The sequence below is a fragment of the Silene latifolia genome, chromosome 4 (assembly GCF_048544455.1).
Source record: "Silene latifolia isolate original U9 population chromosome 4, ASM4854445v1, whole genome shotgun sequence".
NCBI lineage: Eukaryota > Viridiplantae > Streptophyta > Magnoliopsida > Caryophyllales > Caryophyllaceae > Silene > Silene latifolia.
Window position 1 is genome coordinate 33175218 of NC_133529.1, and position 72089 is coordinate 33247306.

A 72089-nucleotide genomic window follows, 5' to 3' on the forward strand; every position below is an offset into this window, starting at 1 on the left:
AACGGTTACGTCCCCGTAACCAAACATACCTGGTCAAAAAGGTTAGGAAAACGTTCTCGCATAGCTTCCTCAGGTTCCCATGTGGCTTCCTCCACATTATGATTAGACCAAAGGACCTTGAGTAAGACCGTCTCACCATTCCGGGTCTTACGAACCTTGCGATCAAGAATCTCCTTAGGAATCTCGGCATAGGACAAGGATTCATCAAGCTCGATGTTCTCCATCTCAAGGATATGCGACGGATCGCTCACATACTTCCGGAGTTGAGATACGTGAAACACATTGTGCACTCTATCCAAAGCTGGTGGTAGTGCTAACCTGTAGGCTACCTCGCCAACACGGTCCAAAATATCATAAGGACCTATAAACTTTTGGCTTAGCTTACCCTTCTTCCCAAACCTCATAACACCTCGCATAGGTGACACTTTCAAAAGAACCTTGTCACCTACCGAAAACTCAATGTCCGTGCGGTGTAAGTCGGCGTAGCTCTTTTGACGATCTTGGGCTGCCCTCATCTTTTGTCGAATCAACTGGATTTGCTCAACCATATCTTGAACCAGTTGTGGTCCTAAAACCACTGCTTCGGAACTATCATCCCAACAAACTGGACTTCGACATTTCCGGCCATACAAAGCTTCAAAAGGTGCCATCCCAATGCTTGTATGATAACTATTATTATATGAAAACTCGATCAAATCAAGTCTGTCTTCCCAACTGCCTCCAAAGTCCATAACACATGCCCTTAACATGTCTTCTAAGGTCTTGATGGTCCGTTCTGTCTGACCATCGGTTGCCGGATGAAAAGCTGTACTCATCTTCAGCGTTGTACCCATCAACTCTTGCAGTTCTTGCCAAAACTTTGATATGAACCTCGCATCACGATCAGAAACAATATCTTTCGGAATACCATGTAACCGAACCACATGTCTCCTGTAACCCAAAGCCAGCTGCATCTTAGACCAAGTATCTTTCATTGGAACAAAATGGGCTGACTTGGTTAACCGATCAACAATCACCCAAATCATGTTGTTACCTTGTTGTGACCTAGGTAACCCGACAATAAAGTCCATGGAGATCGACTCCCACTTCCACTCTGGCACTGTTAAAGACTGAATCTTACCTTGTGGTCTCCTTTGTTCACCCTTGACTCTTTGGCAGGTCAAACATCTAGCCACAAACTCAGCTACATCTCTCTTTAAGTTTGGCCACCAAAAGGTCTTCTTAAGATCTCTATAAAGCTTGTCACCACCCGGGTGAACTGAATAAGGAGTGCAATGAGCCTCAGACAAGATCATTCTCCTTAACTCTGCATCGTCAGGAACACACCATCTCCCATCAAATCTAACACTCCCATCTGGATGTATAGAAAACCTGGAAGCTGCTCCACTCTCTACCTTTGACTTCCACTCCTGGATCTTCGGATCAAGCTCTTGCTTACCTTTGATGTTCTCATACAACTCTGGCTCAATCGTCAAATCCCCGATGGTATTTCCTTCTCGAATCATAAAGATCCCCAAACTAGCCATCTCGTCTCTCAACTTTAGCAAGGACATAGCTGTACATAGCGAATGAACGCTCTTCCTACTCAAAGCATCTGCAACAACATTAGCTTTACCCTCATGATAGATGATTTCCATATCATAATCTCCAATCAGCTCCATCCGCCGTCTCTGTCGCATGTTAAGCTCCTTCTGAGTGTAAATATACTTTAGACTCTTATGATCAGAGAACACCTTAAAAGTTGCGCCATAAAGGTAGTGCCTCCAAATCTTAAGAGCAAACACAACCGCTTTTGACTCCGGATCATGAGTAGGGTAATTCTCTTCATATTGCTTCAGCTGCCTAGAAGCATAAGCTATCACTTTCCCTCCCTGCATCAAGACACAACCAAGACCATTCTTTGAAGCGTCGGTATAAACCTCAAAGTTCTCACAACCCTCTGGCAAGGCTAGGATAGGAGCTGTAGTCAAGCGTTCCTTTAAGGTCTGAAACGCCGTTTCACAACTCCCATCCCAAACAAATCTGACTTCTTTCCTCATCAAGGATGTCATAGGCCGCGCTATGGTAGAGAAATCTTTCACAAATCTCCTGTAGTAGCCGGCAAGGCCTAAGAAACTCCGAATCTCAGCAACATTCTTCGGCGATTCCCACTTGGTAACGGCCTCAATCTTACTAGGATCCACGGATACCCCCTTCTTGGATATTACATGGCCCAGAAAAGCCACTTCCTCTAACCAGAACTCACACTTGGATAACTTGGCATAGAGCTGATTTTCCCTCAAAGTCTGCAGAACTATCCTCAAGTGCTCTTCGTGCTCTTCCTTAGTCTTAGAATAAACTAAGATATCGTCGATGAAAACAACCACAAACCTATCCAAAAACGGTGTAAAGATCCGGTTCATCAAATCCATAAAAGCTGCTGGCGCATTGGTCAACCCAAAAGGCATAACCACGTACTCGTAGTGGCCATAACGAGATCAGAAGGCTGTTTTAGGAATATCCTCATCTGCTATCCTCAGCTGGTGATACCCCGACCGCAGGTCAATCTTGGAAAATACACCTGCTCCACTTAGCTGATCAAACAAGTCATCAATTCTCGGCAATGGATACTTATTCTTCACTGTGACCCGATTGAGCTCTCTGTAGTCAATGCACAGTCTCATACTCCCATCTTTCTTCTTTACAAAAAGAACTGGAGCTCCCCACGGTGACACACTAGGCCTGATATAACCCTTGCCTAACAACTCATGAATCTGCTTCTTCAACTCAGCCAACTCTTTAGGTGCCATACGATAAGGTGCTTTAGATATAGGACCCGTTCCCGGCTTAAGCTCCACGCTGAAATCAATATCCCTCTTGGGAGGCAAACTCGGTATTTCCTCAGGAAAGACATCCTCGAACTCTCTCACCACGGATATCTCAGAAGCTGTCGGCGGCTCCACACGGTGATCTCTCACATGACAAAGAATCAAAGGACACTTCTTCCTTAAACATGACTTTAAGGTCATAACTGCTATAAACCTACACTTAGGCTTGACCACAAACCCTCTATAGGACACCCTAACTCCCTTGGGACCCTTTAAAGACACTTTCTTTTGACGGCAATCTATCCTGGCATCATACTTACCTAGCCAATCCATCCCGACAATCACCTCAAACCCATCCATAGGAAATTCTAACAGGTCCACTGGTAAATCTACCCCTCCAATCACCATGGATATACCCTTATATAACTTGAGACACGACACAGACTCCCCTGAAGGTATGAACACATCATCTTTCACAACCTCGAACTTTCCCAAACCCATAGACACAGCATGACTCTTAGACACAAAAGAATGTGTAGCCCCGGAATCAAACAAAACAAAGGACGGTACATTATGAACAAGAAAGGTACCGGTAACTACATGAGCATCATTTTGTGCTTCCTGCTTGTCCATCATGAAGAGCTTTCCACTGTTTTTCTGTCCTCCACCCTGAACTGGAGCATTGGAGGTACTTGGCTTAGCTGCCGAATCCTGGGTGACGCTGTTATTCTGGCGCTGATAAGATCCTCCACCACCACGGTTGTAACCGCCCTGGTTACCCTGTCCACCTTTGTTCCCTCATGAGCCTCCCGGTCGGCTACTAGCAAAACTCTGAGTCGGCCCCTGAGAAAAATTCCCTGATCGAGCCCCTGAACCATTGTCGGGCTTGTAGCTCGTGCATTCCCGCCTTTTGTGGCCTACCCCACCACAGTTGAAGCACGTAAGGTTGGTGTTGTCACTTACAGCCCGACCCCCATTCTTTCCCCAGCCACGAGAACCTCCAGAGAAACCAGCTCCACCAGAAAAAGTCTTAGCATTGTTGAAATTCCCTTTCTTGTTTGTTGGCTGACTGTTGTTTCCGCCATCAGCCTTCCTCTTTTCTGTAGCAGTCCTCTCCTCGATCTCCCTTGAGAGATCCACCATTCTCTCAGCTTGACCCGCTCTCAGATACACTTCCTTAAGGTCAGTAGCAACCCCAGCTGGCATACGACTCACGATCTTAGCAGACAAACCCCTCTCAAATCGGAGAGCCAAACCTCTCTGTCCGAGCTGCAAATCTTCCACATAACGAGATAGCTCCATAAACCGATGATAGTAATCAGTGACTGTCATCTCCTCAGACATAGTGAAAGATTCAAAGTCGGATCTCATATTGTGTCGGATATGCTCCGGCACAAACTGCTCTCTCATAGCACTCTTCAACCCAGACCACGGAATAGCCCCTTCCTCCTGGTAGTAAGCTCTAGCATCATCCTTGACGTTCTGCCACCAAACTGCAGCTTCTCCCCTTAGGTAGTACACTACCTGCTCAACAATCATGTCCTCGGGGCACTTAACCATTTCCATGAGAGCCTCAATCTCACGGTGCCACTTCTCGAGCAGCTTTGGTTCACCTACCCCGTCATATGTAGGAGGGTGGAAACGAGCAATGTTGATGCTAAGCTGGGTTGCATCCATTGTCTTCTCGTTCCCTTTTCCTACATTCTTGAGAGCTTCAAGGAGGGCCTCTTGTTGCTCAATCATGCGAGCAATCTCATCAAGAGTCATCTCCGAAGCTTGGATCTCGGCAGAGTTCTTTTGGGCGGCATTTTGAGCTGATAAGAATTAAAGAAACGTAAACACAGGCTCAAAATTTAACACTCTTCCGCCATAAGAACACTCGGCCGAGTATTCATCATACTCGGTCGAGTAAAGCCCACTCGGTCGAGTATCCCCCCAGATACTCGGTCGAGTATCGACTCCGTGTTTAACGTCAAAACACAAAAACAACACTCGGTCGAGTGAAACAACACTCGGCCGAGTGGACACTACTCGGTCGAGTATACTACTATACTCGGTCGAGTTATCATAACGATGATAGCGATTGCTACCTCCCATCAAACGACACTCGGTCGAGTGCTCGGTTACTCGGCCGAGTACTCCATACTCTGGCCGAGTACCGCCTGCTCGGCCGAGTTACTCTATATATACAGGTTTACAGATTACGATTCCCTTATCATGTTCACTATTCCCGCAGTACACATGATCTCAAAAACTTAAAAGCCATGTTATAAACATATCAACATGCAATGCATATATCAAAATTTTAATGCCACATTGTAAACATATCAGCATACTATTCATGCTTATTCGATTTCTAACATAACAATCATTCACAATTCGTCTCTTCTATCATTTCTCCCATCATCACCTTCACAACTTTAACACATATATATTCAACTATCAACTTTTACTAGCCTTCATCATCACATACATGTACATACAAAATCTACTCTCACCACTTTTCCCCATGTTACCGGTTTGAGTTAGTGAGGGCCAATTTGCGACTCCGGGACGTCTCCCGAGTCTTTGCGGTAGCTCCAAACAACTCTCCCCGGGTTCATTTTATTTAGACTCCCTAGGTTCATTAATTCATTTTGTTTAGGTGCCGGAATCTTCGGCTCTGATACCACTTTGTAACACCCCCTCATACCAAGGTGCCTTACCAGGACCACCCTACCATGAAAGTGTGTTACCATCTCGGTTTCCCGAGGTTAGTACATATCAAAAGCGTCTGAACTGAGCACTATTATTAAAGTACTGTGAAAAGCAAAGTTTACAAGATCCAAAACAAAATACTGTTTAACAAAATACAACTCAAGTCTTAACATTAAATGAAAATCCACTAAGACTCAGTCGGTGATGCTATGACTCATGGTGGCAAATCTCCCAAGATAATCCCCAAGCTCTCACTAGCAATACCTGTCAAGCCTGCTCACCATCCCCGAATGGATCACCGCAGATTCCACAAACAACAACGGGGTCAGTATTACTCAATTAATAAGACAAACAAAATACAAATATCGTCTGATCATCACCCATTTCCCAATCATCCAATCTCACACAGTAACTGACTACACACTAAAGTGTGTAGCCCTGCCAGATTACCCATCGCAACAGGTAATCCTCGCCGCCAGTGGGTGACCGCAGCCGATCCCACCTAGTCCAGCTCCTCAACGAGCGACAACGATCCCTGTCCCTTAATGTGCACATCCCCTCCCGTGGCGGGTTCCACGGAGGGCGAACTAGGGTGTGAAGCCACTCCCGCAAGTGACTCCACCACAATCACAATCACATGACATCCCTGTCATCTCAATCCCCTCACACCAACACTGTCACAACAATCTCCATACTACGATGATCAACGGACAACGATAATTATAACAACATGTCATGTAAAGCACAGTAAACTGAGTAGGGAAACCCTACCTTAGCAATCACAGCAGTATGCAACACGGGAAATCAAAAAGGCTCCTCTACGAAGTCTTCTCCTATACAATGATCATACAACACAATTACACTTTGCACAATTCCCAACATCCCCTTCCCATATAAATGTACCGTAACCCAAAAAGATGCAATAATTACAAAGATAGAACTTACCAATAGTGCAACAAGAACTTATACGCAAGAATCACGACGATTATCCACACAATGACGCTACGAAAAGCTTAAGAGGAGGATTAGGGAATGATTTGGGTGTGATTAGGTTAACGTAGAAATGATAACGCTTATGAAATGCTATTAGAAACTGACGCGGTTGTATAAAATACTCTAAACATTCCCTAATCAAACCGTCGAAATAACACTCCGCTAAACCGGACACTCGGTCGAGTAAGTGCACACTCGGCCGAGTGTCCAATACTCGGTCGAGTATTCACTATACTCGGCCGAGTATTCCTCGCCAGAACCAAAATAACACGCACCCAGAGCACTACTCGGCCGAGTAAGCTCTACTCGGTCGAGTAGGCTCCAAAGAGAATCCGTAGTATTACAGTTAAGACCTTTTTATTTCGTTTTAACCGTATATTTTCAATTTTAATGTGCAATTTTTATTTTTCTTGTTTTAGAAGTTGTGTATTTTATTTATAATGGTTAAATTTATATTTATTTTTTATTAGAAGTTGTTAGTTTTGTGTTATTTTGACTTTATTTGTATTTAAAGTTATTTTTATATATAAGTTTTGTATGAAAACTTGTTTATTTTTATTTATCTAACTTTTTAATCTCGTAAATGCAGATGTTTGAGTGATGTCGAGATAGTTTTGAGAGAGCGGTTTCACCGGGCTTTGATGCCTTTTCAGAGTGATCCGCGATACATGGTTTGGTATATGGAGATTTCTCACCCACACTTCTACCCCCCTGCACGCCGTACTTAGTTTCGCTCACTCTCTTTCAGCGAGGAGCCCAAGGTATCCCGAGCTCTTAGTCGTCATTTCTCACAGATCTATAGACAGCCTACCGCGGACAGGAAGTGGCAATATGCGCGGAGATTGGTGGAGGAGATGTAGCCGTTCTTCAGAGCCGAGGACCATGTCGAGGATGATGCTGGGGATGATGATGATGATGAGAGTACCCCGTAGTGTAGATTTTTATTGTTATGTACGGATATTTTTATTTGTGTTGTGTATGGATATTTTTATTCTCTTTCGTTATGTATGAATATTTTGATTGTGTGAACCTTTTTAGCGTTTTCAATGTTATGCATTGAAATGAACGAGTCGGCACTACATTTAGTTAAATTAAAGATTAAGTAAAATAGACGTAATTAAAACGTAGTCCAACACTTAATTAAAACGTAGTCCAACACTTAATTAAAACACGATACAATTTAACAGTAGGACATAATACAGAGACAACACTTAATAAGGTAAAACATAAATTGAAAATACAACGGGAATTAATACGTAGTTAAACGGAAATTAAACGACGGCATAAATTGAAAATACAACTTAATTAAAGCATAATTAAATAACTATCGAACTTAATTAAAACATTCCTTAATTTGAAATACGACGACATTACATAAATCACTTAAAACATAATTAAAACATAACTAAACCTGAAACCCTAAACCCCATACCTCAAACCCCAACCCTAAACCCTAAACCTCAAACCCTAAACCCGAAATCCCAAACCTCAAACCCTAAACCCTAAACCCCAAACCCCAAACCCCAAACCCCAAACCCAAAACCTCAAACCCTGAAACCCTAAACCCAAACCTCGTCACAACGATATTAATTAAAACATAACATAATTAAATAACTATCGAACTTAATTATCTTCCGATGATGAAGATGACGATTCCTGATCTTGTTCATAATCTTGAGCCTCAATTTCTTCAGGTTGGGTAACCACATATTGATACAACAAATCAGTGACGTAGAGATAAACATTTCCTAGGTTGAGCACTCAACCGGCACATAAGTCTGATAGTCTTGCGTAATATCGGAAACAAACACTCACACTTAGATGTCCCTTTCTTCTTAGACTTCTCGGGAATATCGGAATCGATCTTCTTTCTGGTTCGGCCGTACCTTGAACAACGAAAGTATGAGCCTTGCAACTCGGGTTTTTTACGATTTTTTGACCCATTTGATGCTTTTACTAAGGCAAACCCGTTATCAAAAGCTATTTTCTGAGTCCACTGAAACGCCTCATCCCGACTCGCAAAACATGTAACCGTCTCAAATAGGTGGTTGTAATTAACATCATTTACACCAAACTCCTTAAATGAATCCTGTTAACACGCAAAATTAATAACGATTAGATGCTAAAATATGTAAAAAGACCTAAATTTACGAAAAAAAACTAAATAAAATGAAGAAAAACCAATTTAATAGTCTGAACCATGAGCGGACATTGAATGTTCACGTCCATCACCATGACAGACGTGAATATTACACGTCCAACACCATACTGGACGTGAATAGTGCACGTCCATACCCACATTGGACGTTGATATTCAAAGTCTGTCCATGAAGGACGTTGAAATTCAAAGTCCCCTTCCATGACGGACTTTGAGTGTTCACGTCTTTGTCCATGAGGGACTTTAAATATAGACGTCCCTGTCCATGAGGGACTTTGAATGTAGAAGTCCCTGTCCATGAGGGACTTTGAATTTCAACGTCCCAATTGACGACAAAACAAATATTTTCGACGGATTTGGGCGTGTTGTGTTCCATTCATCCTAATTCTATTCACAAGGTAATGTAAATATACTATTGCTATGAAGAGTTAACATGTAATTCAATATATCAACTTAACATGTAATTCAATAATCATACTAATTCGATTGAAATGAAAATAGATTGTGTAATTACTTACCTCAGAATCGTTGTTAGCATTTGATGTGGATTGCTCGTTGTTTGACATTGAATCGTTGTTTCGTTGATGTGGTTTGCTCGTGTAATTCTTCAACCGAGTTACAACATCGTTTTTTTTAGTGTTGTTTGCTTGGGAGAGAATTGGGTAGAGAGAGGGAGAGGAAAGGTAGAGGGCGTCTTTTTTTTTAAAAGCGTCGACGATTTTTTATAAAACGTCGACGACGTTTTACAGCCCTCCCTAACTAATACCCAAAGCTCGCATTGTTGTACACATTGTACCTATTATACTTTTCCATAAATTTCTAAGAGAGACAGTTTTTCATTAATTTTTTGTGAAAAACCCTTCTCATTATAGATAGTTATTATTTTTATTTTTAATTTTTATTTTTATCTTTTAATTTTTATCTTTTAATTTTTAGTTTATTTATTGGTTGTCTCTTATTGTTATTTTTATTTAATTTTTATCTTTTATCTTTTTAGTTAGTTTTTAGTTTATTTATTGGTTGTCTCTTATTAATGTAGTCAGAGACGGTTTATCGGGAGATTTACTGTTTTGGGTAGCAGTAATTATCGTATTTGTATTGTCTCGTGTCATTGTCTTATCCTTCTCTCACGCACATTTAATTTGCTTATTATTATTTTTGTTTCTTTCCGTTGTTCATAATTTCCTATCCTTCTACTGGACATTAATTTATTTATTAAGTTATTCGGATATTTGTTCTATAATCAAATCCCTAGTGATTAAACCTCAACTTGATTAGTATGATTAAATATCAAATAACATTATTCCACGGATCTAATAATTCAATTTATTAATTCTCTCAACTTTTTTGTCATAAAAGTAATCAAAACGATTTATATTTTTGTTTATACATAGTATGAGTCAAGTCATTCTCAAATAATAACATTAATTAATAAATGATTTAGCAGTTTATAGTTTTATATTATTTATATTTTAAGAGTTTAGTGAAATTTATATAATTTAATGAATAAATTAATTTTAATGAAAATATAGGTTGTAAGTTTGTGACATCTCTCTCTAATTGTTAGTATGTGGCCCTCTCTGTCTTTCCAAAATTAATATCAGGATGGGCAAGTAGTAGTTTATTTTAAACTTCAGAGGATAAGAACTATTATCTTTCTTTCTTTAATAGCTCGATGAAGTAGTCTATGCCTCGTATTATTAGGGTACAATAGCAACGTATTTTCTTGGATATCATGCCTTCGGTGGGGAATTGTTATCCACCTTAGAAAATGCCAACCTATCTTTCTTGGTGTCATAACATCTGCAGCACATAACTTGAAGTGTATAGTGTGAGAAATAGGATTGTATTGAATTAATTAGAAGAGATTACAAAGCATCTATATATACTAGACGATACAATCTAGGGTTACCTAAATACAAAAGATATAAGACTTGGTAAAGAAGCTAACAATATAGGTAAGAATATACAATGAAATAATATTTACGAGATCTTAGTATATTCCTTAATACGCCCCCGCAAGATGGACGATCCTAGGGAGAGACCAATCTTGAGAATTAGAGAATCGAACCGGGAACGCGGGAGAGGTTTAGTAAGTAAGTCAGCTAGTTGACCCGAACCCGAAATATGTGCTACACGCAACAGTCCTCGTTCAACCTGTTGTTTGACAAAATGAAAAGCAATGGCGACGTGCTTCATACGCGAATGAAATATCGGATTGACGGAGTAGTGCGTAGCGCCAAGATTATCACAATAAATAGTTGGTGGAGCAGGACTAGACACACCCAATTCGCCTAGCAAAGATTTTACCCATAATAACTCAGCAGATGTATCAGAAATGGCGCGAAACTCGGCTTCGGTAGTGGAGCGAGCAAGAGTACGTTGTTTTCGAGATACCCAAGACACAGGATTCTTACCAACATAGACAATATAAGCCGAAGTGGAAACATAATCATCCTTGTCGCCCGCATGATCAGCATCACAATAGGCATGTAATTGCAGGGGAGAGTCACGAAATAAACGGAGACCAACATATAATGTGCCCTTGAGGTAACGAAGAAGACGCTTAAGGGCAAGCCAATGAGCCATGTGTGGAGCCTGCATAAATTGGGCAAGTTTGTTTACGGTGAAGGCAATGTCAGGGCGGGTGAGCGATAGGTACTGGAGTGAGCCAACAATGGCGCGATATTCGGTGGTATTTGGAATAGTCGAGCCAGTTGTGGAGGTAAGAGGAGGGTAAGTGGATAGAGGAGTGGGTGATGGTTTACAATCTGCCATCTTGTAACGAGAAAGAAGATCGTGAAGGTATTTGGTTTGAGTGAGTGTAAGACCAAATGGCGTGGGTGTAACCTCGATGCCCAGAAAATACGATGGAAAACCAAGATCTTTGAGGGAGAACCGAGTGGAGAAGGAGTCAAAAAAGGCTGAAAGGGAAGGAGAAAGAGGACCTGTGACGATTATATCGTCGACGTAAACAAGAAGGTAGATAACGGTGGCAGAATTGTTGAAGAGAAAGAGGGAAGGATCAGAGCAGGACTGACGGAAGCCATATGAGACCAGGTAATTGGTGAGCTCTTTGTACCAGGCACGCGGTACCTGTTTCAAGCCGTATATCACTTTAGACAGTCGGCAAACATGAGAAGGGAACGAGGGATGGATAAACCCTGGTGGTTGTGACATGTACACGGTCTCAGAAAGAGACCCTTGAAGAAAAGCATTGTTAATATCGAGGTGTTTGAGAGACCAACCTCGAGTGATGGCAAGAGTAAGAAGTAAGCGGACAGTAGCGGGTTTTACAACGGGACTAAAGGTTTCAGAGTAGTCGATACCAGGTCGTTGGTTAAAACCCTTTGCGACGAGGCGAGCTTTATATTTATCAATGGAATTATCCGGTTTGTATTTAATCCGGAAAATCGATTTGCAACCTATGATATTGTAAGAAGGTTATGGGGGTACAAGAGACCAAGTTTGATTGGTGAGGAGAGCATTGTACTCATGTAACATGGCTTCTCGCCATTTAGGGTCATTGATAGCCTGTTTGACAGTGGTAGGGGCGTGTGAGGGGGAAAGGATGTGAGCAAGTTTGGCGTACTTTGGATTGGGTTTTCTGATATTGTTTGAGAGACGTGTGCCACGGGAATGCGTTGGAGGAGGAGGAGGTGGAGGAGGGGGAGGGGGAGGAGGGGAAGGGGATGGACTGACAGGCGTGTCATTTACGGGACTGACAGGAGAAGCCGGAGTAGTGGCAGGAGTGCGAGGGGTAGACGGCTGTGATGGCGAGGTGGGAGGTGATTGCGGTGGAGTGGGCTGACTGGGATTGGGAAGAATGACGGGAAGAGAGAAGGTGCACCAGGTTTGAGGGTCTGGTATAGGCTCAGGTGTGGTACAGAGTTGTGTATATGGAAAGACATGTTCGACAAATTTAACGTGGCGAGAGGTGTAGACCCGATTTGTAAGAGGATCCAAGCAATGGTAGGCACTCTGGGATGAAGAGTAACCCACGAAGATGCAGGGCTTGGAACGTGGCTCAAGTTTGTTGGAGGTGTAGGGACGGAGCCAGGGGTAACAAAGACACCCGAAGCTCCTGAGTTTGTGGTAGTTTGGATTTTGGAGAAATAATTTTTGGTAGGGAGAAGTGTTTCCAAGTGAAGGTGTAGGGAGCCGATTAATGAGGTAGGAGGCAGTAACAAAGGCAAAGGACCAGTATGTGGGTGGAAGACCAGTGTGAGATAAGAGTGAAAGCCCGGTTTCGACAATGTGACGGTGACGGCGTTCGGCATAGCCGTTATGTTCAGGTGTGTGAAGAGGAGAAGTGAGATGAGTGATGCCAAGGGAGGAGATAATTGGTGCGAGTTTGATGTACTCGCCACCATTGTCAGAGTATAGACTAAGCAAAGGTTTGTTGAAGAATTTTTCAACAAGAGCGCGTAATCGAGTAAAAATAGCAAGAGTGTCAGATTTTCGACGTAAAGGATACAACCATATGTATTTGGTGAAATGATCTACAAAAATAATGTAATATTTGAAATTGTCAAGAGAGTAATGAGGGGATGTCCACACATCAGAAAACACAAGTTCTAAGGGAGATGAGGAAGTAAGCGATGAGATAGAAAACGGTAATTTGTGACATTTATTGATGTTGCAGGGATTACAGTGCGAGAAATTAAAATTACTAATGGATAACTTGAAATTATTATTGATAAGTTTGATAATAGGAGAAGCCGGATGACCAAGTCGATGATGCCAGGTTGCTAAGGAAGAGACGGCACCAACGAAAGCAGCAGGAGGAAGGGAAGGAAGTCATTCATAGAGGCCGGATTTATTCTGGCCGTGTAGAAGAGTTGTCCCCGAGGTCCGATCCTTAAGAAAAAAAGAGTCATGTGAGAAATAGGGTTACCTAAATACAAAAGATATAAGACTTGGTAAAGAAGCTAACAATATAGGTAAGAATATACAATGAAATAATATTTACGAGATATTAGTATATTCCTTAATATATAGTATGATGGATAAAATACTTTCAATTCCCATAAGCAAGGTAAATCTTGTGTAACTGGGAAGATCACAGAGCAAACATAAGAAAGAATACGAATAACTAAGAATCACACATGGTCTCTAGACGTGTAGGCTTAACATCCCAGGTAGAGATACGGAAAATGTATTAACATCCCAGGCGGTGATTCAGAAAATGTATGACGCTGACACATACAATTACTAACATTAAGAAGATAGATATCTACAGAATCGGGTTGATTTAATAAGAAAATAGAGTATAAAATAACCGAAAGAGAAATTTTTGTAGAATAAGCTGGATGTAGCATCAGCAAATAGACAAATACTGATTTAGAAATTCAATCGAAAGAATACCCTATGCTAAAGAGACCTCAATTTTTTTCTAAAATAGAAAGAGAGACAATAAAAATGAGATAGAGAAAGTAAAAAATTTCGATAGCTCTAAGAATAATGTATAAAAATTATATACCTGTTACTTAATATAGTAGATCATATATTTTTCATTTTTCATTAAAAAACGTCTTCTTTCACCTAATCCCATGAAGTTGTATGGGGTAACATAGTAGGTAATACATATTTTCTTCAAAACTTTCTACTCAATTCACCTAATTTTACGAAGGTAATAATTTTCATTACCTTAGTTATGATAATATACATGCTTTGATATCTTCTCGTGTGATCAATCTATTCATTATCATCCATAAATACATGCAGGCTGCAGCAAAACCATTTACATGTCAATAATGTTTATTAAAATATACAGTACTCCGTATGATTGAAGCAATATACGATGGGAAAAATTATGACAAAAATAACCAAGAGGGAAACAAATACATGAAAAGGGGCAAGTACAATGGTAATAAGTACCAAACTATCAAAAACAATAGACAAAAAAAAACGAAGCAATAAGAATTGTGGTGGTTTTCATAGCCAAATCAACTATATATACCAATAATACCATATTGTACTCCCTACTATTTTGCATGGTTCCCAATTCTAATACAACTAAATCTCTCTTCAACATTTTAAAAAAAAATGCAGTGGATAAATGTGGGAAAAAAAAAAGAGAATTAGTAGAATTTGAACGGGATTGTAATTTCTATTATACCATAAAGATTTTAGATAACGATTCATTGTATAGATAGATAGATAGATATTGATTATAATTATTATATCTTCTGCATTATCTGTTTGGCCAAATTTATATCTTTTCGTACATATTAATATTTAAACTATATAGGCGTTTTACAAAAGTTGGAGACTCTAGAATTGCCTGAAAAAAGCCTCTTTTATATATATACTAGATTTAATGCCCGTGCGATGCACGGGCCTATTTGTATAATATTCTATATTGACTCTGTAGTAATTGTAGAACGGTCAAGTTTATTACCCGTGCGATGCACGGGCCTATCTCTAATATTCTTTCGTATATATTTCAAATGTAATTAAATGATAAGATGTCGCCTGTGTAAGTTGGGGTTTTCACAGTGCTCAAGACAACTCTTGACTCTATTTTTCTCTATTTATACATTATTTTAGATGTTTTGTAATCTTTTTGTCTCTGAAATATATTCCCTTCTTCATTACCTGATCGTTTCATAAATACCTTTCATTTTATTTTGCCATCCCGGAGAGTTCAATTTAACTTTTTCCTGGATTGTACACACTCACTTATCCACAATCGTGTTTATCTTTATCTTTAATTATTTAATATAAGTCGAGTCTCTGAGAGACACTAAAATAAAATATGCTTGATAGAAGTACGGATGACTCTATATATAGTTATATACCGATATATTTTGTGTATTATTTCAGTTTGTATACCTCTCAAATTCTATTGTAATTCTTTATTTTTTAACATTATTAAGATTTAGATATACTTTTCTGCAAGAAATTAATAGCAAAAGTTGTTGAAGCTCTATAAAACTCCATCGGTTCGTAAAATTGCAAACTTATAGTTCAATTCTAATACAAACACCAAGTGTACGTAAATCTTATATTAGCATGGTCATATATGTATTTTTTATTTTTTTTATAACTCTTAGAATTTATAGTTCCATTCTAATACAAACACCAAATGTACGTAATCTTACGTTAGCATGGTCATATATGTATTTTTTATTTTATTTTATATCTCTAAGAATTTTATAAAAGTGGGACTCTCTGTAATCACTCGAAAAAAGCTGTAATAGATTAAGTTCTTCTTATGCCATGTCATATTTTATTAGTTCCAATGTTTAAGAACTTTTGCACACAATAAATGATATTTGTATAAAGTTCTTAAATAAAAAAATAAAAAATAAGTAATTGGTCATTTTTCAAAGTATGCTTATTAGTACTCAATTCCCATGTATAAACAACCAAGTTCTTATTTTGGAACTCAATTCTTAAAATTAAGAACAACCTTTTACTTACAATAGAAGAACTTATTTTGGGTTCATAGTAATCACCCCAAGACTAAGAACCACTATTGCTATTGTTCTTGAAGATTACATTTTATCTTTTAATTAGCATTAATTTTCATATGATAAAACTTTTATTATTTCTAAATAGGAAAATGAAAGAGCGTCACCGGGTGACACCCAATTTGAACGCCACCGTCTCACATGGGGTGAGTGGGGACCCCATCAATTAAGAATGGTTGTGAGAGAGTAGCACCTAATTTAGCGCCACCCGGTAACACCCTATCACTATCCTTCTAAATATATGCCCTATCACTATCCAAATAGGAAAATGCAGAGTATACGTGTTTGGCTTGAGGAACCTTTGAATCAACCTGAACCTACCATCCCACTTACTGATTTACCAATATTTTTGCATTCCAATTCCACAATATTCTTCGTCGACTCGTTCCGTAGACAAAGTTCAAAGAAATTAACACCCAAAGTATAGAACAATTGTATATGACAATATAAAAAGTTGGATAAAAACAAAAATAAGAATATGAGGGAAAGCAATAATAATAAGTATATCTAAAGTCAGCCAACACGGCCGCGTCTTATCAACTCAATATGTTTTTATATACTCCAAATACACCTTTGTGAGATCACACATACTTGTGTAAGGCGGTTTTACAAAAAATTATGGTAAAACGGTATCTTATAATAAACACTTTTACCCATTAATAAGGTTCCATCTCTGAATTCAACAACCAGATCTACGCACAAATTGCAATCCCGATTGTACCTGAAAATTTATCGCAAACAATAATATTAGAGATCGATACTTTATATCTTTGTAATATACTTCCTAAAAAAAGCATCTAATATATACACAATCAATGTTTGAGCTAAAAAATTAGCTTAACATGCAATCGTAATAAATTAGAGAAGGGAGAGATATAGATGAATTTGATTCAATCGTCCATTCATGCATGTATATATAGTCACAAAGTTATTCAAGTTTAATAGAAGTCCTTTTTTGTTTAATGATTACGGAGCGTGTTTGTTTGAGAAAATAATTATCTTATCTATTTCTTATAGTAGTATTTGGCTTGTATAAGGTGTCAGTGTGTTACCACCGATATTTTACGAGATATGTTTAGTTGTTCATAGTTGATATAGTTTAATTCATTATTTAATTCACGTAGTTTATTTTTTTTCTTTTAATATTTACTTCAAGAGTTTCGCGGAGATTGGAGTCTCTATAATCGCTCGAAAAAAGCGATATTTTACGAGATATGTTTAGTTGTTCATAGTTGATATAGTTTAATTCATTATTTAATTCACGTAGTTTATTTTTTTTCTTTTAATATTTACTTCAAGAGTTTCGCGGAGATTGAAGTCTCTATAATCGCTCGAAAAAAGCGATATTTTACGAGATATGTTTAGTTGTTCATAGTTGATATAGTTTAATTCATTATTTAATTCACGTAGTTTATTTTTTTTCTTTTAATATTTACTTCAAGAGTTTCGCGGAGATTGGAGTCTCTATAATCGCTCGAAAAAAGCTTCCTTTATTAATATAGATAGATTTATTGCTTCATATCTTATTTTAATATTTATTAATTTAGATATTATCTCTTATTTTATTGGTTGAAAGTCGTTCAGGAAACTTGGACTCTCTGTAATCGCTCGAAAAAAGCTTCATTTATTAATATAGATAGATACTAGTTGGAAAGCCCGTGCGATGCACGGGACTCCCATTAGGATTATCTGTAAAAATATATTCTTAAGTTAATAAAAAAGTCCTACTAAGTTATCATCGATGGAAAAAAAAAATCGTGATTGGTATAGATGATAACCAATGAATTATTAGTGCTTTTAGTATAAAACTTTTGCCATCAATTAGTATAACATCAAGTGACATAGTTATAGTATGTCGCTAGCTTTTCCAGTGTTACAGGCACAACCGGTTTTTAATTAGATACAAAACGCTTTCTCTATAAACATGATGGAGTTCACCAATATGAACCCTTAATAACGAAGACATATCTTTATGAGTTTTGCAAATTATTTTACAACTACGTAAAACTGAATGATGTTACAAAAAACAGCAGGTATCATAATTATATATATTTAGTGCGTTGAGAGAAAATGTTAGATCTCTTATAACATAATTTTACCTTGACTATTTACAATTAAGAGTATTTGCTCCTTATAGACATCACGCAATATTTCTGGTTCTATTACATAGAATGCACGGACACCTAGTAGTATTATATGTGACAACATCAGTTAGTAGTTTATGTCATTTTTTATAATAGTTGGGTTACCAATTTAGTTTAATAATGTCAGTTAGTAGTATACTCACTCTGTCCCGGTCATTTGTTGTCCTTTTTCATTTTGGAGTGTCTCAGTCATTTGTTGTCCTTTCTATTTTAAGAATGAATTTGATGAGTAATTTGATAATTCACACTCAATTTATTCCACTTGTCATTTAGTAATTGCCCCCTCCCATTTCCTTGGTCTTTGTGCTAAAACCAAAGGATAACAAATGACCGGGACAGAGGGAGTATATTTTATGGCACAACTGAAAACGTTATTTTACGTTACCATGGTCTGCTAATAGAAAACTATTAAATTTAACAAAAAGTCAAATTATGCTAAAAATGGAAGCAAACAAAATTTCGGGGGTTGATTTAGATGAGGACAGATTAATCACCAGTTCCTATTACAAAAACGCGACGAAAGCGTTGTGACATTTGGTATCCGTTGTATACTAACATTCAAAGATATGATTGGATGATAGAGTTACCGTTCTTATTGTCTTAGCACCATCTATTTTTTTTACCGAAATAGTCTTTGACTACTTATCCTTCAAAACTCCATGCAAAATATATAATACGACGTCTTAATTTGGTAAATTATGAAAAGTTCTTTGCGAACAATGTCCTTCTTGTGGCCTTCATACATTTGGTCTTTATCATCGATGTAGAACCTTAATCTCTCGAATGACGTTGTTCTTGAAACTACGTAAGGCTGACCATTAATAAAAACACTAAAACTTGTGAGAGACGGTCTCTCACTAAGTTATTGAGAGACCAATCTTTCGTACCATTTTATTTGTATTTCGTACCCTTTTTATTATTGTTCGTGACATAACAATTTCGTACCTATTTACATAATAAATGTACCCATTTTATCATTAATCATGATTTGTACCTATTTTATTATCTTTAGTACCATTTTTTCTTAAAATAGTACAATAGTCTCTCAATAAAGCTTATTAAGAGACCGTCTCTCAGGAGACCTACTCTAATAAAAATTAGTTTCGGCAGGTAAATTTCAACATGATTTAGTGACTGTCTCTAACTCTAGTTTATTGTTATGGCGCAGCATTAGAGCGGGCAAACAATGACACGACACGAAAACACGGCAGGAATTCGATACGAAATTAACGGGTTTGGGTTGACATTTAACGACCCATTTATGTAAGTGGGTCGACACGAACACGACACGAGATTTAATTGGGCTAGGTTTGGGTTGGGCAATCTACACACGAACCCGACACGAATAACCTATTTACTAAATTAATCACAAATTTTCTTGATACTCACATAAATATACTTACACTTTCCAAATATGACATGACACGAAAACACGACACGAAATTAACGGGTTAGGGTTGAGGTTTGAGATTTGATGACCTATTAATGTAACTGGATCGAGACGAACAAGACACGAGATTTAATTGGGTCGGGTTTGGGTTGAAGAGTTTGTGACCTGTTTAAACGTGACACCTGAACCCGACACGACCTGCTCTGTTTGTCACGTCTACGTAGCAAGGCCTCTACGTATATTATCTGTGCTTAAAAACGAAAAGAATCTTTGTATCTGAGGAAGTCATTACTATCCTCGGGTTTAGGACTTTTTGCCGACTTTGGAACCCGTAAGTATCTTCCCTTCTACTATGAGTTTTCGAGGGCGATTGATAATAAGAGAGGTCCTGTTATACCACACTTGGTTGAGCATACTATTATGAGTTATATTAAAAAAATTCATGATGTATACTCTCTCTCCCCTTCTTAAACTCTTTCATCTTGCTTCTTAGAGGTCAGACTTTTATAATTTTGACCATTAATATGTCGAAAATCATGATCAAACTTCCGCATTAACAATTGTGTAGAAGCAATATGGAAGATCATTGCAAAGAGGATGGAATACATTTAGTGTGAAATTCCTAAAAGATAATGAATCTTACTCTCAAATTAAAGTCTACACCAACCAAAATACCCGACCAAATCTCGCATAATGAAAACAAAAGCGACGCCTAAAAGTAAGGATGTCAAATGCGGGATAAGACATGATGAATGTCAGACCTTCTCATACCCGTATTTAATAGAAAAATTACATGCCCCTACTTGTCGCAAGTAAAAAATTTCAAAATCATAACCGCTTCAACTTTGGGAGATCTTAAAATAGTTTCGTTCCATTTAAATGTCATATAGTCGTCTATTCTATAACTTTCTCAAATAATTCTGATATTATTTTACCCATATATAACACCCATAATTGGCACGATTTAAAATTCAGTTTGAGTCTAAAACTTTATTTATATTCGCTACATCCAAGACAAATGTGATATAGTTGGACACTTGTGATAGATTTTCCTTTTTGATCAAATTAATTTACTTTTTTCTTATTGTAGAGCTAACAATAATTTTTATTCTTATGTAGAAAGCTAACATTTATTTTGATCCAATTACTTATTTATTATGTTCCTCGTGATTTTGGAGTATATATGTACCTTGTGTTACAATGTCTAATTGTTAATATTTATTCTGAACCAATAACTATAATGGAAATTATAAAATTAAAAATGGAACTTAAGATCAACTACTAACAATAGGGTCAAAAATACGTAAACATTAGCAAAAAAAAACATCAAGAAGTAATTAATTAGATATGAGGAAGGTCGGGAGATCATGAAAAATCTCATATTTAAGGCTTTATTTCAAAGAAATTAGCTATTGAGCAAAATTTCATTTATCTTAATTTTTTTGTAAATATTTGATAGATAAATTATTTACCAAAATAAGAGTAGCATGTGAGAAATAAGTTACCTGTTTGTTTTTTATTCATTCAATTTATAATATTAAATATAGAGAACTTATTATGTTCTTTTATATCATTTTACCAAAAAAAAAACAGCTACCTTTCGGTTAGTTTGCCAAACATTTTTGGCTTAATCAATTAAATTATCACCTCTTAATTTTCAATTATCTTTTAAGCTACATTTTTAGGTTTCAGTTAGTATGACAAACGAAATTTAAGATATATTAGAGTTAATTATATTTTACTCCCTTTTGAAATCCACATTTTAAAAATTCCTCCCTTTTGAATTTTTTTTTGCTAAAATCACTCCCTTAAGTTGCATTTTTTTAAAAAAAAATTGCTCTAAACTTCAATTTAAGTGACTTATTTTCTCTGTTTTTGAACTCTCCATCCATTTGTCTACATAGTTATACCTTCAAAGTATATAAATTAGCTAAGACGCAAACAGAATAAGTTCAAAAACAGACGAAATAGGTCACTTAAATTGGAGTTTTGAAGTAATTTTAGGAAGAAATGCAACTTGTGAGTAATTTTACCAAAAAAAAAATCAAAAGGGAGTAATTTTAAAAGTGTGAATTTCAAAAGGGAGTAAAATCTAATTAACTCGATATAGTATATGAATAATGTTTATATTATAATTAATATATACCATATAATTAATTACATTGTGTTTTTTGAGTATCACCTACTCGAATAATCTTATTAAAATAAATTTATTCTACTTATATTAGGATAACTTTATTAAAATATTAAGAAATTTACTTTTATTAGGATCATTTTATTAAATTTGTTTCGAAATCTACTCTTATTAGGAATTCTAAAAAAGTTGGACTCTCTAATATCGCTCGAAAAGTTTCTGTTTTATATATATGTATGTATTGATTGATTGATTCATTTCTTTTGTGTTTATACAGAAACACCCATAAAATTTAATTTATCATTAAATGATAGTATAAACGTCACATAAATTCTCATTTAAGACGACACTATCCCTCTTACGGGTCAAGTATCATACCACTTGAGTGTATATATATAAGAAAAATATGTTTTTTTATCCTATGCATTCTTATATACACAAGTGATATGTATTAAACCTGTCTTAAGTTTAAGACATATAGTGCCGTCTTAAAGAAGATTTATTGTAAAAGTCATATACTCTTTTCATATTACTTAAAACGTTAATTAAATTACATGTACGTTGAATATCTAATTAAAGACTTATTTAAATTGTCACGGCATTCACATGTAATAACGCACATTTATATACTCCTATATCCAATAATAGCGCATGTTATTACGCCGTGCATTTTTTGCACGGGTTTAAAACTAGTTTGAGTTTTGTTATTCGGCCTAGTTCAATTTTTTAAGAGTTGAAGGAAATCGTTTCCCATATTCAACTCATCGATAAGTAGGAAATAATGAGACGGTTTTATAAACCGCACTGCAAGGGCAAGTAGGAGGTTTTTTCTAGTCATCACAAATCATAATCTCCTCTTTCGAAGACGGCTGCAGCTCCCATTCCGCTACCTACAAATTCAATAACATTCGATAAGAGACTCATTTTAACATCATGAATTGTGAAAATGACAATTCAACCTTAAGTCAATCCGACATCAAATACATTGATGTCTCCAACGTTGAAGTCACTAAAGAAAATTTCATAAAATCAGGCATGTTTTCAGATCTCTCAGGTGCTATTAAAAATATACCCTAATGTGAGCGTAGACCCTACTTTTTTTCACAAAAAATTTCATTACTCAGATTTTTAATATAAAAGCAAATATATTGAATTTGAAATCCAAAGGTGTAAGAAGCGTGGATCGAGCCCATAGGTCATATAACTAAAACAGTGACACAGTAGAAGACCGATTAGGTCATTCAGAAGGGCACATGTTAAAAGAAGGCAGGGAGAAGAGACCTATACACATGGAAATGACCCCAAAACGGCAATCCCTTCCTCTACGTTTCATCTCATGCAACAAAGTCGCCACACAACGAGCACCTGAAAAAGGTACATCAGCAATTCTCATATATACTTGTCCTGGAATTGCAGATGCTAGATATAAGTGAAACATATTTCCAAGTTCTACTAAGCAGCTACGCTACTAAGGAGTATATTAGAGTATTTAATACCTGTAGCACCAAGAGGGTGTCCAAGGGCTAGTGCTCCTCCATTAACGTTAACTTTCTGAGCATCCAGGTTTAGTTTCTTACAGCAGTATACATATTGCGATGCAAAGGCCTGCCCACAACAACAGGTTCCTTAACCTTACTTTGAAGTATCATCTTACAGTAGTGAAGCCATGTAGAAAGGGTATGTCTGAGTTCGTACTAAATTCAGAAGTTATACACATCATATATACTCCATCAACTGTATTATTGAGTACTACAAGTCAAGAATTCTGTGTCATTTTGAATTTGAGAACTTATGCATGCTTGTGAACATAAACGTTACCCTTGTGCATGCCTCAAGGGCTCCTGCAAATAGCAGGGAACAGGTTTCTCCCCATGACAACAACACAATATTACCCCAATGGCTCCCGCAAATTGCGGGGTAAGGAGGAGGAGGAGGGAGGGAGTTGGATGTACGCAAGCTTTAGATAACAACTCAACAAAACAACATTATTGCTCATGATGACCAATAATGAAAATTGCAGCTAACCCTGTTAATGCAATACCTCATTTATTTCAAATAAGTTGACATCGCCAAGCTTTAGACCAGCAGACTTTACAGCTTCTGGAATTGCAAAAGCTGGACCAATCCCCATTACACCAGGATCCACGCCAACAGCAGCAAAGCTCCTAAATAAGCAATGGGTGACAAATGGAAATAAGAGATCATCAGGTTTCATTTCGCACAGATAGTCAACTTTTGCAGCCTTTTAGACAGACCAATTAACTATCTAATATATCGGTTTCTCAATATGTAGGTTAGTACCGGACTACCACAGGGCACAGGGTAAACTTTGGTAAAAAAAAATACTCCGTAGCAAATGTTGAAATCCTGCTATGTCCATTAGCCGTCACAATTCATAAATTGCAGTCATACATGTATTTCCATAAAGAATTTGGGGAAGGTGTCATAGTTCGTAGGCAAAATTACCTAAACACGCCGAGAATTGGAAGCCTTCTCTTATTTGCTAAGCTTCTTTTCATCAAAAGCACTGCTCCAGCCCCATCACTCACCTGACTAGAATTGCCTATGGAAGAAACAAATTTACAATCAATCACATCCTTCTTGTCCATAGTTAGATTTACTACAGATCTAATTTCTGACATACCAGCTGTTGAGGTACCATCCTTTTTGAAAGATGGCTTTAGTTTTGCCAAATCCAACATGTTAGTGTTGCTTCGTACGCCATCATCCACTGATACAGTGATATTTTTCTCCTCCCCTGTTTTTGGGTCAATAATCTAGGAAACAAAATGACAAATGAGCAACTGGAACTTGGCGATCAACATTACCCGATGCCTTAATGGCTCCCGCGCCTAATGGCGGTATGAAGGAGCATACCCCTGTGTTTACAGCATAGTAGCTTCCAACGATTTCTACTTCACAATAAAAAGGAAAACCTAGTTTATTGAGTCATTTTGCTTTATTTTTGTCATAAACCAAAAGGTTTTATCCACGATTACCTTTGTCGAGACGGGCACAATTTCTTCCGTGAATTTTCCTAATGAAATGGCTGCTGCAGCGCGTTTATGAGACTCAACCTACAATACATCTACAAATGGATTAATATCTTCTGACCGAAGAATTGCACCATGTTCAAGTAATGAATGGGCTTACAGCAGCCTGGTCTTGTTCTTGCCGTGTCACACCATAACGCTCTGCTACATTCTCTGAAGTTAATCCCATAGGAAGAAGGCAATCTTTTGCTTGAGGAAACTCTTCTACCTGTCACAATGTTGTTCACTGTTAAATAAACAACCACCAAGTTTGATGAATGTATATCTTCAATAAAATTACTTTTGGGTTGATCTGTCGAAGCCTATCAACACGATCAAGTGTCATGGATTCCACACCAGCAGCAATCCCTGTTCCAATGTAAGAAGAAGATTTAAATTTCATGTGGTACTTAACCAGTAAGATATCAGTCTCTTGAAAGTGGTCCCATACTAACATAATGTGAGGCCAGCCCAATTCAACTAAGATCTCCACCCATATGCTCATTAATCCACTCAAAGTAGACTTGAAATAAATAAATAAAAACCTAAGCCATGACATGACTCAATCTCATGATAATCTTATCACCGTCTCATATAAGATGATGCTTTGTGATGAGCAATATGTCGATAACATGCATTTACGTGAAGCTCCTCACAGGATGCCTATTCTGACATCTTAGAGAGCAAAGTCATCGAATGCTACATTCTTACTCGTGCAATATCAAATAGGCCTTATTTAACTCGATTTGCCAAATACTGTAAACCCCCAACAGATCACTATCTGATTCAAGCGTATTCAGTATTCACACCATGGCGTTTGATCGAAATCTAATGTTTCTAAATTCAGATACTCAAATGAGTTTCTGAAATTACTAGTTCATACCAAATTAGACACCACTATTTTCAACTAAACCTTCTAGTGCTTCCTACCTTCCTGACAGATAGATATACACAGTATAATTTCTGTACCTATGTCATAAAATCCTGCCTTTATGTAGGCGGCTACATCAGCAACTGCTTGAAGCCCGGATGAACACTGCCTGTTCACAGTTCTTATCGGCACTGTGTCTGGCAAAAAAGAGAAGAAACATTCAGATTCCACATATGATGTCATCCCTCAACTGACGACTTAAACTGTTCTATGTACCATTTAATGATAAATCCAATTTTCATTTCCACCTTTTGATTCAACGACAGCAACAATAGAGCGTCAATCCCAAATTAAGTTGGAGATGACTAACATGAATCGTCATATTTGAATCGTTAATGATAAGCAAGACAATAAAAAAGAATAAAGAAAAACTGGAGAAAGGGGAAAAGCAAAGGAAAGCACAATAAATAGCTAATGTATAAATAAAGTTATTAATATACTGTTTCAATCATTTCAACTTCTCGAACTATCAAGAACAAAGAAAATTAAACAAACTGACCTGGGAAACCAGCATAGAACGCTGCCATCCTACACTCGATTGCTCTAGCTGAACCCGGGGCTAAAACTGTACCCACCACAATATCCCCAACCTCAGAAGGATTAATGTTTGTCTTCTCTATCACTGCCTAAAGTTCCATAAAACTTGAAATCAAAATATATCGTTCTACATTTAATATCATCAAGTGTTTTGTTTGAGCAAGTGAAATCACCTTTAAGACAGGAGCAAGAAGATCATCAGCAAGTGTGTCCTTGAATCCACCACGTTTTGCTTTACATATTGCAGTCCGATAAGCGCTGTTTGATAATTAAGTATATGCCAAGAAAAAAAAATGCGTAAAATATTGAAATAAGTAGAAGCCTCTTAGAATCATAACCACATTACCAAAGAACACCCACATGGACAAAACCAATTGCAATGACAAGTGACTTACGCAACAATTACGACATCATCTCCAAAAGCAGCTTTTCTTTCAAAAGCTCCATCATCCCCAGCTGAGCATATCAAAGGCTGATTTGCATACCAACCAGAATTTATAAGACACAAAGTGAAATACAGTCAACCCGTTTAATTGTTATGACGGAAAAAAGGGCTAGAACAGCTACTGTCAAATATCAAATGACATAGCTAATTACGTTGTAATACAATCTAAAGGTTGGCAATAAACACAGACCTCAGCAAACAGAATTGATTCATGCATTACAGAACTCTAGGCCAACAATCACAGGAAATTAAACAGTAGACTGTAGTTTAGAGCTCTGTGTGCATATGAAGGATAAAACTGTAGAATGCTTAATGCAGCAACTTGATCCACTCCAATACCCAAAAAGAACTACCCGGGTAGAACTTTAAACTCGAATTGACCCGAACTGACTAAATATTGTTGGATCCATTCCAAAATAATTGTCTGAAGCCAATCAACCCGATAAAGGCAATAATAACCCATCTGAAATGGCCCTATTTGACTTGAAATGTTTAATTCGAAATCTCATTGTTAAAAATGCATACCGAGTGCCTGTTACCGTTTTATACTCCTCTTTTTCAAAACTACCTCCTTTTGTAGGGAGTAAATCATTTTTCAAAAATCCTACATATTTCTATCAAAGTCCAGACTCCATACCAAAGGTCGGTTTTGGCTAATTAAGGGCAAATATGAACATCTTTCTTACTGATATCCGGCCTAGAATGTATTTTACTTTGGCTAAAATTGGCTTTCACTACGAGTTTTACACGAATTGTTAAGAAAATGTAGGAAGTTTTTGAAAACGATTACTAGAGGTAGGAGTTTTGAAAATGAAGTAAAAACTCCTTGGAAGTTACTACAACAAAATAACTCTAAAAAATACTAACAAAAACCAGAATCATGACTTGAAATGGCCTGAATCAAACTCGATTACCCTAAAATGTTGCAATTGACGGAAAATTACCCGAATGTTGTCTATATGTAATGATTACTTTGTTATTGAAGATGTCTCATTCATTTGTTTATTTCGGAATATTTTTGAAGCATAATTTGATCATCTCCTATTATCCACTTGTCAATCAATAACATACTCACAATTTCACAAATGGTCGTCCCCTCCTATCAAAACCAAAAGTAAACACGAGCACTGAGGGAGTAATTTACTGCTCCTAACTTCCAAGTACTAACTAACAAATTTGTGAATTGAATAAAAACATAAAAATTCATCTAGAATAAAAGCTTGGAATTTGGATTATCATAAACTTACAAAGATGGTAGAATTATGAGGTTGAGGAGTGAAAGTAGAAGTGGGATTAAGATGTTGCAAAAGCACTTTTTGCCTGTTGATTGCCTTCTCCATGTCTCTCACTTTGTTTTTTTAGCTCTCAATGTCGCGTATTATATACTTTGATAGAGTAGTTGATATTAACAGAGTTTCCCTTTTAAAATTAGTGGATACTCGTCGTGATTCAAAAATGTCAAGTAGTAGAGAAATGATTGGGCACTTTCCTCGTGATTTCACTTGTTTTTGCTCAACCTTTTACGAAGGGGTTGCTACAATTTCGGCGAGGTTTTCTATATTCCGCCTTTAGTTTTATTCATTTAACCCTTAACATATTACCTTATTATTATCCTTAAGTTATTAAAACTCCTTTATATATTACTTTCTTTCCTTAGATCCTTTTTTTTCCTCGCTTACGAATTTCGATTTCAAAATTTAGAAAACCCGCTTTAAAAATTAACAAAATAAAAACCGCTTCAAGAAATCGGAACCCCATATATCACTTTGTTCTTTACGTATTTTAGTAACGTTGATTTTCGTATATTATTAAACGATAATTAATAACAACGACAACTAATAACCAAAAACGATTATTAGAAACAAAAAATGAAGACTAGAAACGAAAAAACTTCAAACAGTCATAACATTGTGCTCGGTTGTCCGATTTTGACGAATTTTTTTTTCCAAATCGCTTAACTTTAAAAGACGAACACAACGGTAAAAACTAAAAAATAAAAATAAAAATTGAAAAGTGGGCCCATTCTTGTCAAAAACACGAATTGGCCTAGGCCGGTCATGTGATTTACACGAATCAGCCATAGCCAGTTCATGTAAATCACACGAATGGGCCTAGGTGTAACACCCCGTAATTTCGAACCATTAATATTTTGCGGAAGTAATTTATTAATCAAATAAAATTTGATATTAATGTATTTAAAGTAAAAATAATTCAAAGAAATATAATTTTATTATATTTTGAAGAAAAGTATTTATTTTGATAGTTTCGAAATGTTTAAAAATAGTGTAAACCGTGTAAAAACTTTTTATTTCGAAATAAGGGCATATCGGGGGGAAAATGACAATTCTATTGAAAATTGGGCAAACGATTTTGGAAATGGGTGGTATGAGTATTCAATTTTCTTGTAATCTCGTGTTTAAGAACTTTGGTCTTGTCGGAATTTGCGTTTGACAAACGGTTTTAATTATTATCGAAACGAGCCAAAACCGACTCGTAAAATCCCGACTAAAACCCGCACCTTTCCTTTCCTTTCTCCCTTACCCGCGGCACCCTCCCCCTTCCTTTCTTTTTTTCTGATTTTTCTTTCTATCTTCATCTTCCTTCATCTTCTAAAACATTCCAACACCATTTTCATCAAATTCAAGCTAGTTTTCCACATAATTTCTTCATTTCTTGACGGATTTTCGCATAATTTATATTTCCGGAATCCTCGCGTCGAGATCTATAACCTGGTATATTTTAATTTCAGTTTTCTTGAAGTTGTTTTAAGACGAATTTTGGCACAATTTCGGTTTTTATGCTTATTTTTGTGTTTTATTTGTTTATTTAGGTGAAGAATTGGAGGACGAGTTTGGGGACTCGTATATTGTCGAGGATAGTGGCTAGTTGCTTGTTAGGGTTTGGTTTTCAAGGTGCTAATTGCTCATTTTCTAGCTTAAGGTAATATATTTGAGTTCTCGACGAATAATCGTCACATTCTTTGCTTTTTGTATGTTTTTGTGATTGTTGTTTGAGTAGTAAATTTTCACATGATAAAATGGGTTGCATGCATGTCTAATGCTTGTCTTTTGTTAGTTTAAGTTAACCATTTGTATATTATTGTTTAGAACAAATTTGGATGAGTAATTATTTGATGGGACAAATCCGCGGGTTGGCTGGAACGTGTCATTACCGGACCGAGACATTTTCCAATGTTTCCAAAAATATGACAGATTGAACGGCGTCGAAAAATTAGGTGGTTTAGCCACTTGAATCACTCAATTCGGAGTCCGTATGAGTATTTGGCGTCGTTTTACCGAAAAATTTATAGAAAAGTTACTGTTCACAGACCCGCGGTACTGTTCATAGCAGTGAAACAGGCCCGTGACGGGCCGCGTCAGGCCCGTGCTTGGCCCGGGTTGGTCCGTCGCTCGTTTCGCGGTTTTTCATGCTTTGTTCATCGTTTTAGGTTCATTAATGTTATAGTTAGTATAAGATACATATGAGTACACTTAGGAAATGAATCATATTAGTAGTAAAAATTATGTTAATGGTAAAAATTATGTTTATATTGGTAGTTGCACATGTTAGGGTAGATTATAAAATGAAATTGTAATGATTAGGCTCAAAATGAATTCTATAGTGATAATTGTAATGTTTTGTTGATTGTCGAAAAATCGAGCCTTAGTCCCTTTGGTCGATTCGATGTCAGTCAATTGAGTGATTGGTCAGCCGCAATTTAACCCGTACCTGTCGCAGGGCTGGGGTTGCGGGTAAAAATTCGGTTGGATGAAATTTTATATGAATTGGATAAGCGGCCTTTTTTCTTGTTTTGGGCCATTTATCAAGTTTTTAAGTTCACATGTATAGTTGGTTGAATTTAATAGCTTCTTATATTGTAGAAACGGCCCTAGATTCCCTGAAGCCTTTAATATTGTTAATATTGCTAGAAATGGTATTGGTATTAAATACTTTCTTGCAGGTTGTTGTGTTTGTCATAGATAGGTCTTTATAGTCTCTGACGAGTATATGTTCACTGCTTAATAGCCTTTGTGTTCCTGACTAGTGGATTTATATCCAAGTTGGGGCATGACCTCGTTACTTATTTTGATAGTAAGTGGTCAGCTTAAATACTAGCCAACCCTTTGATGGACTCCTTAGGGTACTCACTTTGTTTTAGAAAAATTGTGGGTCTTGGGTGCGGTGGTGTGTATCCGCATGTCTAGGTCTCAAGTGATTTTAGGCTAGGGTTGTGTTGTGTCTTGGCCATGTTTTATTAATATTAACCGCTGAGCCAAGATACCGGTTCGATTACCTTCCCTACCTCGTGGTATAGACTCGAGTTACAGAGTGACTATTGACCGTACTAAGAACTTATGCCTGTCTTTGATATATTGCCCTTTCTTGTATGGTAATTTTATGAATTGTAATAGGTGAGATGTAAGCCGGTTACAATTGATAAAGTTTGGATTACTATTTGTTATATGTTTCACATGATAGTTTAATTTGGTCAGTTTAGGGGTCATATGTTAGAATACTTGGTAATTAAATGATTTATCATGCTGTTTACATGTTTCACTACATGTTACATTAAATATGACGTTTCGTGGCTGGGAGGACTCGAAGTTACTCCCCACTGAATTGTGGCTTTCGTGTTTGTATAAAATGCGATTGACAGGTTGAAGATTTAGATGGGGACACAGACGAGCTAGTGAGCAAAAGGAACCTTGGACCTAGTTTGGCTATTTTTAGTAGTAAACCTTTTACTTCTTGGTTATGTATATATTTTGATGGGACATATGTCTCCCTCTTTTACCTTGGGTTTGTATCTCTATGTTCTCGCAACTTTAGTTGGGTTATGTAAATTAGTTGGTTTGCATTTGCAGGTATTGGGCACTCTTAAGTTGGAATTGTTTGTGAATGGTTTAGGAAAGTTTTAAAAATTACAGGTTTTTGTCTAGTTGAACCAATTACAAACATATCCTGTCAGTTTTTCGGTAGATTTTACGCCTTTATTTATCGCTAAATTTAAGGGTGTCACACTAGGCTAGTTCATGTGGATTACACGAACTGGCCATGGCTGGTTCGTGTAAACCACATGAAACGGCCTAGGTCAATTCGTGTGTTTTACATGAATGGAGCATTTCAATTTTTATTTTTATTTTCGTTGCGTTCGTCTCGTCAAAATAAGTGAATTGAAAAAAAAAATCGTCGGAAACGGACACCCGAGAACAAAATTATGGCCGCTTAAAGTTTTTCGTTCTTAATAGTCAATTTTTGTCCCAATTTAAATCGTCATTAGTTATCGTTTATGTTATCAATCATCCTCTAACATAGGTAAAAAGTTCATTAATTCGTTAGTTCAATATTATTTTTTTGTTAATTAATCGGTAATTACTACGATAATTCATATATCTAATTTAAGTTCACTTATTTTCGATTAATCGATACAAAACAATGTTAGAAATATATTCTAAAGAGAGAGAGACCGCAAAGTTGGAAAGTTAAATAAAAAATGCATTCCATTTGAAACAGTCGACCCAACCACATAGATGCCTATTCAGGATTAAATATGACCGACATGTCCCATTCCCATCTTTAGCCAAGAGTTAACAATTTTTTCAAATGTTATATCGAAAATACTTTTCCCGTCGAGATATGATTCATATGAATATAATATCTTACACATTTTCTTTTTTTAAATCTATCCCTAAAATATGATGAAATGTAAACATTATTCAAATCCGCTAACAACTTAAAACTATAAAAAAATCCCTACTTTTTTTCATTAAATGTGAGTCATGGCAATGCAAGCACAAAAAATGTGACAAAGATGGCAAGACGAGTTCATTCTTCGACAACAAAGCCGCCCTTATTCAACACGGGAATAGTAAACCTAAGAACAATTGTAGTTTATGTGATACTTGTGACTCCTATTTTCATGATCAAAATGCTTTTTTGAATCATGACGATCCCAACTAATTAATGATATCAACGTTGGTAAGTTTACCTCATGCTTTCCAAAATTTTCCCATATTTTCCTTAAATTTGCCTTAACTCTACGGCTTTGTTTGATAAATGGTATATTGGCTAAATTTTAGCATATTGGAGAAGTTTAGCATATTTGACTTACGAATATGCTATTTAGAGCGTTTGATAAATAACATATTGAAATAGTATATTGGGGTGAAAAAAAAATTGTCTTCTTTACCCCCTAAAAATTATTAACCTTCCTCTTATAAATTTGGTAAATAATTTGTTCATGTCCTTATTTGTCATTTTACAAAGAACCTAAATAATTTGCTAATCTGAAACTGTCAATTACTAAATATCTCTAAAACAATTCTGCTAAATAAATCTGCTAGTCAAACCTGCTAAATCATTCTACTAGTCAAATTTGCTTTCTAAATCTGCTTTTACCAATATTAATCTGTTGTTTACCAAATAAGACTTACTCCCTCCATTCAACTCCACAAGGCCCTTTTCTTTTTTCACGTTTGTCAACACGTGTTTTATGCGGTAAATATCGTTAGCTACGTATTTGCAAAAATTATAAAAGTTAAGATATTTTTAATGTACTCGTAAAGACGAATCAAACAAGATCCCATATGAATATATTTTCACTTACGTATTGAGAGAAAATTGATAGTGAATGCTCACTTGTGAATAGTGTGTAAAATAGAAAAGGGTCTTGTGGAGTTGAATGGAGGGAGTATGTATCATCATTTCTATGAATGTCGATTTCGTTTCTTAGATGTGCGTGTGCTCTAATATGTGAAATGAGCCAAGGCCGGATCTGACCTACTACAGAAAGTGCGGTTGCACTGGCCCGAGACAAAGAGGCCTCGTATGAAAAAAAATACAATATTTGTATGTGTATTTGCATAATACATTGGCACAATATATATATATATATATATATATATAGGGTCGGGGTCACGTACGAACTAAAGTTCAGTACGAATCGTACGAACTAACCCCCCTATAAAACAGTCGAAATTCTCATCAGTTCTTCAGACACCATTAATGCGATAAAAACACGCGCATCTTGATTTCTTCGTTTCTCTTTCCGACACCATTGCTGCGCATCAATCAAACTCCATTATTGCAGCTCGGAATACAATCAAGGTAAGTTTTAATTCAGATTTCGAAACAAATCCAATTTGAAAACTTAGGGTTTGCTTAACAATTTTAACTTGAAAAAATTAGATTTTGCTTATTTTTGATTTAAGATGGTATTTTGTCGTTTTGATTGTAGATTTGTTGGTTCATAACTTGATTAACATTATTGTGATCGAAAAATTAGAGTTTCTTTGTTGATAAAACCATCAGATTTTGGTAATAATCTAACAAGAACGATTTTTTATTTCAGATGGTAATAATTGAAGAAGAAGATTCGGTAATGGCAGAAGTTATAGGTAACTACTGCTGCATGTTCTTTGTATCCAGCAAGTTAAAGATGTGTATGTATGTAGATGTATGAATGTGTCTTCAAAACTTGTTTTTTACATTTAATTTGAAGGGGGGAAGAGGATTAATATATCGTGATAAATTATTTTATTTTTGCTGCTAATTGAGACCCAAAATAAGTTGCTTTTAAAAGTTATGTGTATCTAGGTAGTTGAGGATGTGTTTCTGTCAATATGAAAAAATGTATGATTGTGAATTTGGAGGGAGTATTACTTTAATGACAACGCCGTGTTTGCAACATCTGTCAAAATGTATTCCGCGTTTTCGTATTCATCGACTTAGATGTTAAGGCCTTGTTTTAATTTTGGGATTCTGTTTGGAACATCTGTCATAGTTGATTCCAGGATTCTGGGATTCTGTTTGTAAGCAGTGACTATCAATAATGGTCTAAAAAGTGTATATAGCCACCTGAAGGTGTGTTTCTAGAAGCATTTAAAACTGTATCTAGCTACCCTTAGACACCGTAGAGGGAATGGGATGAAAATGTGGAAATAAACAAAGGTAACAAAGTGTATCTAGCTTGACAAATGAGTGTATATAACTAGGTAAAGGATTGTATGTAACTTGAGAAAATAAATTCCGGGTTTCACTACCTAGGATTTTGGGATTATGTTCGATTCCGGAATTCTGTTTGATTCCTATCTTCTTGCTTATAATGTAAACTGAGTTCTTTCCATTAGCTCAGATATTGATTTTCTGTGCAGACATTGTAGAAGTTACTAATGTGCAAGCGTCTTCAAGTAATTCACAAGGAAATCAGTTACTTGTCACTAATGCACCGAATGAACTTCCTTCCAACAATGTACCAGGTACTAAATTGTAACTTTTAATTAATTATTGTATTGTCTAAGAAGCTTGTGTAGGTTGTAACGGATAAAATTACAATCATTTTCTTTTGTTTTTTTTGTTGTTGTAGCCACCCCAGAAGTTGATTTCGATAATCAAATAGTGGGTTGCCGAGATGCTCAGCAGAATTAAAACCAGCATTGTGGATGAAATTTGCAACTTTGGAAGAAGGCATACATTTTTACGAGGAATATGCCAAGGTTTGTGGGTTTCTTACTAGGTTAGACTCAACAAAATTGGTTGATGGGATTGTTACACACAAGTGGTGCGTGTGTAATAAACAAGGCAAAAGTAATCACAAGGGTACAAAAAGGAAGAGGACCCTTACACGAATTGGTTGTCAGGCTAAAGTTAGTTTTAGAAGAATTTAGACGGGTGAATATGAGATTTATGATTTTGTTGAGGTTCACTCACATGCTATGAATACGTCAACAACTATGATACATCTGAAATCATGTAGGGATTTAAACTTGGTTCATAAAAAAATGATAATGGATAATGCCCATGTAAACCATGGTCCTGTGCAAACATTTAGGATGTTCAAACAATATGTGAAGGGATACAAAAATGTGGGTGCTTCTTTACAAGATTTCAAAAAAATTTCAAGGGATGTTGAGAAATACATCAAAGAATATGATGCCCAGATGTTAATAGAGAACTTCATGCAAAAAAGGGCTATGTCTCCATCTTTCTATTTTGACTTTGATGTGGATGATCAAAGCAGAATAACTAAGCTTTTCTGGGCAGATCCAATATCAATTAAAAATTATGCCCTTTTTGGTGATGATGTTTCTGTTGATGCCACTTATAACTTAAACCAATATAAAATGGTGTTTGTCCCTTTCACGGGTGTTGATAACCATAAAGGCTGCGTTACTTTTGCAGCGGGTTTGATACGAAACGAAAATGCAGAATCATTTTCGTGGTTGTTTCAAAATTTTGTAACGGCTATGGGTGATCGCTATCCTATTACTATAATAACTGATCAATGTAGAGGCATCAAAAAAGCTGTTAAAGGTGTGTTTGGTGACAAAACACGCCACCGACTGTGTATGTGGCATATAATGAAGAAGTTGCCTGACAAGGTTGGTCCATCGATTTGCCAAGACACGACTTTTTTGAAGGAAATAAACTCAGTTGTTTGGGATGTAGAAATCACTCCAGAAGATTTTGAATCGAAATGGAATTCGATAATTTCCTCATATGAGCTTTGTGATAACAAGTGGTTGAAGAAAATGTTTAAGCACCATGCTCTTTGGATTCATGCTTACATTAGAGACACATATTTGGGCGGGATTTTGCGCACAACATCAAGGTCAGAGTCTGAAAATAACTTCTTTGGAAACTTCACCAACCCACATGTCACACTTGTCGAGTTTTGGATGCGTTTCCAAACAGCAATGGATGCTCAGAGATGGAAATATTCTAAGGTAATGGCTGATGATAAGAACTGTTATCCAAAATTGACAACCCCTCTCCTTTTAGAAAAGCAAGCTTCCGAATTTTACACGATCGTTATATTTTATATTATCCAAGTAGAAGTCCAAGCAGCATGTTATACTTGTGGCCATTTACCATCACCAAACGCAACTGGTGAGAATGATAATATTTCAATAATTGATCGTGAGAAAGAGAAGGAATACAAAGTTGATTTAAGTGATAATAAGTTTTCTTGTTCTTGTAAGATGTTTGAAAGAATTGGGATACTCTGTAGGCACATTTTATGGGTGTTGAAAGATAGGGGATTTGATCATATACCTAAAGAGTATTTAGCACTTAGATGGAGCAAATCTGCAACCTCCCACCCTCTTTCTAATGTTGTTGGAAAATCTGTCCTAGCTGATTGTGTGTCAATCGAAAGTCGCCAGAACAATTTAAGTGAATTATGGTCGGAGGTATTTAATGCAGTCTCACTTGTTGAGGATAATGAGGAACATTCTGATGCGCTATTTCAATTGCTCCGGAGTTTCAATGAAAAGTTGATTATTTCAGTTAAGTCGGGCAAGTCAAAAGATAAGAAAGCTGAGATTGAGATGCTTCTTGGGTCAAAAATTCCAACTGAATTTATTGTTCTACCACCAGAGAAGTGCAAGAATAAGGGATCGGGAAAGAGGATAACATCAAACAAGGAAAACGCAGTCTTGGAAAATGCAAAGCCTCTGAGGAAATGTCGTGCTTGCGGTGAAATGAGTAACCATGATAGTAGAAATTGCCCGAGTCGACTCCCTTGAAACTGATTTCAATGGGATTTGTAGATGTCACTCAAAAAAGTCTGTTATGCTTTGTAATGTTATGCTACTCACTTAAAAACTGATTTCAGTGGGTTTTTGGTTTATGTGGTTCATGTAAGACTGGTTTTGTATAAACTTCCAACTTTTTTTTTATTTATGTTTTTAGGCTGCTGTTTTTTTATTGTTTTTATACTGACTATGAACTCATGGAGTAAAGAGGGTGTTAGTGTTACACTGTGTTCAATAGGGAGGTGGGCTGACTAGAGTGTATGTAGCTAACGGAAGGACTGTTACTAGCAATCCAACAAAGTGTATGTAACTAACTTAGAGAGTGTAACAAGCAGTCGAAAAAAATGTATGTGGCCAACTGAAAAAGTGAATCTAGCAGTTCAAAAAAATAGGATTTCGAAAAATTGAGAAAGCCAAAAGGTAGGATGCAACATCATTTCAATGAACTCTTGAACCTCAAATTACTCCACGAAAATCGCTTATTTGTTTTTTTAGGCTGCTGTTTTTTTTTTCTTTTTTTACTAATTATGGACTCGTGGAGTGTAACTAGCAGTCCAGAAAAGTGTATGGTCACAATGCGTCATTGTATACTTGTGTATAGAAACTAGGAAAACACGTCATCTCTTTTTAGAAATTTAGCCAACTACTAAAGCTTGTCTTGTTTCTATGGTCTTAAATTTTTCATATTCTTAGATGAAAAAATGGACAAACAATTCTGAATTCTCCTACAAAGATGACATTTGTATCGAACCTCCTTTTCTAAAACAACTGAAGGAGTGTATCTAGCAGTTCAAACAAGTGTAGCTAGCAGTCCAAGCAAGTGTATCTAGCTGCCCAGAGATGTTCAAAGTTATTTGCTTAACTGAAGAGTAGCCAAACTTAACAAAAATATTTCCCTTGGATTGAAACGTTATCAACTTAGTCAACAACAAGTATTACGCCATACACTATCAACAAATTATCCATGTTTCAAGTTCGAAATACTAGACATAGTCACCCAACTTAATCAACCTCTTCAAAGTACAAATCACTATTGTAAGAAAAATAAAAATGTGAACTGATGCCGAATCCCTTTGAAATGAGGCTTGATTAAAAAAAATGATCCAATAATCTTCATCATCAACCATTGTGAAAAATCGCCTGGAGATTAAAAAAAGAATGACATGAGCTTTAATTATTTTAAAGCAACTTATGGATGTGTAAGGTGTAACTAGTGACTGACTATAGTGTTTGTAGCCAACTGAACGAGTGTATCTAGCGGTTCAAAAAAGGCTATGTAGCCAACTGTAGGACTGTATCTAGTAGTCCAAAAAGTATATGTAGCAACCTGAAGGAGTGTATCTACTAATTAAAAAAAGTGTATCAACCTGAAGGTCTCCTAAGATGACAAATCAAACAAATAAAAATAGAGAAAGGAATACCTGAGAAGTGTTTTTCTCCCATTTTATCAGCCGCAACATAATTTCTCGTCGATAAGCAATCAAGTCCTGCAAAACAAAAAAAATGGCAGAGATAAAATTGCAGAAAATTTAAGATAAAAATATATGAATTATCAAGTCCATTAAACTCACTTTGTAGTGTTTCTTGTCCGTCCACAAATCTGTATTGAACATTGCACCTTCCAGAAACTTCATGACATATACTCCGCAGTCTAAACTATTCAAACAACGTATGATGTTGAAAATGATATTAAAATAATTAACATTATGCAAAAATGACACAAAAATATAGAACAAACTAACGTGTTTGCTTGCTGAGGTACATCCTTGATTTCAGTAGGAAACAAACTGATAGCCTTGACCCGCTTGTAACCATTGCTGCTGGGTATCTGATTTGCAACATTGACGATCTATGAACAACAAACAATCAACAAAATATATGTATGAATATCTTAGATTGTGACTTTTAGACTGAATTGAAATAAACAATGGCGACCATACAATATCCTCCACATAAGTATTATATTCCTCCACAGCTTTCTTATCATTTTTCCTATATTTCTTGAGAGAGTTCAAAATATAGTTCTTCTCCTTCTTGAGATCAGACACACAAGCTAACCAATGTTTATTATCTTTGCCAATTGTGAAAAAAACCAACATAAAAGCAAAATGATTAACATAGGTAAGTAACTAGGATATGCATGGTAATTAGTATTTTATGCATATATTATTACAGTTTGGACATTAGTAAATTTACCTTCTCAATAGTTGCTCCATCTTTTGGCGTGTAGTGCATCTTAAGATGAGGGCACCAAACAAAGTTTACCTCATTAACCTTTAATTGTGGCTTAGCATACTGACAAATTAACAAAATAAGTTAATAAACTATACTAACAAATATATGACATCTGTTTTTTCTTTTTGAACATAGTTCAGATGGCATATTATTCCTCACAAAAATGAAGTAAATAAGGGAAAAGTAAAAAATAAATTCAAAATGTATTACTTAGATACCTACCCTCACGGTTGAAGGTAAGTACAGAATATCTGGTCGATTATATGTACACATCACACCAAACATGTCAATCACCTACAAATGTAATAGTGTTACAAATTTTTGATCACCTATCTGGTCGATTAAATGAAAAATGTTTATATACTCACTGTATCCCTTATCCAATGACGATTTTGCAAACTTTTCATTGCGTTTTGGCAGACATTCATCCATTCTGTGGCCACGATAATCTCATCCAAATACCTACAAACTAATACAATTAGCACAACTTCTAAGAACACAAATCAAACAAATATGTAGATCATAAAGTTTAGAAATTACTTGTCATCCTTGCGGGCATTGATTACCCGACCCAATATTTATGTGTCTAACAATTGACATTGACGGGTATCCTTGGTGGCACCTCTGGGTTTCTTTCTTGGATTTTGGAAGTCTTGATTACCAGCAAAAGACAACATCTCATAGCATATCCTTGTACCAAAAACCTTAACTTGGTTGTTCTACAAACAAGGAACAGGAACATTGATTTATGCTACTCCTATACATACAAGTAAATAAATAAGGAAAAGGAATGTAAAGCAGCTTACATCTTGGAGTCCCAAAACACAAGTCCTTCTTTCTCCTTTGTATTTCTCCAACAACCGCATGAGGTAAATTCCTGTATCACTTCCATTACCAAGATTTGATCTCAGAATAATCTCCTCTGGCTTCATGTCACGGACATCTACTATAGACGACATTTTCTTGAGCAAGCATCTAATAACAAACTCTTTCTGCATATGACATATACAAATTCAAACATTTCTCAAAATGCAAATAATATTAATATAGTATGATAGCATCAAAAATACAAGTAGGCTGAAATGCGCATACCGTAGACTCAATAATTGGTGCAAAATTTACCATCTCTGGCCTCATCAAATGCAAGATTTCCAACTTCTTTGTTAGGAAGTTGAAACACATTGCAAATGGCTTCTCAGAAACTATTGGTACAAAGATCTGCAATTGTATAATATTTGTTCTTAAAAAATGTCTATATCACAAAACCATACGGGAAAGTTAGCAAATGTAAATACTTACCAAAGCTGCCCCCCGTAAAATTGTCATCAATTTGAGAACTTACTTCAGCAGATAGTGGGAGATACAACCTAGAAAGTGAAGTATGTGCTCTAATTGTTTCACATTTGTTCAACATGCAACACTAGGCATGTATCACTTGTTTAGGCACTATATCACCTGATACTAGCATCTTCAAATTTGCCCGAGTAACTGAAATATCTGTACCAATTTTGAATAGGATCTCACTGCATACATAATGGTTCAGTTAAAATGAAATGAGAAAATAAATTAAGAAAAATAATGACTGTATCTACCTAACTATAAATATGAATTGAAGAATTGTTTGGAATGTATCTAGCAAAAAAATTGAAGTAGCGTAGAAACCTGTCATCAGAAAATTCTGAAAATACATAGTCCAACTCTTCTCTCTCATTTTTATTCACCTTGCCGTCAAGTCTGATACTTCTTTGAAGAAAAGGAGATCGAAAAGCTTCTGTCTGAACTCTAACCCTCTTAGCCCTTGTGGGTTCATTTGGGGGCAAAGAAGAAAGTGGTACAACTTCAAGTGGCTCCACATTTACATTTATATTTAAAGCATCATCAACAATCTTTTACAAAACATCTTCTTGTGATTGTTAGCTAAGAAGTAGTGGGAATTCAGGTGGGGTCAAAGGATTAGGTGATGGACACGAAGGAGGTGTAAACACTGGTGGGGAGTCGTGTCTAAGCCTTGGCGATCGACGAAATGAGGTTGAAGTTTGTGTTGTTTTCTCAACATTCAACGGTTCAAACTCCTCCTTTTGTGACTCAGAGTCCACAAGAATAGGAGAAGATGACTTTGACAATTTTTCAGACGGAACAGATTCTGCTTTCTTCAGACGCACCATGATGGAATCCACAAGGTTAGCATATTTTGCTTTCTTCAGAACATTACTCTCAAAATTTTCATCTCCAATGTGTAAACCATCATCATGTTCCTTTTTATCAACGTCTTCTTCTGATTCTGAGCTTAGTAGTTTGAATGAAGGTGGTGTAAAAGCTGATGAGGAGTGGTGTGTAAACCTTGGTGATCGACGGATTGAGGTTGAAGCTTCTGCTCTTTTCTCAAAATTCAGCGGTTCAAACAACTCCTTTTGTGACTGAGAGTCCAAAAGGATAGGAGAAGTTGACTTTGGCAAGTCTGGAGCCGGAGTCTTCGAATCCAAAAGGTTAACTGATTTTGCTTTCTTCAGAACATTACTCTCCATATGTTCACCTCCAATGTGTAAACCATCCTCGTGTACCTTTTTCTCAACAGCTTGTTGTGGTTCTGAACTTTGAAGTTTGAATGAAGGGGACTGGTGTGTAAACCTTGGTGATCGACGGAATGAGGTTGAAGCTTTAGCTGTTTTATCAATATTCAACGGTTCACACAACTCTTCTTGTGACTGGCAGAAACCGATAGGAGATTTCCCTTTCTTTGTAACATTACTTTGAACATTAACCGGCCGTTTTCCCAAGGCAGTTTCTAATTTAACAACAGCTGCCCACAACTCATCTTCAGATTCAAATGACTGGCCATTAAGCTTAGACCATGGATTTGATTTCTGACTGTCATGTTCATTTGTATTAGAAACTGCTTCCTTCTCTTTATCTTTTTCAGTGTCATCTGTTGGTTGCAATGAAGGGCAGCATGCACCAAAAGCTTCATCCATTAAAGCTAGATGTTGTAAAAGTTTAGAGTCAGGGTGAACAACTTTGGCTGCTTCCAAAGAATTTGTGAACATTGCATAAGAATCTGCAAGAATAGTTGCAGATTCTGCGAGAACCTTGATAGCATTTATCTGCTTACTGTCAGTCTCACCCGCCTTTGAGGAAGCCTTCAGTTCGTCACCAGGTTTCTGTTTTTGCTGATTAGAAGACTCAGACACTGCTGATGGAACAATGAAACTTATTTCCTTAACTACACCCTTGACAATCCGAGGAAGAACAACTCCTGTTCCAAACCCATCTTGCATCTCATTTTTAAGCCTCTCTGAAATTTTGACTTTTGTCCAGGTGGCTAGGGTGGGGAAGACACGAGGAACTGAGAAAAACTTGTAGCACACTCTATCTAAATAACAAAAGACAAAAACCATGATGGGACCTCCAAACCAATCATTCTTCGAAACTCTCCACGAGTCAACACTTTCAATAAACTGTTTTCTGGTAAACCTACTCCAGTTTAATGTTTGAATAGATGAAACATACTTAAGACATTTCAGGACTCAAAGGCTTGCAAGGGTCCCCTTTACACCCATAAGAAAAGTAGAAACAACAAATACAATGAAGTTCCTTTTAAACTGCTCCCCGCCCTCCTTTTGCGTGATAAGCAGACTAAGGATGTCCTTAGTCTCCGTTTGTTTGCCAGTTCTTTATCAAATTGTTTCATCCAACTACTCTTCAACTCAACAAACTCCTCACTCTTATCATTTAAGGAAGCTATTTGGACTTCATTTCCACTGATTGGAATACCGGTCGTCAAATGAATATCTTCGTCTGTTATATGAAACTAACCTTTCATGTAAGAGCAAGACACGGAATTAAAGCCGGTAACAAGCCAATGACCAAGAGCACCCGGCGCCATATCTGTCTTGAGACTGAGAAGGCCTCCGAATCCCATGTCTTTAATATCAGATACTTGTTTCTCACTTAAACCACTGTTGATAAATGACATCAGCATTTTAGGAGACATATGAGTCCGTAGAAAACACTGTCCACCACCATCATCATCATTTCTCTTCCTTTTAGTAGTTCTCTTAGGTAGTTTTGTCTCAGTAATAGCTTGTTCTTTGCTTGTACTCGCACCATGATTGCTGATCGTTAAATCCATCATTTCTGTATATGTAAAACAATGATTAGTGTTGTAGCTAAATTTGCTTTTCAACAAAAAAACAGGTTGAGAGAGAAACACAAAGAAATAGGTCTAACAAAAGTGTATGTAGCTGCCCAAAGGTGTGCATCTAGTAAGTGGCTAAAGTGTTACTAAGATGTGTATCTAGAAGTTTAGAAAAGTGTATATGACTGCCCAAAGTCGTGTATCTCGCAACTAAGTTAACTCTATCTAGCCAGCAGAACAGTGTATGTAGCTGCCCGAAGATGTGTAACTAGCAGCTCAAAACAGTGTGTGTATCTTAAAACAGATCAACAGAGTAAAGGATATCTAGCCAACTTTATCTTGTATCTCCATATTGTAATGCTTTATCTTGTAGTTGTGTATCTAGCACATCAAAACAGTGTATGTAGCTGATCAAATATGTGTGTCTAGCAGTTTAGAAAAGTGTATGTGGCTGCCAAAAGTCGTGTGTCTCGCAACTAAGTTAAGTCTATCTAGCCAGCAGAACTGTGTATGTAGCTGCCCGAAGATGTGTAACTAGCAACTCAAAAAAGTGTATGTATCTTAAAACAGATCAACAGAGTAAAGGCTATCTAGCCAACTTTATCTTGTATCTCCATATTGTATTGCTTTATCTTGTAGTTGTGTATCTATCAGATCAAAACAGTGTATGTAGCTGATCAAAGATGTGTATCTAGTAACTAAATAAAGCGGAACTTGCTAGTAATGGAGAGTGGAGAAAGTGTATCTTGCTAGCTGCAGGTGTGTGTCTAGCAAAATCAAAAAGTGCATCTAGTTAGGGGGGGGGCAGGGATACAAAATTAAAAGTAGGGGGACCGGGTATCCTAAAAAATGTAACAAAATAAAATTGTAACAAGAGACAAAAGTATAACAGATACAAAATTAAATGAAAACTCATAAGTAAAGAACATTGTATTTGGTAATACAGAACAAGTTCATAGAAAAAGTGATCCATTCCATATTGAAAATAAAGTACAGGATTACATGATAATTTATATTATCCAAAATGTGAAACTAAGAAGGTTGACAGTACATCGGATTATAAATAATAAACAAGTAGACGGCTACCAAAAGGGCAACGTTAAAACCTTAACATGCAAAACTTTAATTACAACAGTGTGAAACATGAGCTATATATACAACATCAAAGGTAAATCAAGAAAAGATATATTTTGACGAGTGACTAGTAAGCCCGCAGCAATGCCAATGGCTCTATCTCGTTCCTCACTAGAAGCAGCTAAAGCATGCAATAACTCATTCACTTGGCCGAGTGCAACATCATCAAGAGCATTAAGATGAGTACTCTGAGATGTAATTTTTTCTTGCTGAAAATGCACTAAGAATTTGGTAGTCATATCCTCCGTCAGGAAACATTTGCATGTTTGAAAGACTATTCTAGGACCCCTACGAATAATCCGAACACCATTCACATCATTTATGTCTACAGTAAGCCAATATGCCATGCTGACACCAGGTGCACTTGGGTGAATGAGAAACAGTTGAGCCCAATTTCCACATACGAGCGCCATATGTGCTTTATCTTCGTGAAGATCAATTTTAGAGAATATTTTATGCATAAGATCTTGATTATTAAACACAGAATGATATGCTTGATAGTGACGGCCAGGCACTATAACTTCCTTTAACGGAGAAAAAGAGAAACCCATAGCTGATTGTTTTTCACTGACATAAAGCGCACGAAAGGACACTTGATCCTCATCAAGAAGATTGACAACACAACCATTGCACCAAGTTGTCATACTTGAATATGAAACAACTAGAATAGAACTATTGGTGACACAAACAATTATGAAAATGTGTATGTAAGCGATGAATATCAATAATGGACTAAAAGTGTATATAGCCAGCTAAAAGTGTGTTTCTAGAAGCATTTAAAACTGTATCTAGCTACCCCAAGAAACCGTAGAAGGAATAAGATGAAACCTGGGAAAATTAACAAAGGTAACAGGGTGTATCAAGCTTGAGAAATGAGTGTATATAACTAGGTAAAGGATTGTATCTTGCTTGAGAAAATAAATTCCGGGTTTTGTATATAGACGCTTTTGGTTTTGTTTCGTTCAGTCAAAGGTAAATTACAATGTCCATGTTGCCCAATATTTTCTCACAACATACAGTAATACAAAAAACAAATGCAAAAAGAAAAGCAAGGCAAAAATCGACATTGTGAGCGATGTCTATCAATGACGGAGTAAAGTGTATATACACAGCTGAAGGTGTGTTTCTAAAAGCATTTTAAAGTGTATCTAGGTACCCCCAAGACACCATAGAGAGAATGGGATGAAATCTGAGGAATTAAACAAAGTTAACATGGTGTATCTAGCATAACGAATGAGTGTATATAACAACATAAAGGATTGTATCTAGCTTGACAAAATAAATTCCGAGTTTCACTACCTAGGTTCAAATCAATCAGATTTTTTAAAATACTCGAAGTAAAATTGTATCAACAATGCACAGCAATAAATTGATCTATATAGACGCTTTTGTTTGGTTTCGTTCAGTCAAGTTAAATCACAACATACAGTAATACAAAAAAGAAAATTAAATCACAGCTGCAGTGAGAATCGTATGAGGAAGAAAGAACAGTTGTACCAACTATTTAGAGATGCTCTAACTTAACTAATAGCTTGTGAAAATGAGAATTTAACATGTATTAGAGTTATGAAAAAAGGGAAAATAAATCACAACTGCAGCTCAACAATGAAAATCGGAAAAATTAGGGTTGCAAAAGGGGGAAACATACATTAAGGATCGAAGAAATATATGCCGTCACCGTCGCAGAGCAGACGTAGATCCGTCACCGTCGAATGTCAGCAGAAGATCCGTCGCCGTCGCCATCGTCGTTAGTAATGAGAGAGAGTGAGAGTGAGTATTAGAGTAATGAGAGAGAGTGAGAGAAAATGTGACGGGAGTGTCTAAATCTGGTAGAGTAAGGGGTTCGGATTTTTAGTTCGCACCAAACTTTAGGTTCGCACAGGATCCTATTTCTATATAGGGTCAGGGTCACGTCGAAATTATCAAAAATGTTAATTTATGTTACACATCTTTGATCAGCTACATACACTGTTTTGATCTGATAGATACACAAAATGTTAAACTAAGAAGGTTGACAGTACATCGGATTATAAATAATAAACAAGTAGACGGCTACCAAAAGGGCAACGGTAAAACCTTAACATGCAAAACCCTAATTACAACAGTGGAAAACATGAGCTATATATACAACATCAAAGGTACATCAAGAAAAGATATATTTTGACGAGTGACTAGTAAGCCCGCAGCAATGCCAATGGCTCTATCTCGTTCCTCACTAGAAGCAGCTAAAGCATGCAATAACTCATTCACTTGGCCGAGTGCAACATCATCAAGAGCATTAAGATGAGTACTCACGAGATGGAATTTTTGCTTCTTTGAAAATGCACTAAGAATTTGCAGTCATATCCTCCGTCAGGAAACATTTGCATGTTTGAAAGACTATTCTAGGACCCCTACGAATAATCCGAACACCATTCACATCATTTATGTCTACAGTAAGCCAATATGCCATGCTGACACCAGGTGCACTTGGGTGAATGAGAAACAGTTGAGCCCAATTTTGACATACGAGCGCCATATGTGCTTTATCTTCGTGAAGATCAATTTTAGAGAAAATTTTATGCATAAGATCTTGATTATTAAACACAGAATGATATGCTTGATAGTGACGGCCAGGCACTATAACTTCCTTTAACGGAGAAAAAGAGAAACCCATAGCTGATTGTTTTTCACTGACATAAAGCGCACGAAAGGACACTTGATCCTCATCAAGAAGATTGACAACACAACCATTGCACCAAGTTGTCAAACTTGAATATGAAACAACTGAAATAGAACTATTAGTGACACAAACAATTATGAAAATGTGTATGTAAGCGATGAATATCAATAATGGACTAAAAGTGTATATAGCCAGATAAAAGTGTGTTTCTAGAAGCATTTAAAACTGTATCTAGCTACCCCAAGAAACCGTAGAAGGAATAAGATGAAACCTGGGAAAATTAACAAAGGTAACAGGGTGTATCAAGCTTGAGAAATGAGTGTATATAACTAGGTAAAGGATTGTATCTTGCTTGAGAAAATAAATTCCGGGTTTTGTATATAGACGCTTTTGGTTTTGTTTCGTTCAGTCAAAGGTAAATTACAATGTCCATGTTGCCCAATATTTTCTCACAACATACAGTAATACAAAAAACAAATGCAAAAAGAAAAGCAAGGCAAAAATCGACATTGTGAGCGATGTCTATCAATGACGGAGTAAAGTGTATATAGACAGCTGAAGGTGTGTTTCTAAAAGCATTTTAAACTGTATCTAGGTACCCCAAGACACCATAGAGAGAATGGGATGAAATCTGAGGAATTAAACAAAGTTAACAGGGTGTATCTAGCATAACGAATGAGTGTATATAACAACATAAAGGATTGTATCTAGCTTGACAAAATAAATTCCGAGTTTAACTACCTAGGTTCAAATCAATCAGATTTTTAAAAATACTCGAAGTAAAATTGTATCAACAATGCACATCAATAAATTGATCTATATAGACGCTTTTGTTTAGTTTCGTTCAGTCAAGTTAAATCACAACATACAGTAATACAAAAAAGAAAATTAAATCACAGCTGCAGTGAGAATCGTATGAGGAAGAAAGAACAGTTGTACCAACTATTTAGAGATGTTCTAACTTAACTAATAGCTTGTGAAAATGAGAATTTAACATGTATTAGAGTTATGAAAAAGGGAAAATAAATCACAACTGCAGCTCAACAATGAAAATCGGAAAAATTAGGGTTGCAAAAGGGGGAAACATACATTAAGGATCGAAGAAATATATGCCATCACCGTCGCAGATCAGACGTAGATCCGTCACCGTCGAATGTCAGTCGAAGATCCATCGCCGTCGCCGTCGTCGTTAGTAATGAGAGAGAGTGAGAGTGAGTATTAGAGTAATGAGAGAGAGTGAGAGAAAATGTGACGGGAGTGTCTAAATCTGATAGAGTAAGGGGTTGGGATTTTTAGTTCGCATAGTTCGTACCGAACTTTAGGTTCGCACAGGATCCTATTTCTATATAGGGTCGGGGTCACGTCAAAATTATCCAAAATGTTAATTTATCTTACACATCTTTGATCAGCTACATACACTGTTTTGATCTGATAGATACACAAAATGTTAAACTAAGAAGGTTGACAGTACATCGGATTATAAATAATAAACAAGTAGACGGCTACCAAAAGGGCAACGTTAAAACCTTAACATGCAAAACCCTAATTACAACAGTGGGAAACATGAGCTATATATACAACATCAAAGGTAAATCAAGAAAAGATATATTTTGACGAGTGACTAGTAAGTCCGCAGCAATGCCAATGGCTCTATCTCGTTCCTCACTAGAAGCAGCTAAAGCATGTAATAACTCATTCACTTGGCCGAGTGCAACATCATCAAGAGCATTAAGATGAGTACTCTGAGATGGAATTTTTGGTTGCTTAAAATGCACTAAGAATTTGGCATTCATATCCTCCGTCAGGAAACATTTGCATGTTTGAAAGATTATTCTAGGACCCCTACGAATAATCCGAACACCATTCACATCATTTATGTCTACAGTAAGCCAATATGCCATGCTGACACCAGGTGCACTTGGGTGAATGAGAAACAGTTGAGCCAAATTTCGACATACGAGCGCCATATGTGCTTTATCTTCGTGAAGATCAATTTTAGAGAAGATTTTATGCATAAGATCTTGATTATTAAACACAGAATGATATGCTTGATAGTGACGGCCAGGCACTATAACTTCCTTTAACGGAGAAAAAGAGAAACCCATAGCTGATTGTTTTTCACTGACATAAAGCGCACGAAAGGACACTTGATCCTCATCAAGAAGATTGACAACACAACCATTGCACCAAGTTGTCATACTTGAATATGAAACAACTAGAATAGAACTATTGGTGACACAAAAAATTATGAAAATGTGTATGTAAGCGATGAATATCAATAATGGACTAAAAGTGTATATAGCCAGCTAAAAGTGTGTTTCTAGAAGCATTTAAAACTGTATCTAGCTACCCCAAGAAACCGTAGAAGGAATAAGATGAAACTTGGGAAAATTAACAAAGGTAACAGGGTGTATCTAGCTTGAGAAATGAGTGTATATAACTAGGTAAAGGATTGTATCTAGCTTGAGAAAATAAATTCCGGGTTTTGTATATAGACGCTGTTGGTTTTGTTTCGTTTAGTCAAAGGTAAATTAAAATGTCCATGTTGCCCAATATTTTCTCTCAACATATAGTAATACAAATAACAAATGCAAAAAGAAAAGCAAGGCAAAAATCGACATTGTGAGCGATGTCTATCAATGACGGAGTAAAGTGTATATAGACAGCTGAAGGTGTGTTTCTAAAAGCATTTTAAACTATATCTAGGTACCCCAAGACACCATAGAGAGAATGGGATGAAATTTGAGGAATTAAACAAAGTTAACAGGGTGTATCTAGCATAACAAATGAGTGTATATAACAACATAAAGGATTGTATCTAGCTTGACAAAATAAATTCCGGATTTCACTACCTAGGTTCAAATCAATCAGATTTTTTAAAATACTCGAAGTAAAATTGTATCAACAATGCACAACAATAAATTGATCTATATAGACGCTTTTGTTTGGTTTCGTTCAGTCAAGTTAAATCACAATATACAGTAATACAAAAAAGAAAATTAAATCACAGCTGCAGTGAGAATCGTATGAGGAAGAAAGAACAGTTGTACCAACTATTTAGAGATGCTCTAACTTAACTAATAGCTTGTGAAAATGAGAATTTAACATGTATTAGAGTTATGAAAAAGGGAAAATAAATCACAACTGCAGCTCAACAATGAAAATCGGAAAAATTAGGGTTGCAAAAGGGGGAAACATACATTAAGGATCGAAGAAATATATGCCGTCACCGTCGCAGAGCAGACGTAGATCCGTCACCGTCGAATGTCAGTCGAAGATCCGTCGCCGTCGCCGTCGTCGTTAGTAATGAGAGAGAGTGAGAGTGAGTATTAGAGTAATGAGAGAGAGTGAGAGAAAATATGACGGGAGTGTCTCTAAATCTGATAGAGTAAGGGGTTGGGATTTTTAGTTCGCACAGTTCGCACCGAACTTTAGGTTCGCACATGATCCTATTTCTATATATATATATATATATATACACACACACACACACACACACACACACACACACACACACACACACAATATATATACAATATATTATATTATTTATATATTAACATATTTACATTTACCGAAATTTACAAAATGTTGGCACTGTTTATTCACAACTATTTTTGCATTAATTAGTGTTTTTGTCACGACTGTTTTTATTATTTATATCGTCTTTTATTATTTATATCGTCTTTTATTATTATTATTATTATTATTATTATTATTATTATTATTATTATTATTATTATTATTATTATTATTATTATTATTATTATTATTATTATTATTATTATTATTATTATTATTATTATTATTATTATTATTATTATTATTATTATTATTATTATTATTATTATTATTATTATTATTATTATTATTATTATTAATAATACCCCTAAAATAACATTCACGCTAGGCCTCTAAGTTACTAGCTTCAGCTCTAAAAGAGCTAATTCTCTAGTTATGATTCCAACCATGAAGTATCATTAGTTTGTCTATCAAGGGCCTAAGTTGTAATTTTGTGAAATTTGTCCTAGTTAAACGTTTTTGATAGTAAACTTTTATCGTAATTGTAACTAGTATTAGTTTAAATAGTTGGTGTTGAGTTTATGTCAACCTATAGAATGTTAATTAAGCATCAAGAGTTTAGTAAGTGTGATTCTAATTTCATGTAATGTTTACGTGTTTGTGATATATTTTAAAGCTTGGTTAAATATACCCCTCTTAAAATTGTTGTGTTTGGCCTTTTATTAGTTAGAGGCTTACATTATGAAACAAATTCATATAATAAGAAAATGTAAATTAATTTATATAATGCCATATATAGCTAGCACAATTTTTAACATTATTTACCAACCCAGGGATAAAATGTGATTGTTGTTTCTAGTCAAACTTTACCGGGATCTAATTATACTCGAGTCTTATATAGTTTTAGGCTCGTTTTGATTTTTTATTTACCCTTGTAATAACTCATTAATTCCAATATTAGGGGCTAGTGTTGTTTCTGGTTTCTTTGTTGTTTGTAATACTACGTACGAGGGGGTTGCTACAATTTTGGCGGGGTTTGCTATTTCAGGACCATGTCCAATTACTTTTCTTAGTTGTGGATTATGGAGTCTCAAATTGTTGGAAATATAAGTCTTTCTTCAAGTGAAAGTGAGATTTGAGAAGTTGGGAGAGCGCGTATCGGTCTTTTAATAGGAACAAAGAAAAGAGATTGATATATAATTTTACAAAATATGCTTTTCTTGTATGGTAGTTGCTTTTTCATGAACTTTTTGCCACAAATTTTCTATAATTTGCCTTTTTCTTTAAACACAACAAAAACTCAAACTCTTCTTTTATCTTCTTCTCAAATTAATTAGATTTTCAACAATTACTTGATTATAGTTTCTTAATTCTTGTTCAAGTCATAATTCATATCTTTATTGATTATGCACCTACTTCTTTGCACTAAATTAAGTTGATTGAGTTTAATTACGATTGATTAAATTAGGGAATATGAAAACTAAGGTTTATGGGAAAGAGGCGGCTGAGGTAAAAGGGGAGGCGGGTCTGGTGGTGGTCGAGAGAGAAGGTGGAGGTCGGTTGAGGGCGGTGTGGAAGGGCTGGTGGTCGAGCCGCTTTAGGCGTGTGCACGGCGGTGTGCTGGTGGTCTTTGTCTACTGCACAAGAGAGGAGGGGACTGGTAGGCAATGGTTTTAGGTCGGATAGGTCCGGCCGGCCTTGGCGAAAGCAGCACAAGTACGGGCTGGTGGGGTGATTGATGTGGGCGAGTGGTTGGGTAGCTGTAGCAGGGGGCACGAGTGGTGGTTGGGGGTAAAGTTTAAAAGAGGGGAAAAGAGGAAAATATGTCTGTTGAAATGGGAGGGGTAAAATGGTCATTTATGTCCATGATTGAGAAAATCATTGTAACACCCTCTTACACCAAGGTGTCTTTCCAAGACCACCTTAACATATGGAGATGCTATCATCTCGGTTGCCCCAAATACAATATATCAAAAGTGACCATAAAGAAACATATTTTAAGTTCAAAAGTTAAATGTGCGTACAACTGATAAACCAAACCAAAAAGAGATACAACTGTCTCAAACCAAAACCAACTGAAAACTAGAACTGTCATAACTATCAGCGGAAGACTAAAACTCAAAAGAAGATGATGACTCCATCCCAGCCAGATCCCGCGAGCTATCCAAAGGAATACCCGCTAAACAACTGCTCACCATCCCCGAATGGATCACCACAGTTTTCAAAACATTTAACCGGGGTCAGTTACTAAATAATTATAATAAGAAACAGTAAGCATCCAAATACACAAACACATTCCCCAATCTCCATTTAATCACCGTTCACCCGACTACACACTAAATGTGTAGTCCTGCCAGATTACCCGTCGGAACAGCTAATCCACACCGTTAGTGGGGACCGCAGCCTTACCACCTAAGCCCCGCTCAAAACTATAGAGCGACAACATAATGACCATTAATGTGCACATCTCCCTTGTGACGGGAACCACAAGGGGCGAATCAAGGGCATGAAGCCATTTCCGAAAATGACTCCACTCAGCCGAGGGCACACCTCGCGAACCACATACAATTACAACCAAAAACCACAATACTTATAATAATGTCAATACCAAGAAATACAATTAACCATAGAAATAATCATATGATTCAACCACCATAGCACTTAAATCAATTATACAATAACCGAGTAGGGAAAACCCTACCTTTTCGCAATCCGCCATAACTGCAGCCAATCATACAATGTACAAGATTTCCACATCGTCACCTACAACAATAATCAACAACTACACATCATAAACCGATTTCTACCCAAAGCTCCCAAATCACCCAAATTAGTGTTTGACAAAACTTAGTAAACGAACAAAAGGACAACATAGAAATCTACCCAATTACCGGTGATCGCAACGATGTAAAGATCTTCGAAAACTAAGAAACCTAGCCTTGATTTGATGGTAAATAATGGAGAGTATTGAACGTCGTTGAAGTTTTTATGAAAACCTTTTGAGGATAAAGAGTAGTAAAATGAAAGTAACTGACGACTTAGCCTTTAAATACCCCTTCCACTTTTACCATCAAGCCATAACGAAAACCCGTAAAAACACTGGCACTCGATCGAGTAACTAACGTACTCGATCGAGTACCGCCTACTCGATCGAGTTGCCACTATTGATCGAGTACACCCTGAGCAGAAAGTACTCCAGAATCTGAATACAACTTACTCGACAGAGAACCCCCAACTCGATAGAGTACTCAAAGACCAGAATACCTGACGTATTACAGTCTTCCTTCCTTAAAATGAACTTTGTCCCCGAAGTTCAGCCCCAACCTGTAAAATATGTACACATACACTCAACTCTCTTCCCCCGTTCTCGACGCTAACTCCACCAACCGTGCCTACTTCCACAACGCGGCTCACGATATCGTATCAACTATATTATAGCCTCTCGATACTAACTCCATAACACTACCGAATACCAACCACAAATGCCGCTAACTCCGTCTCACTAACATATTACCCACTAGCAAACCCAATACTAAGACAATCCACCAAACAAGATCAACCACCAAAATGAAATGTTACATTCTACCACCCTTAAAATGAACTTCGTTCTCGAAGTTTACTGATTCGGTCTAAACTTTGTCATCTAAGCTAACCAATCAAAACAATATTTATAATCTCAACTAACTACTCTTAGTAGAGTGGCAAGTAAAGGTCGGATCTCAAGGGACGGGTATTTTATTGATTTACCGGTTGTAGAGAGTTATGTCTTAGGGTGTCAAGATTTGGATTGAGTTTGAGGTTTGCAAACTAAACTACTTAACAATGAAATGTAAAGAAATGAAAGCAAAACAAAGCAAGTAAACAAATAGGGTTTGTAAACAATTGATTAAGGTACTAGGGTGTCATGGGTTTATAGGGGAATCATGGTGAAGATCATACAAACAAGTTTACATAGATGCAAGCAAATTATTGTTGTAGTGGAATCGAGTTAGTTTATGTCTTACAATTTCTAGGGAGATTTGGGTCCCGGAGCCGAGTCGGTCAAGACTTTACAACACCTACAAGTCGACTTAGTTTCTTCCTATTCAACTATATGCATGGTCTAACAAGGCTTGAGTTAGTTTATATCTTATAAGTCTGGTTGAATGTATAAGAGATTCATTCTAGGTTGGCAATCAAGCATTTCATCGACCATAACATGTGCATAAGTTGAAACTACAACAAGCAAGCAATCATATGAAAACATACTAAATTAAGTATGGATCTACCCCCATGATTAATTCCCCTAATCCCCCATTAACCCTAGCTAGAAGACTACTCACTCATGATCATGGTAAACATGCTAATAAGGTTGTCAATCATACTAACAAGGTTAAACATGGTGAATGAGTAAAGCAATAAATAATTAAGCAAAGGATAAAAGGAATTGTACCAACTTAAGATGATCCAAATAATAAGCAAAAAATAATAGAAGAAAACTTGATGAATGATGAAGAGTTGTCAATTCTTCAATAAACCCCAAATAGTCTTCAAATTACCCAACTAAATCTAAGAACACTTGAATGATTAAATAAGGATTAAGTTTTGATTAAGATTGAATTGTGTAATTACAATTTGATGAATACTAATAAGCTCTACTAAAACTAGATTAGGAATTGGTGATTAATTCCCTAACACAATGGGGTATTTATACTAAGTACAATTATTAGGGGGTAACTAAGGGTTTAAATGACGATTAAGTCCCTAAGAAGAAGATTAACGCCTTGCAAGTCCTTAAGGAGCCTCACGACCTCCCTATGTTGGACGCTCATACTGCATAGGGAAATGCCCGGCCTGCTTGAGGGACGCTCGGTCTGAGCCTCGGGACGCCCGGATTGTTCTTCAGGACGCTCGGACTGCTCTTCAGGACGCTCGGGCTGCTCTCGGGACGCCCGGATCATGGGTCAGCTTGGCTTCCTCTTCTCTTGACTGCCTCAAGATCCGTGGGGATCATTGAGGGGTCGTGGGGGTCTTCATCATTGCCCATTGTACTTGTTCTATCTACTTAGGCCTTTAGTATCGGTCTCCTCCTTGTTGCTTGGTCGTTAGATGCGATCCATTTAGCTCCAAATTGCTCCATAAATGTAAGGTTAGCATTGCTCTCCTACCAAGGACACAAAACCTCAAAGAATATGCAAAGTGGGAAGCTAAAGATAAGAAACGACCCTAATACATGCAAGAAAGTATAGGAACGAGGCTAGTTCGGGGACTAAAAGTGTGCAAATATGAGTCACATCATTTACTCACACTCATAAACATCATACTACTACAAGCACTGCCATGACCTTTAATAATATCAACCATAACACAAATCCATCCTTTATTCTACACCAAGACTCAAACTTCCAAATATACTGCAACATGTACAACCATCAAACTCTCTTTGTCACATCCTACTCCTCTTAAGATAAATGTTACGTCCTCGTAACCCACTAATACTAGATCCTTAGCTATTTCTTCTCATTATCCTTATCACCACCGTATGTCAACGATAACTTCTTATAACCTCAACACCTACAACCATTCCTATATCCAGGGTTCTCCTTCTCTAACGGTTCTCATACCTCAAATCATTCGGCACACCACCTAACCTATAACACAAGATCCTTAGCATAACCAATATTCCAACTCTTCTACATTACCGCAAAATGACATACTTCTCTATAACACACCTATCTCCAAAATCATAACTCACGATCCACAATTGTTACACACACTCACATTAGCTCCTTAAGTTCTCCTTTTTATTGCCGCAAAACTCATCCATAACTTAACATGATACTAATTCCCAACACCGTATACTTATTACCCCAATAAAAATTACGTACCACTTGCCACTTCCAGCTCAGCACACCCACGTTCCACAAAACACTTGCTACAACTATGTCAACCAATGCCTCATCTAAAACAAGATCAAAAGTACTCTAACAACTTCTCACAACTGTGTCCCATCAACAGAATATCGCTATACCATGACAATAATGACCACATGCGCAACTCTCTTCTATATCATACTCCACCCTCACTCCTAAGCCTAACTGGTTAGAAACATCAATAAACAAAACAACAATCTATATGCCCAGACCGAAACTCACAGGAAACAGCAATAAACAAAGCAACAATCTATATAACTGATATACACTTTCGAAAGTTCGTCTCATAAGTATCCCGCCTACTCCACCACAACCGATGACTGCATCGCAACACCGTCACCAACAGCCACACTGCAGCGTGAAAGTACCTGCATCACAACTCGGAACACAACCACATTACCAAAACAAGAGTCACGTCACAACAATCATCTCATGACTCATCCAACCACCATTACCCTTTATGAATACCGTCCTATTAGGTTACCATGCACGACATATGATACTGAACACTCAGGTAATAACTTTATGACTATCACACCATACCACTACTCATGAGGTCAGAACCTCACACAAACACTTACACACATCATAGACCCATAATCACATCTAACTAGTCAATCCTGATCACGTAAGTTACCACTTGATAAAGGTTATCTCTCGCCCGAGCCTAACTCGTATGCCCTTCATAGCACATTCTCCCATTCGCATAACTATCACATCCTGACAAATGTACCCATATCATTAATACTCACTACTAGCAAACGTATCTTATATCCACATCTTATACTCCCTCACAACCATATATACCAATCCGGCCTCCACAAAATCAACCTCTTTAGAACGGCTATTCTCTCTATTTATCAGCATCCTTAGCCACTTGTGACAACATCACGACGCCACCATCTTTTGTATCGCTACACTCCCCCTATCATTTCTAAATATAACAATTCATTTCCTATCCTCGGTTACCATCCTAATTAACGAATATCAAATCCATCAACGATATTACCTCAACATCTATTCCAATTCTGTCCTTAATTGTATCGTCACCTAGTTCACCACCCAAAGTCTCATATCGTGCAAATACACGACCAACTTCTTACCTGGCCTCTTAATTCCTCAAAACTCGTGACTAGCATGTTGTTCTTGTTGGAATAAGTGTCCTCCGACAATAATGCGATCACAACTGTTGATCATAATGATCACATGTTCAAATCTCATTTTAAGAATACATGTGGGAAGTAATATTTTGATCAACTGGTCCACACATATCGGTAATGATTGGCTGACTAGAGTTTGACATTACTGTCGTGCGACGGTGGTGATCAGTTGATCCCCTTAGGTCATACCTATAGGGAAATACCCTTAATTGATTATTTAATTAATCGTATGCCGATACGAGTTAATTAAATTGCTTAAAATTGACGGATGATTTTGTGAGTAAAGTTAACGTGTCTTATTGTAATTCGATTAAATTAGATACGGTTTAAGTAATCGAATTGTTTTATTACTTAGATTAAAATATTGTTTACGAAACAATTGAAACAAAATGAATAATTTATTATAAATACAAGTTGTTGTAGTTTATAATTGTATGACCCATTTTGGTACAAGTAATTGTGAATTACTAATTATTTTTGTATGTGACATATTTAATTAGTATGATGATTTTTAATATGTTAAAAATGCATTATAATGTAACATGTCATGTAACATGTCACATATGTCACAATTGACAAATGACAAAAATAAAATGGACTACCATTTTATGGGATAACCGGTTTTATGAAGGGAGTAGTGGGGTTGTGTTTTTATATTTTAAATGACTAAAAACAAAATGATTACCTACCTAATAGTAGCCATGCAAACCTATTTTCTTGGGAAGAAAATGAGCATCATGCATTGGCTCCCCTCCACCCAAGCCCACCGGTTTTCTAAGAGAAAAGATAGAAGGTTTTTCCTCTATTATTCATTCACAACTTACTATATGTTTTTCTAGTGTAAGAAAATCAAATACTCTCTACAATTTGTGAAACATTTTAGAGAAATAAAAACCTCACAAAACTCTTCTCTCTTGACCGAAATAAGAGAGAACAAATTAATATTTTGTATCAAATTTTAAGTAAGACTAATATTATTACTAGTTCATAATAATATTGGTTATTAAGAGTATTCCTTGGGTATATGCTTTTGGGAGATGTTCTAATTTGAACCTTGTTCATCCATTGTTGGAAAGCTCAAGAACTAACAAGAAGGAGATCTTGTTGGTGCCCAAATGGCCGAAAATAAGATGGTGATAAATCGATTTTTCCATCTCTTTTTATTAAGTTTGCATGCATAAGATCTTGTATTTATTTTATGACCACATAAATTAATTCATATATGAATATGTAAACTAATGAGAATATTGAATCCTAACAAGTGGTATCAGAGCGCCTTAGGTTTTTTGCATGCAAATCGGTTTATGGTTTTTCCGAGTTATAAGATTAACATACAAAACTAATTAATTTGGATTTATGAAGATAAACCTAAAAATAACTTTGCATGTTAAAAGTTTCTGGTCCTAAGTGATTTTTAGGACATTTTGGTTTATTTATGGATTTTATTGTTCATTTTATATATTATTGGCATTAAAATGTGATTTTTATGAGAAAAATGTCATTTTTGGACGAAAAATAGCTAAACTTCGAATTTTCCAGTGGTTTTTGGATATGTTTTCACATGTAATACATACTGATGGCCTGTAAATTTTCATATTAAAATAAAGTTTTTGCTCGAAATATGAATTTTATAAGTTAAAATCGTATTTAAATGGGTAAATAGGTTAATATGAGTTATATTTCGAATCTGGTCATGGAAATTTAGTATGTTGTCACATGCAATTTTACAAGATGTTTGTAAAATATTTGGCTATAGTGAAGTCTTTTTGCATGATTTATAAATTTTTGATGAAAAATCACATAAATAGTGACTATAATTAGTTATAATGCTAAAACATACTTCATGACTAAAGGAAAAACGTCATATGTTGCATTTTATCATATATTCAGATCTTAAAGTGAAAAGTTGATGAAAATAAATTTTCTCATATTTTTATGGTCATATTTGTTAAATTTTCTCATATTTTATTTATATGTTGCATGCATTGCTAAATCGCCATAACTAAACATGCATTTTAATCGAGTTTATCGACCGTGTCAATTACAATTATCGTAGTTCACCGCTTTAGTTCACTTAAAACGTGATAGATAATAAATTGACATGACCTCTCGCTAAAATTAACAATTGAGACTTAGCCTTACCAAAAAGTAGAAACCATGAAAACCTATTTCGTGAGGGAGTGCGCTCGGTCAAACCGGGGTACAAACCTTGTTACGTAGGGGAAGTGGGTGATAAATGACTATCCACCGAATTCATGTTGATGAGGGTTGTATCGCCAAAGCGTGCCCAAGTTAATGTGGATTTGGATCATGGACACATTTATTCGAAATTTGGGTTGAACTCAACAAAAGTATTCTCGACCATAGCCGGATGTGTTTTGGGCTAAAGATAAATATTAATGTAATTTTATCGACCAAGAATTCTAAAAGTAGAATCGATTAAAGAGTTAATCCACCGAGTTATATTGATGAGGGTTGTATCGCCAAAGCGTGCCCAAGTTAATATGAATTTGGATCTTGGAATCATTTATTATAGTTGGGTAGAGGTCACTATATAAATGCTCATATCTTGTTAAAATTATTTACAAGTATGATTAAAAAGACAAATGTTAATATTTCCTTTTCCTCCATACTTGTAGTTCATTACAATGAATCCATCAAACGCTACTTCACCGATAACTATTGAGTCTTGCCACAATGTTTTTGACGACGTTTGCTTCAACAATGATTTCTACACTACTAGAGAACTTCATTTTGGGATAGGTTCGGATGGAAACATAAACTTCATCACTTCTTCTAGATCACCTACTACTACAAGATCTCTTGTGAGCCCGTCTCAGGAAGACCGGCTCATAAAATCTATAGGATCTTTATCTTTGGAAGAGAAAGATGCCAAAACTAGTGGGAGCTCAAGCAATCAAGCTCTTGCTTCTAAGGGCAAAAGGTTCAAGAAGAAGGGAAAGAAAGGGAAAAACTTCAAGCAAGTTGAAGATGAGTGTCATTATTGCTATGGCATGGGACATTGGCTTAGGAATTGTCCTATATATTTGCGAAATATAAGGGAAGGAATCATCGTTCCAAAAGGTAAAATTCCTAAGGAAATTTATGTTATTGATGTAAATTATACTTCCACTACGACATGGGTACTGGATACTGGTTGTGGTTCTCACCTTTGTAATCATTTACAGGGTTTAAGAGACGTGAAGAGGCTTAGCAAAGGAGATGTGGATCTACGTCTTGGAAATGGAGCTCGAGTAGCGGCCGAATCCAAGGGGACTTATGTATTAGCTTTGCCTAATGGATTTGAGTTGTATTTACATAATTGTTTTTATGTGCCTACACTTTCTAAAAACATTATTTCTATCGCCATGTTAGACATGGACGGTTTTTGTTTTGTCATTAAAAACAATCGTTGTATTATTTCTAGGAACGACTTGGTTATAGGCCAAGCTCCTTCCATTAATGGCATTTACATTTTAGAAACCTCGAATCCAACTAATGACATCTATAACATTAAATCAAAGAAACTCAAATCAAGTGATCCAAATGAATCGTTCATTTGGCATTGTCGATTAGGTCACATAAACGAGAATCGCATCAAAAGATTAATTTCGACTAATGTGATTACACCATTTGATTATCAATCATATGGAACATGCGAATATTGCCTTCTTGGCAAGATGACTCGTAATCCTTTTAGCGGTAAAGGAACACGAGCTAGTGAACTATTGGGACTCATACATACCGATGTGTGTGGACCAATGAGTATCACCGCTCGAGGAAATTATGACTACTTCATAACCTTCACCGACGACTTGAGTAGATATGGGTATATCTATTTAATGAAGCATAAGAGTGAAGCTTTTGAGAAATTCAAGGAATTTCAAAATGAGGTAGAGAACCAATTGAACAAAAGGATAAAAGCACTACGATCCGATCGTGGTGGAGAATATCTTAGCCATGAATTTGATTCACACTTGAAAAGTTGTGGCATAATATCACAACTATCTCCACCCGGAACACCACAACTCAATGGTGTTGCCGAAAGGAGAAATCGAACCCTACTTGATATGGTTCGATCAATGATGAGTCAAACCGAGCTACCAAACTCGTTTTGGGGATTTGCGATCCAAACCGCAATGAAATCTTTGAACATTAGTCCTACCACAGCAACCGAAAAGACTCCATATGAGATATGGAGAGGAAGAGTTCTAGTTCTATCCTATTTGAAAATTTGGGGTTGTGATGCTTATGTCAAAGTTAAAAATGACAACAAGCTAGCCCCACGATCTGAAAAGTGCATCTTTGTAGGATATTCTACTGCCTCAAGAGGTTATTACTTCTATAAACCTCAAGAGAACAAAGTGTTTGTGTCTTACGAGGCTGTCTTCTTAGAAAGAGAATTTATTTCTAAGAGACAGAGTGGGAGAAATTTTGAACTTGATGAAGTTCAAGAGCCACAAACCGAGGTAGAGACGCAAGAAGATGTTCCTTCGTCGTCTAGCGCGGTTGTCCCTCCTCCACTTAGAAGAACGGGCCGAGTTTCTCGCAATCCCGATCGATATGTGGGACTTATCGATGAAGATGGAACACTCGATGTGTTGCTTTTAGAAAGTGACGAGCCCGCCACCTACAAAGCCGCAATCTCTAGTCCCAATTCCTCCTTATGGCTTGAAGCCATGAAGTCCGAGATGGATTCTATGCATGAAAACCAAGTTTGGAACTTGTTGGATTTGCCTGAAGGGGCAAGACCTCTTCAATGCAAATGGATTTTCAAGGTCAAGAATGGCATAAAAGGACATGATGATGTCTACAAAGCTAGGCTAGTGGCAAAAGGATTTACCCAAGTCCAAGGTCTTCATTATGATGAAACCTTTGCCCCCGTAGCCATGCTAAGATCCATACTGATTTTGTTAGCAATTGCCGCATTTCATGATTATGAAATATGGCAAATGGATGTCAAAACCGCTCTTCTAAATGGGCATTTAGAAGAGGAGGTGTACATGATACAACCCGAAGGTTTTGTTGATTCTAAAAATCCTAACAAAGTATGCAAACTTAAGAGATCAATTTATAGACTTAAGCAAGCATCAAGAAGTTGGAATCATCGATTCGATCATGTGATAAAAGAGAATGGTTTCACTCGAAGTATTGAGGAACCATGTTTATACATGAAATTTAGTGGGAGCAATGTTGTGTTCCTAATCTTGTATGTCGATGACATACTACTCATTGGAAATGACATTCCGATGTTGTCTTCTGTTAATAAGTGGTTAGGTAACCACTTCCAAATGAAAGATTTAGGAGAGGCACAACGCATATTAGGTATCCGGATCCATAGAGATAGATCCAAGAAGAAATTGGCACTAAGTCAAGAATCTTATGTTGATAAGATTCTTCGACGTTTCAGCATGGATAAATCCAAAAGGGGTTTAGTACCTATGGTAAGTGGGACGATATTGAGCAAGACTCAATCGCCCACCAAACCCCATGATGTTGAATGCAAGAAGTTGATCCCTTATGCTTCCGCTGTTGGATCAATCATGTACGCCATGATATGCACACGTCCTGATGTCTCGTATGCCTTGAGCATGACGAGTAGATATCAAGGAAAACCAGGTGAGAGTCACTGGATAGCCGTCAAGAACATCCTTAAGTACTTGAGAAGAACTAAGGATTCTATCTTAGTGTTTGAAGGAGACACCGAGCTCCGTGTTAATGGTTACACGGACTCAAGTTTTCAAACGGATAGAGATGACATGAAATCACAAGCTGGTTTTGTTTTCATGCTCAATGGTGTCTTTGTTAATGGAGAAGCTTCAAGGAATCTGTGACTGCGGATTCAACAACGGAGGCTGAGTACATTGCAAAGCATCGAAGTCGCCAAGGAAGTCTGTATGGATCAGGCAATTCACGGAAGGTCTAAGAGTAGTACCTACCGCCAATGATCCCATCACTCTCTATTGTAATAATAGTGGGACGATCTTCCAAGCCAAAGAGCCAAAGTCTAGTAATAGATCTAGACATGTACTTAGAAAATATCATGTAATTAGAGATTTCATTGAAAGAAAGGAAATTGCGATATGTAAGGTTGGGACGGATGATAACATAGCTGATCCGCTCACCAAGCCTTTATCGCAGGCTAAGCATGATGGACATGTTGCGTCCATGGGACTTAAACGCATGCCAGTTTTATGTTAGATTTTGACATGAAATAAAAGAGTTGTTTTATTTGCTCATATGCATAATCACATTTGTCTTTTATTTTTCCATTACTTTGTCATATTCAAATGGTTTCGACAAGATTGAACCCCATTAAAGTGAACTAAATTGACATAGTAATCGCCCATAGTCACTTGTATGAGGTGACGTCTCGAAGTGACTAGAGTGTGATGCGATTGATGGCAAGTTCAAGTGCCATAGAGTCATGTGAGATGACTAGTCGATCACATAGGCAGACTATTAGGAACACTTTGTCGGGCTAATGACCGCTTATAGAGTTCTGGCAAATTTATATAGCCTGGTCGTGGCGAGAGCTACTATAGTATTCTAATGAGTCAATTCTTTGACTAAAGACTGTTCGCCTAAGGTGGCACAGTTTCAGATTAACTTTGATTCATGTTACTACGACCTTCGTAAATGGGGTCAAATGGGCATATTTTGGGTTATGATGGCTGTGGCTAATCGAAGGGAATAATGCGATAGGAATTGTCCACCCCTTGTCAGGGTTAAAACAATATCTCAGGGCCACTCGGGGAGAAATGAACTGGAAATGCGTGGCCACGCTCGGAAGGTATCTATGGTAGATAATTCCGGTCAATCAGTTATTCTCCAGATCGAGGAAACCACTCTCGATATGATCACTTGCAAGTACGACCTGAAAGACACCTTGCATTGAGTGGGAGATAGTAATAGGACAAGAGAATTGGTGACGCACACTTGTCGAGGACAAGTGGGAGATTGTTGGAATAAGTGTCCTCCGATAATAATGCGATCACAACTGTTGATCATAATGATCACATGTCCAAATCTCATTTTAAGAATACATGTGGGAAATAATATTTTACAGTCAACTGGTCCACACATATCGGTAATGATTGGCTGACTAGAGTTTGACATTACTGTCGTGCGACGGTGGTGATCAGTTGATCCCCTTAGGTCATACCTATAGGGAAATACTCTTAATTGATTATTTAATTAATCGTATGCCGATACGAGTTAATTAAATTGCTTAAAATTGACGGATGATTTTGTGAGTAAAGTTAACGTGTCTTATTGTAATTCGATTAAATTAGATACGGTCTAAGTAATCGAATAGTTTTATTACTTAGATTAAAATATTGTTTACGAAACAATTGAAACAGAATGAATAATTTATTATAAATACAAGTTGTTGTAGTTTATAATTGTATGCCCCATTTTGGTACAGGTAATTGTGAATTACTAATTATTTTTGTATGTGACATATTTAATTAATATGATGATTTTTAATATGTTAAAAATGCATTATAATGTAACATGTCTTGTAACATGTCACATATGTCACAATTGACAAATGACAAAAATAAAATGGACTACCATTTTATGGGATAACCGGTTTTATGAAGGGAGTAGTGGGGTTGTGTTTTTATATTTTAAATGACTAAAAACAAAATGATTACCTACCTAATAGTAGCCATGCAAACCTATTTTCTTGGGAAGAAAATGAGCATCATGCATTGGCTCCCCTCCACCCAAGCCCACCGGTTTTCTAAGAGAAAAAATAGAGGGGTTTTCCTCTATTATTCATTCATAACTTACTATATGTTTTTCTAGTGTAAGAAAATCAAATACTCTCTACAATTTGTGAAACATTTTAGAGAAATAAAAACCTCACAAAACTCTTCTCTCTTGACCGAAATAAGAGAGAACAAATTAATATTTTGTGTCAAATTTTAAGTAAGACTAATATTATTACTAGTTCATAATAATATTGGTTATTAAGAGTATTCCTTGGGTATATGCTTTTGGGAGAGGTTCTAATTTGAACCTTGTTCATCCATTGTTGGAAAGCTCAAGAACTAACAAGAAGGAGATCTTGTTGGTGCCCAAATGGCCGAAAATAAGATGGTGAGAAATCAATTTTTCCATCTCTTTTTATTAAGTTTGCATGCATAAGATCTTGTATTTATTTTATGACCAAAGAAATTAATTCATATATGAATATGTAAACTAATGAGATTATTGAATCTTAACAGTTGTGAAGTTCCTCTATAACCCTTAACTCACACCCTCATGATAGCATCATACATCTCCATGATTCCTTACTTTCATGTCCCACAACTCCGGTTAACCCTCTCTCATCTTACTCCCATCCTTCTTTTCCCTTTACCCTCAACAATACCAATTAATAATTCATCTCCTTACTCCTTCTACCTAACTCTTTAGTAATCCGGCTACCTTCTCGTTGCTCTAAAACTCAAATTCCATTAATTCATATCAATATCTTCGCATTCTTTCTTATCACTGATCCCCTCTCATCATGCTACTCACTCACACTTGCCACCATTAACTCCACACAACCAACGGTTACTCTTCAATTATTTGTATCTTCCTTTTGTATCCCTAGAAAACCAAAAATTTACCTCATACCATTAATTGCCTAAAGAATTACACACTAGGCTCACCTTTTAATAATCCAAATTCCCAAACTCAATCACTATCTACAAATCCACGTCGCGACGTAACTCAATCTAAGTTCACTATATACCATTCTTCTCCATCCCTCTACAACGACCTTCCATTACATATATTCTTAACCAACCCAGTTATAACTATCTCCCTCCATAAATCCTTAAACATCCCAAGTTACCACCATTCGCATCCCTCATTTCAATATTTTTATTCTCACATTCCTTAAACTTACATCACCCCTTACCCATATTCACTTACTTTTACATTACTCGACACAAAACTATATCACTCACCACATCTCACAAAACATGCTACATGCCTCGATAAGCTCATCAATCTTCCTTTTCCTTTTTCCACTATCCATCACAACCACATATAACTCATGTCCTCCCCACTAAACTCATACCCATCATAAGGTGTTACTCCTTACATCATAAGATTGGGTAACTTACGCATCAGGACCAACACATATGTAAAACAATGCATAAAGAAGCAAAAGAACATCTTTGAAACAAATATGATATGCGACGAGGTCAAAAGATAAGCATATGACCAAAACATGGGTTACTAGATCGAGTACAGCCTACGCGACCGAGTAGGTGAAGATCAGAAGCACACATAATAAATTACCAGGGTTACTCGATCAAGTACTGGGTACTCGGTCGAATACAAAGAGGTGTACTCGATCGAGTAAGGGGTACTCGATCGAGTACCCTACGCAGTTCTCAGCAACGTCCAATTTTCGTAAAACAATCCTATCTCACTCGTTTCTCGGTCTTTTGGGCGTGTGACCTATCGTTAGAATCGTAAGAGAACAAGCTATCACCTCCAAGTGGAATCACCTCAATATCATATATGTATCTCAAGTTATAACAGTTTAAAGACAACTTCTCTATAATCGGACAACATAACTATTCGGTTCTCCTTCCAAACAACTTAAACAACAACAAAGCAAACAAAAGCAACTCGATACTCGTAAAACCAGCATCCCTAACCACTTGTTACTATCTACAAAAGCCAAACAATAACATCCATCATGCTCATATAATATTCAACTTATCAATCATGTACTACCCGCATGCTTTAACTTATTATAACATCAACATATATACCAATACTCCTAATCACATGTTACTACAAACAAACAAAAACTTAAAGTCATATATATATATATATATATATATATATATATATATATATATATAGGGGCGGGTTGACGAATCGCCTTAACGTACGAACGTATTTAACTAGCTTAATTAGTTTTTTTTTTTTTTTTTTTTTTTTTTTTTTTTTTTTGGATACACTTTATCTACTTACCATATACACCTCTTATTCAGATACATCTTATAACATATCTAGATACATTTTTTCTACACTACAATTCTAGATGCACTTTTACAACTTTTTTAACATTATTTTTTTTGGAAGTTTATGACTAACTCCTAGATACATTTTATACTATTTCCGGATACATTTTATATTATTAGCGGATACACTTTGTGTAAATTGTTACAAGTTTTGACACTAACTCTCGGATACGTTTTATATTTTTTGCGGATACATTTTATAATTTTTGCGGATACACATGTCATTAAAGCTAGATACACATTATAATACTTCTGGATACACAAATTCATACTTCCGGATACACATCGTATTAATACCAGATACACATGGTTATACTGCCGGATACACATGTATCCCGTATTAATACCGTGTGTATCTGGGGTGGTATTTTGTGTATCCACTGCTCCAGTGGCCCCACCACCACTACTACCACTAACTAGTAACACCACTGACATCACCCCCACCACTACCGTCACCATCACCACCATTTCGTCACCACCACCCGCCAGCCTACCACCGCCATATTACCACCACCGACAAACACCATACCGCCAACTCTAGATACACTAATCTCTGACATAAAATTCATCCGACATCCACATATCCCCACCCAACTCCGGCAGGCCGTCACCGCCATCAACCACCACCACCACGGACAGACCACCATCGACCAAGACCAAGGCCACGACCCACCCAACAACACCACGACTCTACTACCTCCACACTGACCACCGGCCACCAAATCCTCTCCCATACGGCCACCACATTCGTCAAAACCACGCACCACCTAAATAATAGCCCTCTGACTAGGTCTCGGGACAACTCCAGCGACGGTGTAGTGTTGCGGCAAGGAGGTCGGTGTAAATAATAGCCCTCAGACCACCGCCTCACAATCACCATAGATCTCCTTTTTAAAAAAAAAATTGTGATTGAAATCACAGATCTCAAACACGAAGAAGACTTCCGATTCCACACCGACTGGAGTTTATAAAGTAATTGTTAGATCTAAGCTCAATGTTCATTTGGTTTGGAAAACCCTTGAGATTCATAAACTCTGACAAAAACGGTTTCATTAGTTTCTAAATCAAAAACAGGAACATCCATTGTCAAAGCCTCTACAAATACAGCCCTTTTCGTAGTACAAATCATATACATGAGGGATAACAACATTCTGCTTCAACGCTTCATCCCCAATATCACTAATTAGGTCTAACAATTGCACCAAATCAACATCGTGAACAACATAATCAAACCAAAAATAATCCATCTAAAATAAAAATGGTAAAAATGGAGTTTATAAAGTAATTGTTAGATCTAAATAAAATGAAAATGAATTTCAAAAAAGTAACTACACCAGTGACATAATCATAAAATTTCGCATCGGAAAGTATAATTTCTTGCCGGAGACTTCATTGTCGGTGACATGGTGGTAGTTGTGGGCCAGCGATGGTGTTGGTAGGTACGATATAAAATATAGACTAGCCAGATTCCGACAGGTTTATTGGATGTCGGCGATGGTTGCCGGAGCTCCGGCGGCGGTGTTTCAAATGAAGGAGCATGGTTGTTATAGTTAAGGAGATGAGAGATAAGTAGATAGATAACTGGGAAAAGAATAGTATAAGTGTGTGGATATGGTTTGTGTTTTGGCGGAGGAAAAAATGAGGAACCAGGGACTTAATTTCTTTTTTGAAGGGATAATAGGGAGTTCGTACAGTTCGCACCATAATTTGGTTCGTACAGGATCCTGATTCTATATATATATATATATATATATATATACTCCACATCACATAACAAGTACTCCAAATACTTCCATCCAATTCATTCAATCCAATCACATACTTCATCCAATAAATATACTTTAAATAAAGACAACAAAAACAAGTAGCGATCCCATGACACACCCATAGTGACCGGTTCAAAGTTGTAAGGGCAAGTTCGCGACTTTAGGACATCTCCCAAGCCTTTACATTAGCTCCTAACAACTCCTACCGGGGTTCATTTTAAATTGACTCTCTACATTCATTGGGTTCATTGGTTACAGGCTCCAAAATCGTCGTTCTGATACCACTTTGTAACACCCCCATACACCAAGGTGCCTTACCAAGACCACCTTAACATATGGAGATGCTACCATCTCGGTTGCCCGAGATACAATATATCAAAAGTGACCATAAAGAAACATACTTTAAGTTCAAAAGTTAAATGTGCATACAACTGATAAACCAAACCAAAAAGAGATACAACTGTCTCAAACCAAAACCAACTGAAAACTAGAACTGTCATAACTATCAGCGGAAGACTAAAACTCAAAAGAAAGTAATGACTCCATCCCAGCCAGATCCCGCGAGCTATCCAAAGGAATACCTGCTAAACAACTGCTCACCATCCCCGAATGGATCACCACAGTTTTCAAAACATTTAACCGGGGTCAGTTACTAAATAATTATAATAAGAAACAATAAGCATCCAAATACACAAACACATTCCCCAATCTCCATTTAATCACCACTCACCTGACTACACACTAAATGTGTAGTTCTCGCCAGATTACCCGTCGGAACAGATAATCCACACTGCTAGTGGGGACCGTAACCTTACCACCTAAGCCCCGCTCAAAACCATAGAGCGACAACCCAATGACCATTAATGTGCACATCCCCCTGTGACGGGAACCACAAGGGGCGAATCAAGGGCGTGAAGCCATTCCCGAAAATGACTCCACTCAGCCGAGGGCACACCTTGCGAACCACATACAATTACAACCAAAAACCACAATACTGATAATCATGCCAAAATCAAGAAATACAATTAACCATAGAAATAATCATATGATTCAACCACCATAACACTTATATCAATTATACAATAACCGAGTAGGGAAAACCCTACCTTTTCGCAATCCGCCATAACTGCAGCCAATCATACAATGTACAAGAGTACTACATCGTCACCTACAACAATAATCAATAACTACACATCATAAACCGATTTCCACCCAAAACCTCAAAATCACCCAAATTAGGGTTTGACAAAACTTAGTAAATTAACAAAAGGACAACATAAAAATATACCCAATTACCGGTGATCGCAACGATGTAAAGATCTTCGAAAACTAAGAATCCTAGCCTTGATTTGATGGTAAAGAATGGAGAGGATTGAACGTCGTTGAAGTTTTTATGAAAACTTTTTGAGAATAAAGAGTAAAATGAAAGTAACTGGCGACTTAGCCTTTAAATACCTCTTACACTTTTACCATCAAACCGTAACGAAAACTCATAAAAACACTGGCACTCGACCGAGTAAATAACGTACTCGATCGAGTACCGCCTACTCGATCGAGTTGCCACTACTCGATCGAGTACACCCTGAGCAGAAAGTACTCCAGAATCTGAGTACAACTTACTCGATGGAGTACCCCCAACTCGATAGAGTACTCAAAGACCAGAATACCTGAGGTATTACAATCATGCAATTTTCTTATCTTTATTTTACGACAGATTTTGAATTGGTATTAATTCGGGGACGGTTACATTATATTGGTACTATATTATTATAGTGAATTCTAGTCAATTTGGCTAGTGGGTTTTACTTCCGGGTTGGGAGGTTTTGCCATGAGTTTGACCATAAATACCGTCTCATCTTATCATTGCTTACATTTATTTACTTTTTCCCCTTACTTGTCTATTGGTTGCTTCCGTTGCGTGTGGGAGATTGACGCTAATTTTCCAACACCATGCAATGTCGAGCTTGCTTTCTGGAAGAACGGAGATAACGAACGGACCATGCTCAACACACATTATTGTCAATTCTTGGACGTTATTTTTTACCGCGGAGAATTTTAAGCAGTGGAGCAATTTCGCAAAATTATAGCAGTCATAAATTCAAACGCCGAGGCTTGTGGTAAATTTAAATTTCTTGTGCGCATACTCAAACTCCTTTTACTTGGTCGAATCAGCTGGAAAGTTGTTGATGGTCTTTCGGAAATTAGAAGATTCAGAGGACTATACATTGGAACTTCGATGCTT

The 72089-nt window shown here is 36.6% G+C and overlaps 2 protein-coding genes across 2 annotated transcripts; one reads left to right on the forward strand and one right to left on the reverse strand.

The window, feature by feature from the left end:
* Nucleotides 1–22285: 22285 nt before the first annotated feature.
* LOC141653400 (3-ketoacyl CoA thiolase 1, peroxisomal-like) lies at nucleotides 22286–28238 on the reverse strand. The gene is made up of 14 exons (XM_074461154.1): nucleotides 27994–28238; nucleotides 26697–26773; nucleotides 26475–26559; nucleotides 26264–26390; nucleotides 25803–25901; nucleotides 25135–25202; nucleotides 24955–25062; nucleotides 24801–24878; nucleotides 24446–24578; nucleotides 24268–24364; nucleotides 23843–23966; nucleotides 23298–23406; nucleotides 23083–23166; nucleotides 22286–22691 (listed from the first exon to the last, which is right to left on the reverse strand). Exons 1-14 carry the CDS (start codon nucleotides 28084–28086, stop codon nucleotides 22639–22641), a joined length of 1335 nt encoding a protein of 444 aa, XP_074317255.1. The 5' UTR covers nucleotides 28087–28238; the 3' UTR covers nucleotides 22286–22638.
* A 7288-nt stretch (nucleotides 28239–35526) lies between these two features.
* Nucleotides 35527–37272, forward strand: LOC141651353 (protein FAR1-RELATED SEQUENCE 5-like). The gene has a single exon (XM_074459070.1). The coding sequence runs from the start codon at nucleotides 35527–35529 to the stop codon at nucleotides 37270–37272; it is 1746 nt and encodes a 581-aa protein (XP_074315171.1).
* Nucleotides 37273–72089: the final 34817 nt, after the last annotated feature.

Excerpts from the sequence above, each read along its gene's own strand:
- LOC141653400 (XM_074461154.1), bottom strand. The coding sequence starts at position 28,086 with ATGGAGAAGGCAATCAACAGGCAAAAAGTGCTTTTGCAACATCTTAAT. Across the intron at positions 26,391-26,474 it reads TTCTTGCTCCTGTCTTAAAG|GCAGTGATAGAGAAGACAAA; the intron begins GTGATTTCACTT and ends ATGGAACTTTAG. Across the intron at positions 23,407-23,842 it reads ACTTATTTGAAATAAATGAG|GCCTTTGCATCGCAATATGT; the intron begins GTATTGCATTAA and ends TGTTGTGGGCAG.
- LOC141651353 (XM_074459070.1), top strand. The coding sequence starts at position 35,527 with ATGATAATGGATAATGCCCATGTAAACCATGGTCCTGTGCAAACATTT.